This window comes from Protopterus annectens, chromosome 17.part0 (assembly GCF_019279795.1).
Source record: "Protopterus annectens isolate FY-2018-M chromosome 17.part0, PAN1.0, whole genome shotgun sequence".
Lineage (NCBI taxonomy): Eukaryota > Metazoa > Chordata > Ceratodontiformes > Protopteridae > Protopterus > Protopterus annectens.
This window is the reverse complement of record NC_056751.1, coordinates 289908703-289980791: the sequence shown is the minus strand read 5'-3', so window position 1 is coordinate 289980791 and position 72089 is coordinate 289908703.

Genomic DNA, 72089 nt, shown 5'->3' with positions numbered 1-72089 from the left:
AAAGAGCTGAAGGACTTTATCTGGGAGGGGAAGACAGCAAGAGTCAAGTGGGATAAACTGATTCTTCCAGCAGAACAGGGTGGATTGGGATTACCCAATTTGAAGGGGCATTTTAGAGCTGCACAGTTAAGGCTACTATACATAGCGCAAGCAAAAAACTAGAATTCAGAGTGCAAAGGGATGATGTTGAAACAGGAGGGAAGCTCAAAAAACAAGGAGAGACTGGAATTTTGGATGCATGCATTTAAAAAGAATAAAAATAATCATACATAATATTATATTCATAAAATAGCAGAAAATATTCTAAGAACTAAGCCAACACAGAAATGTAGAAAGGAGATTCTGCCAATAGGAATGACTGCAATTAGGGCTATAGACAATATGCAAGAAGGGGCTGGAATTTATTGGAGAAAACTGACACAGGAACTAAGGTATTGGCAGCAAATAACTAGACAGGGAAGGTGATGTAATGGGAAGGTGCCAAGAATTTATTTGGACATCAGGGTACAGATTACCTTCCCTATCAAGAACTGATATCAGAGTACAAGCAAAGAGAAAGAAATTGGGGGGGGGTCGCATCCTAAACAGAAGATCAGCACTGGTAGAGTTTTTAATAGAATCTAGAAGAAAAGCTGCCATTGAAAAAGGAATAATTAGTAGAACACATAAAATATTGCGTAATAACAGTAAGAATCAATCAGAGGAGGTTAGAAAGGATTGGGAAGAGAGATTGGATAAGCAATTCAGAAAGAAACAATGTGAGGATATATGTATGTCTCCCAAATATGCAACAAAATCTAGAAGATTTAAGATTTTTGCTTGGAAGTGTTTACATAGATATTTTATACCCCAAGCAGACTCCAGAGAATTTTTCCTCAGGTAGATAGCAAATGTTGGAGGTGTGAGGGGGAAGAAAGTGGTAATTGGGAATATATTTTCTGGGACTGCAGTGAGTTGGTGGGCTTTAAGGATTCACTGCGGGATACACTGTTGGAGATGCTGGGTGGACAGATTGGGTGGACAAGGGAGATGATTTTTTTTCTGAGCTATGATACATAATTGGAATTGCCTAGACATGGTAAAGACCTTGCTGGCTTTAATTATGATGGCTGCCAAAAAGCAATTGCTAGAAAATGGAAATCAAAATCTAAACCAACTATATTAGAAGTCGTGAATATAATAACAGAGATAAAACAACTGGAATTAAGATCTTTAGAAGAAGGTAGGAGCAAACTACATAGGAAAAAATGGGAATTGTGGGAACAATAGATACAGGGGAGGAATGAGGTTTAAAAGAAGGCAGGACTTAAATGAGTTATGTAATATTTGACTAAAAATGATTGGGTAGATTATAATTGCTGTATAATGCTTGCAACTGGGAGTGTGTCAGTATGGTTTGTATTGTAAAATGCTTGCAACTAGGACAGTGTCTATGTGGTTTGTTTTCATTTATATAAGTGCATGATTGCTTATGTCATAAGTGATGGTTTAATAATGATGTTTCTTGTTTAAAAAAAGGGGAAGGAATTCAATCATTTATGTTATGTTGCTTAGGTTATATGACATATAGCAATATATATGAAGCATAATGTTTCTTAATTTTAACTTGTTAATACAGTTTGATTACTTTTATATAAATGTAAATGTACCTATGTCACAAATGATAATTCAATAAAGGTTTAAAAAACAATGAGGTTGCTACATGAAAAGGAAATAACACACCACCTGCAAGCATTAATAACCTGTAGATTTGTAAGCCTAACCCCCAAAAGTAAATGATGCTCATGGAATTCTTTTATGCATCAGTAATAAATCTTTATGCTAGAAACTCTTTAAACTGCACTTGAGCATAGTACAGGCTAACCATTCTTATGTGGAAGACATTATGTAGTATACTATTTTTGTGTATTGTACAGTATCATTGTAATTTATCATTCAGGCCATGCTGATATGAGTCACTGTGTTATTAGCCTTCACCCAGGTTAATAACCAATCAATATATAAATAAACAAATAATGACTTTAGGTCCCAAAGTACTCCACTTCTTGATTGGCCTTATAGGTTCATAGGTTTATTGCAGGCTAATGACCACAAAGGTCTTTTGAAGCCTTGCCATGCTTCCCAAATGTATCAAACAAGTTTTGGTGCCCTAGAGGTTATTCCAAGGGATATATGCAGGCCAAGTCATGTGTGATCAAGCAGTTATAGATTGCCTTTCTCCATTAGAGACATAGATGCCAAACTAGGGGTGAATTTCCAATTTCACATCCATGGGTCCAGGTTACACTGGAATAGGATTACAGATTAATTCTGCTTCACATAGATGGGATGCCTATTCCAGAGAAGGAGTAATCTCGGAGACATATAACTATCCCTTCAACGTGTCCTATTTATGTTGTAAGCAAGGGTTAAGTTCCGGGATTGGGTAGTTCTGGTGTTATTGGTTTTGCTGATAAAAAAAAGACCATTAGAGCATGATAGATGGATGCTTTGTATGATCACAGGACTCAAAGTGATATTCAGTATTCCAACACTCAAGGTCTGAGGAAACTTCTTTCTAGATTTCTGAAGAGCTGAGGGGTGGTATTAGGAAAAAAAGTGTAAATGACATAACATGCTGTTTTAATTTGCACACTTCATATTTCAGTGGAAGCACTCTGTGTTCTTCTTTTCTTTCTTCTGACATATGTTTTTTTCCTTATAAGCAAATAATTATTATGCATGCTGGAATACAATGAGACATCACATTCACCCTCTCTTGCTGCTAAACTGTGCCAAATTCACTTTTCTTTAATGAAAATGCATGTATGATCTCTTTCTGCACTTCAGTATTAGTTGTTTCTCATTCTGTATAGCAAAAAATTAAATCATCATAATAGTTTTTAGTTATCAAATAAATTATAATTATATGGGGCCAAATGAGATTGGATAGGGTGAGAAGTACAGTGTTTATATACAAGTATGCCTATATTTTTAAGACACCACATATTTCCTCTAATTATTTGCTGTAATGTTTATTTACATGAGATAGGTTAACAATAACCAGACATATTCTGTTCTTTACTTGTGATAACATAATAATTTCTATATGGATATATGTGCCAACCCAAACAACTTTTGACTTAACAACAAATTAATGATTACCAGTAAAGCAGCAAACAGAAAGCAAACTGTAAGAAACAGAGTCCTGATTTTGTTAAGTTAAATAATCATCCTTATCACTAGGGACAGGTCCTTAATGCTGTCTCTAAAGTCAAGAACACTGCATTAATGGGCCCAAGTAATATCTCAGGATGCCTTCTTAATAGCATGAAACATGACCTATCAGACCTTCTGGAATTGCTATTTAACTGTAGCCTCCAAACAGGTTTCATGCCTCATGAAAGGAGGACAGCAACAGTCATCCCTCTGCACAAAGGTGGGCCATCTACAGACCCATAAGTCTCACAAATCTTATATGTAAAGCCATGGAAAGAATTGTCATGGAAATGATCAGTAGTGCTATAGTAAACCTCCAGACACTGGATCTAACCCAGTTTGGTTTGGTCAAGGGCAGGTCATGCCTACTCAACCTGGTGGACTTCTTTGAGAAGGTCACCAAAACAATGGATGAGAGCAAAATGATCCACACTGCCTACCTTGACCTGGCCAAGACATTTAACACAATAATAAACCAAACCACGAACTAAGTCCCAACAACCAAAAGGAAGAAAGCAGTAAGCACCGTGGTAGTCCAATGAACCTCTCCAAGCTATAACTGTAGATAAATCCTTTATTGAACACGAACAACACAATAAGGTAAACGAAACACTGATAAATCAATTTTCAAGATGAAACAGCAGGGTAACCAAGTTCATTTAAATAGAGGCTTTCAGTGCTGATTGTTTCAATTAAACAATTACATTAATTCAATTAAATTAATTGAATTAAGTTGATTGAAATGCTTTAACCAACACCAAGATGTAAAATATACTTTGTTGAGATGGAAGCATGGTTGTGTACAATACTTTTTTTTTCAAGCAAACAAATAAAAACATGTTAAAATACAAATGCGTAGGTGTTGTCTGACAAGAGCTGTGAATACTATCTTATAATGTTAAATACTATCAGTACATTCTAAAGTCATTGAAAAAAAACTTTCTTAGTTTAAATATTTTAAATATTATAAATAACATGGACAAGTAAACAATGAAATCAGAGTGGTGTGACAACTGTGTTTTTTTGTTTTAGTTCTTTTAAAATGAAACCTTCTAAGAACTGTGCATATAAAAATATACGGTTAAAATGAACCTTAAAAAAGTCCTTTATGCACTCAGTACCAGTAAAATATCAATAAATATAAACATAAATATAAATAAAAATACATCGTTTAATATATATATTATTTCCAGTTAATATATAATAAATATCAATAAATATAATAAATATAATAAATGTAATAAATATAATATATATTAAACTTGTGTGCTAAGTCTACTGTTGTGTAACCAGTACCTAAGAAATGTCTAAAAAATGGGGTTTTAATTAATAAATTTTTAATTTATACCCATGTGCGTGTGTTATGATGTAATAGTGCGTCTTTTATACAAAAGCTTGTTGAAAACATACAAATATTTGCAACTTCTTACATTCAACCTGTGACATCTTTTGTAAATGAATTTCCAAATGGTCAACCTATGAGCAACTATATTGTTCATTGTTCCATAAGATGTTAATTATGGTTATAGTTTCGCTCGTCTAAGTTTTAATAAACTACTTATGCTGATAGCATCATTTAAGGCAGGTGGTTTTGTTGCATTTAGTCTGAGTTGCCATATTAGTTCTTTGTACTCAATGGTGGCTTCCCAGTCACCACCTCTTGGGTTATGGGGAACCTGTTCTAAGACTAAAAATTTCACAGACATATTAGGGCAAACCATCTGGTGTCTATAAAAAGCATTTGATTCTTTCTTCTTTTGGATGTCATAAAGGTGTTCGTAGATTCTCCTCATAGCGTCCTTTCGGTCTTTCCAATGTAAAAACTTTCACAAATCTGACACACACCTAAGTATATTATCCCTTTAGATGCACAGTTGTAATGTAACTCTGATCTGACTCTAAAATTTCTGGATTTAATGTGTAATGAACCTGTGTTCATAATGTATGCACATTTTTGCAAGCATTACATTTGTAAGTACCTGCCTGAATCTTTACGGTTTGTTTCATGCATTGCCTTTGTCTCTCAAATAAATTTTTGAGATTAATATTTCTTGCGTTGACAAATGTTGGTTGACTGGGCAACCATTTATTAATTTCTTCATTTGATCTTATAATAGGCCAATATTTCGTTATAGTGTTTCTTAAATCCACAGCATTGTTGTTATATGTGCATACAAAAGCAGCTTTAGAGCCAAATTCTTTACTTTGTGTTTGTGTTTCAGCAATTCCAGTTGTTAATTCCCCTTTTGATGTACCTAGTAAAGGTGAATATGTGTTGTCTCTTTTGGTTAAAACTTCCTGATGCATTTTGTTTATTAACTTTTCAGGGTATCCTCTTTCTAAAAATAAGTTCTTTAGTGTGTTCACTTCCCTACAAAATAACACATCCGTACTACACATTCTTGAGGCTCTGATGAATTGTCCTTTCAGAATGCCTTTCTTTTGTGAATAGGGGTGACCACTAGCAAAATGTAGAAATGCATTGGAGAATGTACTTTTTCTGTACACAGATGACTCAAACCTCTTTAACTCTTTGTTTTTAATCAGACTAATGTCCAAATAGTTTAATGTGTCATCACTAATGTTATGTGTAAACCTTAAAAAAATCAGTGGTGCTATTTATGTACTTCAAAAATTCATCCAGACTTTCCCTGTTGCCACTCCATAGCAAACAAATATCATCCAAATATCTTTGATAGTGTGTGATATTTTCTTTCCAGGCTGAATTAAAAATAAATTGTCTCTCCCAGTAGAATAAGACGATATTTGCATATGCGGAGGCACAGGGTGTGCCCATTGCTACACCTTTTCTTTGTTTAAAAAATTCTCCATTAAAAAAGATAAAATTATTGTTTAAAAAATTTCCATAAAATCCACCATTAAGTTGATCAAATTTGTACTTAAACCTGAATAATTGATTAAAATTTCATTAAACCATTGTAGTCCTGTAGCATGGGGAATGCTGGGGAACAGTTCTACTATGTCCACTGTAACCATTACGTTGGTACAACTATAGTATTCATTTTTAATATTTTTCAGGAATTCCCAAGAGTCCTTGCAAATGTGGTCAAAGGATGAAACCATTTTCTTAAGAGACACATCTACAAATTTTCCTAGAGGTTCTGTGATACCTCCAGATCCTGCCACAATGGGTCTAAATTTTAAAGGGTTTAAACCTTTGTGAACTTTTGGAATCCCAAACATGACTGGGGTGAGAGGTTTGTTCACCATTAAAAATTCAGTAGTTTCTCGTTAATTACCCTTGCAATAAATGATCTTGTAATAAGAATTTTATTTTTGCATATGCTGTATTAATTTCATTTAAGGAAATGATGCTGTATTGTTCGATGTCTTGTAGTATGTTGTGTATATTGGCGTCGTAGTCATGTTTGTACATCAAAACCACCCCACCCCCCTTATCCGGTTTCATAACCCTGATTTGTTCCTCTCCAAGTTGATTTATGAGAGAACAACAGTTGTTAGATAAATTTTCTTTTGTGTTACTGATGTTTTTCAACTTTCTAATATCTGTCTCCACCAGTTCCTCGAAAATTTTGATAACTGGGTGAAGAGGGGGGTTAAATGTGCTGGTTCTGCTAACAGGCTCCCTAACATAAGTTGTACCCTTGAAAAATACATTTAAGTTAAGCTGTCTTGTGTAGAGTTTCAGTTCCATAATTGTCTTAGTTACATCTAGGGGTTTAGTTGGAACAAATTGAAAACCCTTTGTAAACAGGTCAAAATGTGTATCATCAATGGTCATGTCAGTAAAATTATAGATTGTGAAATTAAATTTGGAAATTATTGTACAGGTTTCGGTAGTAGTTGTTGAAATGACTGTTACTACATCATTGGTAGCTTTTGATCTGTTTATCTCCGTTGTCTCACCCAGTTGTGATTGCTTTGAAACTGAACCCTGTTTCCCTGTCTTCCCTGAGGAAAATGAAAAACCTGGTTTGGGTTATTGTTAGGTGTACTTGTGTTACTGTTGTTACCCTGTTTCTACTACGCCTGGGTGGTTCATTAACTGTAGGGAATCATCCTGTTCATATACATTGCTGTTAACAACTTTGTTGTAATTCTGTTTGTTAGACCAAACACTTCTAGTAAAGGTCTGATAAGCTGTACCATTTTTGTAGTCTCTTAAGTCCCTTTCCAACTTTCTAATTTTCCTGTCCATTATTTTCATGCAATGTTGGTCTACATCTGTGAAAACATTGTCATAGTCTTTTTTTACCCTAGAAAAATGCATATCAGAAATAATAGTTTCATTCAAATCATTTAACTCTTGTAATAAAACATCAATTTTCTTTTCATAGTCCTTGATCATGAGTTGCAACATTTCTAAACCTGTATTATCTAATAACATTGAAATATCTTTAAAGAGTTGTGTCCCTTGAGTAGCATTGTTAGGGAATTTAATTAAACGGAGCCCTTTTGGGACTCTTGTAACTCTAACACACTCATACAGGTAATCAATTTCTAACTGCATTGCCTTGTATGCATACAGTTTTTCTTTAAATAATAAAAAATCATTGTCCGTTTTACTTGTTTTTGAAGAATTGACAACAGTACCTTTTTCAAAAATGAATGCTTTGTTTGTCCATGCCCCAAAGTTAAAAGCTCTTGCATTGTTATCGGCTAGTTTATTCGCACCCTGCTGCTGTAAAGATGATCCGTTTTTTGAAAAAATGTCCAATGAATGTCCCGTAGCGTTTAGTTGCCCATTCGCATTTGAAACAGATGCTTCCTTGTCGTGTTCCGGACCCGTGTTGTTCTCTCCAAATTCCTGAAGCTGATTGCCCGCAACCCCAGATGTAACCGTTGGGTTGCTTTCTTTATTTTTCAATGAGTTACTGATCTGGGTAAGCAGGCTGACAACCTGCCGAAATTCCGCCCTTGTGACTGGCACGTCATCTGCCTCATCACGCAAAAGAAATGGTGTGCTTGGGAAGTCAGACGTCTCCGCGCTCTCTGCCATAGCAAAAACCAGTAATAAACCAAACCACAAACTAAGTCCCAACAACCAAAAGGAAGAAAGTAGTAAGCACCGTGGTAGTCCAATGAACCTCTCCAAGCTATAACTGTAGATAAATCCTTTATTGAACACGAACAACACAATAAGGTAAACGAAACACTGATAAATCAAGCGCAGATGTCAGGCTTTTTCAAGATGAAACAGCAGGGTAACCAAGTTCATTTAAATAGAGGCTTTCAGTGCTGATTGTTTCAATTAAACAATTACATTAATTCAATTAAATTAATTGAATTAAGTTGACTTGAAATGCTTTAACCAACACCAAGATGTAAAATATACTTTGTTGAGATGGAAGCATGGTTGTGCACAATACTTTTGATTTCAAGCAAACAAATAAAAACATGTTAAAATACAAATGCGTAGGTGTTGTCTGACAAGAGCTGTGAATACTATCTTATAATGTTAAATACTATCAGTACATTCTAAAGTCATTGAAAAAAACTTTCTTAGTTTAAATATTTTAAATATTATAAATAACATGGACAAGTAAACAATGAAATCAGAGTGGTGTGACAACTGTGTTTTTTTGTTTTAGTTCTTTTAAAATGAAACCTTCTAAGAACTGTGCATATAAAAATATACGATTAAAATGAAACTTAAAAAATTCCTTTATGCACTCAGTACCAGTAAAATATCAATAAATATAAAAATAAATATAAATAAAAATACATTGTTTAATATATATATTATTTCCAGTCAATATATAATAAATATCAATAAATATAATAAATATAATAAATGTAATAAATATAATATATATTAAACTTGTGTGCTAAGTCTACTGTTGTGTAACCAGTACCTAAGAAATGTCTAAAAAATGGGGTTTTAATTAATAAATTATTAATTTATACCCATGTGCGTGTGTTATGATGTAATAGTGCATCTTTTATACAAAAGCTTGTTGAAAACATACAAATATTTGCAACTTCTTACATTCAACCTGTGACATCTTTTGTAAATGAATTTCCAAATGGTCAACCTATGAGCAACTATATTGTTCATTGTTCCATAAGATGTTAATTATGGTTATAGTTTCGCTTGTCTAAGTTTTAATAAACTACTTATGCTGATAGCATCATTTAAGGCAGGTGGTTTCGTTACATTTAGTCTGAGTTGCCATATTAGTTCTTTGTACTCAATGGTGGCTTCCCAGTCACCACCTCTTGGGTTATGGGGAACCTGTTCTAAGACTAAAAATTTCACAGACATATTAGGGCAAACCATCTGGTGTCTATAAAAAGTGTTTGATTCTTTCTTCTTTTGGATGTCATAAAGGTGTTCATAGATTCTCCTATGCAACGTCCTTTCGGTCTTTCCAATGTAAAAACTTTCACAAATCTGACACACACCTAAGTATATTATCCCTTTAGATGCACAGTTGTAGTGTAACTCTGATTTGACTCTAAAATTTCTGGATTTAATGTGTAATGAACCTGTGTTCATAATGTATGCACATTGTTTGCAAGCATTACATTTGTAAGTACCTGCCTGAATCTTTACGGTTTGTTTCATGCATTGCCTTTGTCTCTCAAATAAATTTTTGAGATTAATATTTCTTGCGTTGACAAATGTTGGTTGACTGGGCAACCATTTATTAATTTCTTCATTTGATCTTATAATAGGCCAATATTTCGTTATAGTGTTTCTTAAATCCACAGCATTGTTGTTATATGTGCATACAAAAGCAGCTTTAGAGTCAAATTCTTTACTTTGTGTTTGTGTTTCAGCAATTCCAGTTGTTATCTCCCCTTTTGATGTACCTAGTAAAGGTGAATATGTGTTGTCTCTTTTGGTTAAAACTTCCTGATGCATTTTGTTTATTAACTTTTCAGGGTATCCTCTTTCTAAAAATAAGTTCTTTAGTGTGTTCACTTCCCTACAAAATAATACATCCGTACTACACATTCTTGAGGCTCTGATGAATTGTCCTTTCAGAATGCCTTTTTGTGAATAGGGTGTCCACTAGCAAAATGTAGAAATGCATTGGAGAATGTACTTTTCTGTACACAGATGACTCAAACCTCTTTAACTCTTTGTTTTTAATCAGACTAATGTCCAAATAGTTTAATGTGTCATCACTAATGTTATGTGTAAACCTTAAAAATCAGTGGTGCTATTTATGTACTTCAAAAATTCATCCAGACTTTCCCTGTTGCCACTCCATAGCAAACAAATATCATCCAAATATCTTTGATAGTGTGTGATATTTTCTTTCCAGGCTGAATTAAAAATAAATTGTCTCTCCCAGTAGAATAAGACGATATTTGCATATGAGGCACAGGGTGTGCCCATTGCTACACCTTTTCTTTGTTTAAAAAATTCTCCATTAAAAAAGATAAAATTATTGTTTAAAATAATTTCCATAAAATCCACCATTAAGTTGATCAAATTTGTACTTAAACCTGAATAATTGATTAAAATTTCATTAAACCATTGTAGTCCTGTAGCATGGGGAATGTTGGGGAACAGTTCTACTATGTCCACTGTAACCATTACGTTGGTACAACTATAGTATTAATTTTTAATATTTTTCAGGAATTCCCAAGAGTCCTTGCAAATGTGGTCAAAGGATGAAACCATTTTCTTAAGAGACACATCTACAAATTTTCCTAGAGGTTCTGTGATACCTCCAGATCCTGCCACAATGGGTCTAAATTTTAAAGGGTTTAAACCTTTGTGAACTTTTGGAATCCCAAACATGACTGGGGTGAGAGGTTTGTTCACCATTAAAAAATTCAGTAGTTTCTCGTTAATTACCCCTTGCAATAAATGATCTTGTAATAAGAATTTTATTTTTGCATATGCTGTATTAATTTCATTTAAGGAAATGATGCTGTATTGTTCGGTGTCTTGTAGTATGTTGTGTATATTGGCGTCGTAGTCATGTTTGTACATCAAAACCACCCCACCCCCCTTATCCGGTTTCATAACCCTGATTTGTTCCTCTCCAAGTTGATTTATGAGAGAACAACAGTTGTTAGATAAATTTTCTTTTGTGTTACTGATGTTTTTCAACTTTCTAATATCTGTCTCCACCAGTTCCTCGAAAATTTTGATAACTGGGTGAAGAGGGGGTTAAATGTGCTGGTTCTGCTAACAGGCTCCCTAACATAAGTTGTACCCTTGAAAAATACATTTAAGTTAAGCTGTCTTGTGTAGAGTTTCAGTTCCATAATTGTCTTAGTTACATCTAGGGGTTTAGTTGGAACAAATTGAAAACCCTTTGTAAACAGGTCAAAATGTGTATCATCAATGGTCATGTCAGTAAAATTATAGATTGTGAAATTAAATTTGGAAATTATTGTACAGGTTTCAGTAGTAGCTGTTGAAATGACTGTTACTACATCATTGGTAGCTTTTGATCTGTTTATCTCTGTTGTCTCACCCAGTTGTGATTGCTTTGAAACTGAACCCTGTTTCCCTGTCTTCCCTAAGGAAAATGAAAAACCTGGTTTGGGTTATTGTTAGGTGTACTTGTGTTACTGTTGTTACCCTGTTTCGCTCACTACGCCTGGGTGGTTCATTAACTGTAGGGGAATCATACTGTTCATATACATTGCTGTTAACAACTTTGTTGTAATTCTGTTTGTTAGACCAAACACTTCTAGTAAAGGTCTGATAAGCTGTACCATTTTTGTAGTGTCTTAAGTCCCTTTCCAACTTTCTAATTTTCCTTTCCATTATTTTCATGCAATGTTGGTCCACATCTGTGAAAACATTGTCATAGTCTTTTTTCATCTTGAAAAAGCCTGACATCTACGCAGGCGAAAGCGCTTGATTTATCAGTGTTTCGTTTACCTTATTGTGTTCGTGTTCAATAAAGGATTTATCTACAATTATAGCTTGGAGAGGTTCATTGGACTACCACGGTGCTTACTACATTTAACACAATACCTCACTCGGGCATTGTTGACAAGCTGAAGAGGTTAAGTACAAACTGTATGTCACCTGATGGATAGCCAACTGGCTCACAGACAGGAACCAGGAAGTTAAAATTGGGGAGTCAACCTTTACAAAAATGCCAGACACAAGTGGAGTCCCTCAGGGATCGGTCCTTGGACCGCTCCTTTTTGGCATTTACTTCTCTGATGTCAAAGCCAACAACAATGGTGTCTGGCTGAATAAATTTGCAGATGGTCACAAATTAGGAGCAGTCATTGAATCCCATATTGACATAAATGTTCTCCAGGAAGGGCTGACACAAACAAAAAACTGTTGTCAGAGCCATGAGCTAAAACTAAATGTCAAGAAATGCATAATAGTATCCTTCTGGAAGTCATCCACCCCTGGTAACTGTCCTATTAGCAGACACCCCTTAGAGCTGACCTAGTAGTCAGGACCTAGGGACACACATAGACAGTAATCTAACCTTTGATTTCCTTACTACTGTCGACACATGATAGTCATTCTATGTTGTACAACGTATAAACAAAGGTATGGTATCTAGGTCCAGGAAAGTCATTTTTCCACTGTATTCGGCATTCATCAAACCTATCATTGAGTACAGTGCCCCCTTTGGTATTTACCTAACCAGGTATATCCAACAGTTGGAACACCCACAGAGGTTCCTCAATAAAAGAATACAGGCCATAAGTAAAATGTCCCATGCAGACCACCTCAAGGCTCTATCCCTGTATTCTGTCACCTACTGACATTTGTGGGTAGATCTATGCGTGGCATACAGGGCATTGTCAGACCCCACTCTGGTGGACTTCCTGCATATCCACAAAACAAACAGCAACAGAATTACCCCATTCTAAAGGCTTAAACCTTACCCGTGATATAAATAGGGCCTGCTGGAGAGACAGGTATGTATCCCAGAGACTACCCCATCTCTGGAGCAGGCTCCCCATCCATATGAAGCAGAGTTCCTTCCTAACACAATTCAAGTGTAACTTGGACAGTTGGTTGGGGAACAAGACATTCATCCCTGGTTTGGCACCTATGTCTCTAATGGACACAGGCAACCTGTAAATGGTTCCTCTCCCAGGCCCCTACTTGTAAGTGTTTCATCTCCCAAGCCCCCTGCTTACACTTATCAAGGGTACCAGAATTTGTCAGAGATTTGTGATGCATGGCTAGGCTTAAAAAGGCCCTTGTGGTCATTAGCCTAATAAACACCTATGAACCTATAATGGAAAAAATAGAAATGAGGCCCACCTTTAAAATATAAGGTATTTTATTGCAAGTTGTTTTGCTTTTTACTGTTTCTGCCTAATATAGCTACCAGCATTCCTTCTCCAACATGTGAAAAGATCATAATGTGGAAAATGTACTAACATCTTCAATCAGGAAGGTTATAACATTGTTAATAACCATTTTTTCATACCCGCAAAAAGATATTTTGATAAATTAATATGATTAAATATTACTTACCATAAATATATGTTTTTTTTAATGTTAATGAATGTGGGACCAAGGGTGTAGCTAGGTATACTCAGTGTACTCAAATGAGAAAATGTTTTTCTTAGCAGCCCTTGGAAACATCAACACTCAAAAAGCACAGAATGTTTAGAATTGTAGAAATTAATACCTGTGGTATACAGGTATAGAGATAATTGTTCTGCAAAAGGAATACACCTAAAAAAGTAACTTTTTATAGATAGAAATGGTAACAGTTGAAATTAATGTGCCTCTTGTTATATATAACTGGGGTAGCATTTTGAAGGTTAAGTACATTTTTAAAGTGATAAGTGGGTAGTGCGGCCAACAACATTAGGTATGAGTACAAAATATAAATTTTTGGCTACACCCCTGTGTGGGACAGACTCTATCAGTGTGGAAAAGTGTGAAACATGGAATTTTTAAGAATCAAAATAAGGAATGCTCCTCATAATAAGGTACATTTGAGAGGTATAGCAGAAGGAAATACTACAAGGTCCTTTTATCAAGCAGAAAAGACATTTATTCTTTTTCATTAATAGAATATAGTGGCCAGCTAGAACTACAGCACCACATCCATACTGATGTGTTTTATTAGCTGTCTCATAGCCTTTGATGCTAATTTTTTCATGAAAAAGTACTGAAGCAGCAGTGATACACATTTTGGTTGAGGGACAGTGAAGGAAGTATTGAAGTTTCAAATGACACTTCCTTGCTGTTGGAAAGGAGACTGACCAGTTCCTGATACAAGATGAAATCTGAAGGTGCAAAGGGCACCAGAGGAAGGGCTTATAATCCAAGAGCTCACAGAGTGGATATTACTGAAATGTGATGACATCTTGCAAAAATATAGCATACAGCAGAAAAAAACTGTTTGCCATGAGAAAGGAACCACTTGACAGGCTTGTATTATAGCTGATCTTCAGTATAATTGCAAAACTTGGACAAATGGTTGGTCATGAATCTACAAAATATATTGAAAGAAAAGATAAAAAATTATATGATTTATATTGTCATTAGTACTTCCTTGGTAATAACTGTAGAGTCATTCTGTCTCACTTGTCTCTGAGCGGCAGTCTAGTGAACTAAATAGATTACGTTTTCTATTACTAATGAATAAAATATCATTTTTCATTCTTAGGATTTGTATTGTACCAGCAGGCATACTTATCCTTCAACCTTTGTCGTCAATTTCCAATATAATTTTTAAATCAAGTTATAATGGTTTGTTTTGCCCCTTCAGTTTGATTAGATAAATTTCATACATCACTGAGCAGTGAGTAGCAGACAGATACGTAGTTCAGTGATCCGACTGCAAAAATGCTAATGTCAAAAATGAATCTACAAAGTAAAGTCATGCCTGAAATTGAAATCTTTGATGCATACATTTTATTTCTAATTCATAATTGGCTCATTCTGAGATATCAAATGTTAGCTCTGCTGTAGTTGCAAAACAGCTTGGGAATTTAATATATATTTGACAAATTAAAACAGTTTCTACCATTGTTTCCACAGAAATTATGTGCCATTGTGAAGCATTAACACTGTCTATATTAACAAATGTAAATCTTATTTGGATATAGTTATGTAAATATATAAGCAACTAAATTTAGATCAGATTTGTAAATATTTACATTAATTGAATGTTTTATGCCTTAATATAGAATATATCATGCAAGTATTGTATTGCAGAGCATATAGTGAATTATGTGTTAAAAATTATATAAAGACATCCCTTAAGCTGCTTACTATAGATGATTGCATACAGTCTGATTTTTTTTATTACTCCAAAATAACATAAACAAGCTGCATCTGTATTAGATAATTGGGAGTTAGGAAGACTATGGGTTCTCTCCTCGCAGTCTTACAGGTGGTGCATGAGTTTATATGAACTTCTCATGCTGTATAGGGTTACCATTGCACACCTAAGGTAGCAATTTTTCAACAAAAACTTGCAAATGCTGTCCCAAATACCTGAAGTGGTATATTATTATTAAAGATCCCATGGCTGTTACCAGGGCCGGTGTTAGCATTTTAGGGGCCCCCAGCAAATGTCAATTTGGGGCCCCATAGGCACTTCTAGTCTAAGTATCACTGTGGCACTGCCATCCATCCATCCTAAGCAGCCTTTTAGTTCATGCTATAAACTTTTAGGAGTAGAATGCACAAACTTACCTGGAGCTACAATGCTCTTATATTACAACAGGCCTATGTATCATACTATTTGGGTCCATTTCACAAAGGGACATTTACAGTTACTGGCAACAATGATACATTACAACAACGCTATATACAGGTCTAGACTTGGGTGATGAAATGGTGGCTTAGACCAGCTTTTCAACCTCCCCCCATATGCATACACCCTCCAGTCCTCCCCTCTGTCCCCCCCAGTCTGAACTCCTCACACCACAGACATTACTTTTTTCCTTCCTTTTCTCACATTTTGCCTTACCCTTCATCTTTTACAAGAAACCATAACTTTCTGTGTGCTCTGAAGTGCATTTAAAACTGTTTTTTATTTCTTTTTACACAACCCTGTCATCCAATGATGGCATGAACAGACATTATAATTAAGGAAAGAAATTCATTGTTGTTCAGCTTTAGTTTTCCTTGCATCCTTTCAATATACCTTTCCTGACCAAGCCAGCACAGTAATAACCATTTAGGAAACAACTCAGTTAAGCCAGGATCCAAGAAGCCATAGGTTTATAGACACTCTGGGGTGCATTTTAGAGCATTTTCCCTGCCTTTTAATCCAGTGGTGCCATAACAAAAATCATGAGTAAGAAAAGGATTTCAGTCATTTTTATCTTTCAAGGAAGATATAAATCATACCCAAAGCTTAATATTCAAAGTAGACAAAATAGTAACTCACAATAAACTAACAAACCAAATGTGAGGATACACAGGTCTTATCTGGGAATACTGTCTGCTTCTCTAACCCCCCCCTAAAAAGATAATCCCTGCCTATGCACCCCTCTGCTGTTAGAGTGGGATGAAAGCAAAGGTTCAAATGGCTGCAGTTCTGTATTTCAAGTGACAGCTGATGTACATAAACATTATATGCCTCTCACTCTTCTCCCCTAACCCCCAAAGGTAGCCACTTTTATACATGCCTAATGTGTGATTGTCAGGAAAGTGAAAAAATATAATGATTCCAGCAATGTACTCAACTTTGTTGCCCCTAGAGAGTACACTGCCCCTGCACAAGCTATAATAACCTTCTTAGTACAATTCTGAGGTATGTGAGAAAAGTAAAAGAAACAATGTCCATACTGTCCTCAGCCCAAACACCTCTAAGGTTTGACTGTGATGAAAATTAAAGAAGTAATAACCACACATACCCAGCCCCCCCCCCCGCCCCCACATACATAACCTACTGCAGCTTTTTGTACACACATCCACATCTGAGCAAGGCTGGTTTTAAAATATGTCTGGTTGAGAGCATTATCAGCTTTATCCTAACAGGGTCATATCACAGCCTTGTTCAGGTTAAAGAGGGTATTAAAGAAAATTAATACGTTTTTTTTTCTTCTCATTTTTCCTGAAACAGCATCAGCTTTAGTAGGGCCTCCACAAGGTCAAGGATGATTAAGGAATACCCCTGTATCTTTTTATATGGTCTGAGGAGTGGGGGCCATCAGACTCTTGAAAAATCTAAGTGTCAGAATTTTCTGTGATATATTTTATGCCTTATTTTTTAGCTACATTTTTACTGATACTCAGAGGAATAGTGTATGTGTCCTGGGATTACTGGGTGTATGCACAGATACAAATCACACACACACACACACACACACACACACACACACACACACACACACACACACACACACACACACACACACACACACACACACACACACACACACACACACACACACACACACACACACACACACACTAGCCACAGAAATACTATTTTTGTTCTTATTTCAGCAACTAGTAATCTATTGTATAACACTGGTACTGACACACCAGATCAATGACTAATGTTTAGCAATCATCAAACAGCAACAGAGGTAAGTCACGTTTATTTACCCCTTTGAAAAGTATTATATAGCTGTCAGTGTACCTGATTTCATCATCATTCCCTGACGGTGCACTGAATTCTTCAACAAAGAAGTTGAGAGTTATAGTATCTGGTGTTCTGTCAGTATTTATAAAATTCCCTGAAAAAGAAAGCCATCCTTATTTATCAGAAGTATAGGCTTGCCTAAGATCAGATAGTCAATACACCAACCAGGGGTGCAACAATGCTGGTCTGGTCCTCACTAATATGGGAACGTGCTGCACACCCCCTACTGTAATGTCTTCAGTAGTAAGGTCAGACCACAAAATGGTCTCCTTTGAAGTAAAATTAAAACCTGGACTCCCAGCTAAACCTGAAATATTCATGACCTACTCTAAGGCTAATCTCCTGCTATTAAGTGATAACCTGGCAAAATTTAAAGCCCCCATAAACCCTGAGAACACTGCTGCCTATGCAGAACTGTTCACAGAAACCCTGTACAAGCATGTTAATAGCTGCACAGAGGCAGCTGTACCCACCAGGAAGAAGTATAGAACTAACCCAAAAACAAGCCACCCTGGTGGAATCACAAAATCAGTAGGCTGTCTAACAGAAAGAATACAACTGTGGCAAAAATTAGGAGGTGCAGCACCCAGCAGGATAAAAGCACTCTCATCAAACTAAGCAAACAACTCAGAGGACAAATGAAGTCTACTAAAACCACATTTGAGTTTGGCCTCCCACACCAAGGACAGCTACAAAGCATTATTTAGCTATGTCTGCAATCTTAAAGGCAATACACAATTGTGTGCAGAGCTTATTATAAATGGAGTGTCCTATAATGAGCCAAAATATATAGCAAACTCCCTTGCTGATAAATTCAGTTCCAACTTTACCCCTCTCTCCCCCTCAACCTTCCCTCAGGAATTACCATCAGATACAACTCCCCCTACTATCACCAGGGAACAGGTCCTTAATGCTCTCTCAAAGACCAAGAACACTGCATCAATGGGCCCAGACAATATCCCAGGATGCCTTCTAAATAGCATGAAACATGACCTATCAGGGCCTCTGGAATTTCTATTTAACTGTAGCTTCCAAACAGGCTTCATGCCTCATGAATGAAGAACAGCAAGAGTCATCCCTCTGCACAAAGGTGGGCCATCTACAGACCCTGGAAACTACAGACCCATTAGTCTCACTAGTCTTCTATGTAAATCCATGGAAAGAATTATCATGGAAATGATCAATAGTGATATTGTAAACCTCCAGTCAATAGACTCTCTTGTTGCCTCTAATACAAGAGGTTTAAAGACTCAAACAGTGGAAAGTCTAGCCTTGTTAGATTTTTCTTTTGTTTTTACTGATTTATATGTTTCATCAAGGGCAGGTCAAGCCTACTCAACCTGGTGGACTTCTGTGAGAAGGTAACCAAAGCAATGGATTAGGGAAAAATGGTTCACACTGCCTACCTTGACCTGGCCAAGGCATTTTACATAATACTCCACTTGGGCATTGTTGACAAACTCAAGAGGTTAGGTACAAACTCTTATGTCACCTGGTGGATGGCCAACTGGCTCACAGACAGGACCCAAGAAGTTAGGATTGGGGAGTCCACCTCTACAAAGAGGTCAGTCGCAAGTGGAGTCCCTCAGGGATCAGTCCTTGGACTGCTCCTTTTTGGTATTTACTTCTCAGAAGTCAAGGCCAATGGCAGTGGTCTCTGGCTGACTAAATTAGCAAATGATTGCAAATTAGGAGCTGTCATTGAATCTCGCACTGACCCAAATGTGCTCCAGGAGGGGCTGACACAGACATACAACTGGTGTCAGAACCATGGACTAAAACTAAATGCCAAGAAATGTGTAATAGTATCCTTTGGGAAGTCATCCACCCCTGGTAACTATTATATTGACAACGCCCCCCCCTTGATGTTGACCCAGTAATCAGAGACTTAGGGACATACATAGATTGTAATCTAGCCTTTGACCATCATGTGTCTGCAGGAGTGATAAAATCATTCTATGTTGCGCAACTTACAAACAAAGGTATGGCATCTAAGTCCAAGGAAGTCATTGTTCCACTGTATTAGCATTCATCAAACCTGTCATTGAGTACAATGCCCCTTTTGGTATGTACCTAAATAGGCATATCCAACAATTGGAATGTCCACAGAGGTTTCTCACTAAATGGCTACAGGGTGTTCGTAAAATGTCCTATGCAGACCACCTCAAGGCCCTATGACTGTATTCAGTCACCTACAGGCTTTTGAGGGGAAATCTATGCCTGGCATACAGGGCATTATTAGACCCCATTCTGATGGACCTCCTGCATATCCACAAAACAAACAGCACCAGAATTACCCATTTGAAAGACTTAAATCTTGCCTGTGATATAAATAGGATCTGCTGGAGACACAGGTATATATCCCACAGACTACCCCGTCTATGGAACAGGCTCCCCATCCATGAGAAGCAGAGTTCCTCCCTAACCCAATTCAAGTGCATCTTGGACAATTGGATGGGGAACAGGAAAATCATCCCTGATTTGGCACTTATGTCTCTAATGGATGCAGGCAAACTGCAAATGATTTAACGTCCAGGCACTTGTTTGCAAATGTTTCATCTGGCATACCACTGCTTACATTTACCAAGGGTATCAGAATTTGTCAGAGATTTGGGATGCATGGCTAGGTTTAAAAAGGCCCTTGTGGTCGTTAGCCTAGTAAACATCTGTGAACCTATCAGTCACTCTGAGCTGATGATCTCTCTAGTCATATCACCACCCTGTTCAGGTTAAAGTGCTTAATCAGGAAATAAATACATTTTTCTCCTAATTTTTCCCCAAACAGCAACAGCTTCCATGGGGCCCTCACACAGCCAAAGATAATTACCCTCCCCCCAGAGCAACGAGCATTGCAGGTACCTAAAGCTGGCTATGTTGTTAGTGTTATTAGAGAGAATGTCCACCAACAAAGTTTAACTATGTCAGGGGCAAATATTTAATAAAATTATGAAGCCAGTTACTTGATAAAATACTGTTACTATAACCAGAGTTATAATTCTTTGAATTTTAAAGGAGATAGAAATCAAAATTATTACCCACCTGGTTTATTATGTATACAAGACTGCTGTAGTATCTTTTGTTGGTTTAACAGATATGTTACAAAATATCAAAATAAGATACCTTGCTGTGGTTGGGGGCTCTCAGGAATAGTATATACAAACAAGCATTTATACTACTGTGCAATATTTTTCCAGGTACAACTTGTTAAATTGTTTTGATGTAGCACCGTAGCCTGTAAGAAATGAATTAAAAAAATATATACTTCACTATACACACATGCCGTTTTGAGATGATGCAACTCATTTTTTGCCCATGTATTTCCTCTTCTTCCTGTAGTGCTCTGACTATTTCTTTGAACCACTGTGCATTTTCTCACATCAAGTTCCAGGTCTTTAGCCAAGTCTCTGTTGACTTTTAGAGCCTCTCCTGACCACAGCTTGTGGATGATTTTGTCCATAACTTATTTATAGTATTGAACACCCATTTCTCTGGGGATGACTTTGCAGTCTCTGATGTTGCCTTTTTCTTACTAGTGGAAAGTCTACCTGAATTGCATGCAGGGCAGTCTTGTATGTGATCTTGTGATTATCTTAGAGAACATTAAGACATTAGCCAGACTTAAGTCTGGAATGGCCTCTCCTTCATTATTCCTGTTGGTCCACACATGTGGCCCCAATCGGTGCTTGTATCTTGTTCTGTCAGTTATTCAGGTTCCTCATTATCAACACCAACTAATTCATCGTATCCCACTTTATCTAGGAGGCCCTGTAACTAGTAACACGTAAGCCATTTAGTGCTGTTTTCTGAATTGCTAGATACTTTTTTTATATTTTATTTTCTGCTTTGAGTAACTCTTTATTTTTTACTTTGAATAAATCTGTTTGGCTTGCTGTAGATTCCATCACAGAATAAATAGTAATTGATCTAAGTGAAAACTAGATATATTATTGCACATTCTCTGTATCTTAAAGCACTTAGGCTTCAGATTTCATTTGTTTTTTATAGTTTCTTTTACATTCTTATTTAATACTTACACAGAGTGCTGCTCTGACTTGTCTATGTGAGATCACTGCATAGACTTGCAGCACGTGCACCCACTTTTTGAATTTCGTGCTGTTGAAGTTGTATTACATAGGGAGTAGTGTGCACATGTAATTTCTCTCCTCTTGTACTGTTGAAAGAGAACCTTCTTCTCACTCCTATAAATGAGTTAACTGTGTCTTCTCTGTTCTAAACACCTTTTGCTGTGTTGATGTGAGCTAACTTGAGAAGATTTGGGTGACTTCATCAGATGCTCCACTCACTAGGCTGAGTAATGATAGAGTGATGGTTAGCTGCCCCTCAAGTGCTAGGACCTACAATGTCACTATGCCTCTCAAGTATCTTTTCCCTAAGTGCACACATGATCTGATAATTGGGCACATTGGAGTGAATGACTTGCTGCACCTCCTTGTATCACATGAAGAGGGACTTGATAAAGATGTCAGAATATGCATCTGAAATGGGTGTAAAACTAGTATTGAGCAGTACTGCCATTACCAAGAATAATACCTCACAATATTTATTTGTCTGTGTTTACTGGGAAAGTCTAACTGGGTAATACCCATTTTCAACGGAGGCCCGGGGAGAAAAGCTCCATTTGCTTACATTGCATTATACTAAGTTCCAGTTAAACACAGAGTAGTCGCATTTCTATTTACATTTATACACAGAAAGTAGTTACATTTATACATTTTAAGATTTTACAGAGGTGGAAGTTAAGAGAAAGCCCACATGCAGCTTAGTGGATTGTACAGGAAGTAGTTACATATAAAAATTGTTTTGTCATTTCAGTATAAGGTTGAGAGTAGTCTGTTTAAGGAGAGTATTTGGAGAGTATTGTATAGTGAACACAAAGTCTTAACCTTGTGATGAGCACGTGTAAGACCAGGACTGGTTAAGATGTTGCTTAAGCAGTGGTGTAAAACTACTGAGTTTGTCTGAGAGTTTTATTTGTGTGTGGATACTATTTAGCAACATATTGGGAGTAGAGTAAATCTCCTGCAACATTATTTGACTTATTTGTAAGTAATAAGAATTTGCTAATAGAGGTCCCTTGCTGGACAGTAGGGAAGTAACAAGTTTTGTAGTGCAGGGCATTTTTCTGGATGATGAATGAGTTTGTGTGCTGTAGTTAGTTGTGAATATTCTAGATAGTTGTACAACTCAAGCCAGTTTAATTGCTTTAAGCTACAACAATGGTGGGTCTTATGAGGGAGATTGGTGGCAAATGTAGCTATTTTGTTGTAGCAGGAGTCACGTTTCTTTCACTGAGTATTAAGTTTGTTAGGATAGGCATGGGGTATAAGAGAGTTGGCAATACGAAGGTGGTGGCAAGAGTTTTTCTTGCAGTATCTGTAAGGAATCCATTGATCTATAAAGAGAGCCTAGTTTTTGGTGTGTAGATTTAATCGTGTGCAACATATGCTGGTCATATTTGAGATTGTCATCTGTTATAATGCCTAGAAGGTTACTGTGAGTTACACTTTCAGTGGCAGTATTATTTGTTGAGTTTATGGTAAAAAGATTGCTTTTGATTTTGGCAACTTTTTGAGGTAAAAAGCATTAACATAGTTTTCTTGGGGTTTAGTAGGAGGTTTGAATATTTGAGCCAGGTTTCTACAGAGGAAAATTATTTTTGGGTAATATTTCGGAGTTTTTCTATTGTTGAGACCACACATATTAATGTTGATTTGTCTGCATACTGAAATAAACTAGCATGGTGAATGGAGGTGTGGAAGTCTTTAATAAATATATTAAGTAGGAGAGGATCCAGGATAGAGCCCTGAGGGATACCTGTAGCAACTGGTTGAAAAGATGATTAGGTTTGTTGCCACTTAATGACTTGCTGCCTTCCAGAAAGGTAACTAAGAAACCATTGTAGATCAGAGTGTGTGATGTACATTTAAGAAGATTTCCAGTTAGCAGACATGTGCATATAAGTACTGAGCACGTGCAAGCAAGAGTGCCATTTTGTAGTAAGCAGTCAAGATGTCAGCATGCATGTGTGTTAGTCAGTCAGTTAGTTCATTTAATTTTCCTGATATCCATCCTAATGTGTTTGTATATAATAAAGTACTTGAACACCCAAGCCTCATTGTCTTATTCAGATATACAAGACAAGTGACATGGTGCCAGAATGGGATCCAGAATCAAAACCATAAGGCACACAGTTAAAGTTGGAGGAATATATAGGAATGGATCATCCCTACTTCTCAAAAGACATGCAAACAGGTCAGAAACGAATTCCAGGTACTAAAATTCACTTAAATGATTCCTTACTCAATGAATATAAAATGAAGCGCTCAAAACACTCAAAATGAATTTCTAATTAAACGCATATTTATAAAAATAAAAATATTTGAAATAATTATGAAAACATTTGAAACAATATCTGAATCATACAAAATGTGTAAATAAGGGAAAAACAACCATAGTTTTCACTATGTGCTACTTTTTTACACTAATTAAAGCTATTTGAAGTATCTGAAGTGTACAAAGTGTCGGCGAGTGTGTGCAGTATTAAAGTACAGTTATTTCGCAAAGTACAGCCATTTGAAAGAATATTTCACAAAGTCCTGTCTTTCAAAGAGTTTATTGTGCAATTGAATGTTATTACAAGTACCTGGTGTGTGTGCTTGTACGTATGTATTTACAAGGGCCATATTTAAATTGTGTTTAAGCATAATTTCTTGGCATGGCAGAAGGATTTCACAGACCAAGTCCACTTGTGTTTGATAATAATATTGCAGAAAATTGGAGAGTGTTTGAGCAAGAGTATAATATTTTCATACAGAAGCCTTTGAAAGAGAGTGTTCATTTGTGTACGTACTTGCTGTGTTTGCAGGGGAGGGGGAAACCATCATATAGTGGTACCAGCTGAAATGAGGGAAGACCCTGAGTGTTTAAAACATAAATTTAGAGAACCGTGGAACCCCCAATTAATGTTACAATGAAAAGACACTATTTTACACAAGGGATCAAAAGCCCGGTGAAACTTTTGCAGCATATATAACTGACTTGAGAAACAAGACTAAAATGTGCAGATTTGGTGATTTGAGAGATGAGTTGATAAAAGACAGGCTTGTGTGTGATGCAGTGAGAAAGATTTTGCTTTGAGACAGTGATTTAACTTTGAATAAGGCCATAGAGATTTGCCAGATATATGAGCTCAGAGAAAAGCACACAAATATGTTTACAAATGAGAATAGCACTGATAAGACACTACAGGAGTGCTAATGCTGATAGTATGCAGCATGAAGTTAAAAGATACAAGCCTCAGGATGCAGCAACACCCTGGACCTCCCTTAGCAAAACTTGTAGCAGTTTCAGTGAAACCCAGAGCCTTTCTAGCAAGTTCTAGAGAATTTTCTGTGAGGAGGTGGACATGCTCAGTGAAGTACAAGGGTGAGTCAGCTAAATCAGAGAATGTGCCCCCACCAAGCCTCATAGTCAGCTGTTGCAATTGTGGTGGTAATCATGAGCCTAAAAGAGAAAAGTGTTTAGCTTTTGGTCAGCAGTGCCACACATGTAAAAAATGGAATCATTTCAAAAGGTTTTGTAAATCAAAAGAGGTTTATTCGTTTGTTAAAAAAGAACATTCAAAGAGACAAGCCGATCAATTAGAAAGCTGTGATCCTACTTTTTATGTTGATGGTGTGTCTGTGCTTGGTGAAACAGTCAATGCAGTAGCTTTGTGGGCAAAGAATTAAGTATTTTGTACTGTTTGGATTAATGAAAGACCCATAGAGCTCAAAGTAGATACAGGATGTAGACAACAAAAGGTTTTGATTGGACTGGATTTGTGAAATGTTTTTGTCAAGAGCCGAGACTGTACATTGTGGAATTGCAAAGAAAAGAATTTAGGTGGAATCAGAAACATTTATTACTGGTGTCCAAGCCAGTGTTACAACATCCTGCCTGTGATAAGGACTGTAGTTCTCACAGTGACTTATACAGTGTTCCATTTCCAGAGAACATTCAGCAGATATCCCTGTTTCTGTGAATATCCATGAGAATCCTAAAGCAGAACATTCATCTTTGACTGTCTCTGTTGCCAAGCCTAGTCTTAACTAGTACATTACAAGATCAGGTCACATTTCCCAACCTCGTTCTAGATACACAGCAACCTAGACATGAATGTTGCTTTGCTCATTATTGTCTGTATAATTTGCATGCCTATTCAAATGTCATTATTGATATTTGAATAGGCATGCAAATGTCATTATTGGGCGGCCACAGTGGTGCAGTGGTTAGCATTGTCGCCTCACAGCAAGAGGTTCTCCAGTTCGATCCTCGGCTGAGGTGCCTTCTGCATGGAGTCTGCATGTCCTCCCTGTGGTCGCGTGGGTTTCCTCCGGGTTCTCCGGTTTCCTCCCACATCCCAAAGACATGCTGTAGGTGGATTGGACACTCCAAATTGGCCCTAGGTGTGAGTGTGTGCATGTATGTGCCTTCAGTTGAAGGTTGGGCTGGCAACTCGACACCGTAAAACTCCACTGCCAATCCTGAGCGGACAGGTGATCCGCTGTGGCAACCCCTAACCAGGAAAAGCCAAAAGATGAAGAAGAAGAAGATTCAAATGTCATTATTACTGCAAGACAGCTCAGTAAGAAGGAGGAAGTAGAGCAGAGTGTGTATGTACCTTTAAATAGCTTTCCAGTCAGCAGGCACGTGCATGTAAGTACTGAGAATATGAAAGCCAGAGTGCCATTTTGTAGTGAGCAGTCAAGATGTTAGCATGCATGCGTGTTAGTCAGATAGTTAGTTTGTTTAAGTTTAATGTTCCTGATATCCATAATGATGTGTTTGTATATATTGAAGTATTTGACCAAAGTAAAAAGTTCGAAGGGATCCAGAAACTGCCACAGACCACAAGTTGATAAATTCAAAGAATAACCAAGGATTAACGCTTTATTTATACTGCGTTTTCGTCCACAAGTGACTTCATCAGATAACAAAGTGTACTCAATACAAGCTGAGCTTATATACATGTGCATTAAAATCTTGTCCAATCATGACAACCATTCAATTTAAAAACTAAATATTTTGCACTTCTTTTCCTGTGTCATACTTTTCATTATAAATAATTAACTTTAAAACATTTCTAAAACACAATAAGATTGAGGTATGTTTAAATAAACTACATTATATTATGTTGAAATCTTTTGATCCACTTATTTCTTGTTGATATTAATTTAATTTTGAAGTGAGAAAATCAGTGGTTTGTTTTAAATGCCTTTGACTCACATCTTGTTAGCTATAGTGCCATCTAGTGACCTCTTTTAATATGGCAATTGATTTTATATCATATCTTCATTGCTTTTAATTTTAGAAGGGGTAAAATGGAAATGTGTTCATTTAAGCCAGGGTTTTTATTTGCTTCTAGATGTAATTGCCACCATAGTTCTTTGTAGGCTATGTTCTCTTCCCAGGGACCCCCTCTTATGTCCATTTTCACCTGGTCCAGAACAAAAAATCTGTATTCGTATTCCATACATAGTTGGGAGTGTCTAAAAAGTGCGTTAGTTTCTTTCCCTTTCCTGATATCATATGTGTGTTCGTAAATCCTTTTCTTCAGGGTTCTCTCAGTCTTCCCAACATAAAATGATGCACATTTTCTACAGATTACCAAGTAAACCAAGCCCTTGGACTCGCAATTGAAATAGCCCCTACCTTGTAACCATAGCTCCCTACTGCTTAGATATATTTTTTCCTGGTTTATTATGAATTCACACTGTCCACATTTTCCACATTTGTAGGTGCCTACCTTATCAGAGTTGGTTCTCTCACCTTGTTTTCTTCTATTCTTGTTCCCTAATTCTAGGATGTTCTTTATATTGTTGGAATTTTTGTACACAATTCTTGGTTGTACTTCTGATATTCCTTCTATATCTGATAGAGTGGTGAACCTGTTCCACTCCTTTTGAAAGACGTCTTTCACCCTTTTGTTTAGAACATTATATTCTAATACAAGTGCTTGTGTATAATTTTCTTTTTTGGATGTGTCGTTGTCAGTTACGTCCACTAGTTGCTCCTTTACCCCCTTTATGGGTTTGAATCTCCCTTTTCTTGCTTCAGTGACCTCATTTCTGAATTGCCAAATAAATTGTTTAGGATATCCTCTCTCACTGAACATCTCCTCTAGTTTATTACATTCTTTGTTAAAGTCGTCATCAGTGCTGGTCATCCTAGACCCCCTGACAAATTGGCCTTTCACTAGATTTTTCTTACAGTGGATAGGGTGTCCACTGTTAAAATGAAGGAATGAGTTAACATATGTGTTCTTTCTGTGTACTTTCGTTTCCAAGGTGTCATTTCCCTTTATTATTTCCACATCTAGGTAGGTGATTCTTGTGTAGGATGTGGTGTGTGTAAATTTTAGGAAATTGGTGGTTCCTTCTATATATTTCATGAATTGATCCAGTTTGTCCTGACCTCCTATCCAAAAAATTATTATATCGTCGAGGAATCTTTTATATAATAAAAAATATTCTGCAAATTCGACCGGATAATGTGTTTTCCTCCCAATTGGCCAGAACTAAATTTGCAAAACTGGGTGCCAAGCCACCCATTGCCACCCTTGAATTTGTTGAAAAGTTCCTTGATATAGGAAAAAATTGTTCCTTAATACTGAGTCCATGAAACCTATACATGCTACTTTGTCTTCAAATGTTAAACTATTGTCTCCAAACACCTCTTCCTCAAACATTCTGATACCTTCGTGGTATGGTATGGAACCAAATAAATCTACTATGTCGATTGTTACAAATATCATCTCCTTATCAAACATCTCTGGTCCCAATTCTCTTAGTAAGTCCCAAGAGTCTCTCAAGATGGCTTTCTTATTTTTCCATATGTGTTTTGTCTTTGTATCTACAAATATGGCTAAAGGTGTCGTTTTGGACCCTTCTGCTGATACTATGGGTCTAAGGGGGGGGTTTTCCATGTCTTTATGTATTTTCGGAATACCGAAAATGATTGGAATTTTTGGTTTATTAGTTTTCAAAAAAGTGAGCATTTTTTCTTCGATGACACTTTCCATGACCATGTCCTCCAACATTGTGTCTATCTTCTGATATGCTATGTTTATTTGTGAAACTGTCCTATATTTAGTTTCTTCCATTAATATTTTGTTCATCCTTCCTTCGTATTCTATGGATTCCATAAAGACAATACCCCCACCCTTGTCAGGTTTCATGACCCTAATCATCTCGTTGTTTCTGAGCTCTTCTAAAACTTTTGACTCTTTTGTATTCAAGTTGTGTGTAAATCTCACATCTTTGTCTAACTTCTTTACTTCATTTTCCATTACTTTTTCAAAGTTTTTTAATTGTGATTGAATGGGTGGGTTAAAAATGGATTTCCTTTTTAGTATTCTTTGTTCCTCGGAGGCTTTTATTATGTTTCTCTGAAGGTAAAACTCCTCTTTCCTAAATAATAATTCCAAATTGACCTTTCTAATGAAGAGTTTTATGTCTATTAGTGTTTGCACTCTTTTTCCTCTAGATAGGGGTATGAACTTGAAGCCCCTTTCCATTAATGTAAAGTGCTCTTCGTTCAGTTCCAGGTTACAAAAATTGTATATTGTGAAACCTTTATATGTATGTTTATTACCCTCTTTTAGTATGTAGTTGGTTTTGTCTGTTGTGGGAGTGGGTACATATATATTGAAGTATTTGAATGAACACCCAAGCCTCATCATCTTATTCAGATATACAAGATAAGGGACAACCACAACAAGGATTACTGTGAAAGTCCTATTGAGGCGAGTCAAACAAGCAGTTGTTGGTCCAAGACAATATCAAATGCCTTTGGCAAGTCTGGGAACATGGTGGACATAATCTGACCATTGTTTCTTTGTTAGTTTATTATACTGGAAAAACGTAGTAGTGCAGTAGTGGTGCTGTGTTGAGGCCTAAAGCCATGTTGTGTTTCTGAGTGCAGGTTGTTTGAGATTAGGTATTGCACCAGCTGCATATAGATGCATTTCTCTAATATTTTGTAGAGGGGGGAGAGAATTGCTATTGGTCTGTAGTTATTAAACTCTGTAGACGTGCAACCTTTGTGCAGTGGCATGATGTAGGATTGTTCCACAGTGATAGGCTGCATTTTTCCACTGTGGACCTATTAATTAGTATGGACACAGGGAAGGCTATGACTTCTGACTTCTGTGGCCATTTTTAGGTAATTTGGTGGTAGTTAGTCTACAGGTATGGAAGTAATTTTTAGTTTAAGGAGCAACTTCATTATGAGTGAGGTAGATACTGGACAAAAATTAAAGAGCAGTGAGTGGTTTTGACTGTTCAATGATAGAGAGAGGGTGGCAGATGTATTAGTGTCTAAGAGAGATATTGTTGTATTGTCTGTTTTTGGAGAGGGGGCGGTGATCTTGCCAGGTTAGAGTAGTTTATTTAATGATGACCAAAAAAGTTTTGGGTTAATTTTATGTTTGTCTTGTAGGATGGTATACTATGTTTGCTTATCCTGTTTGACATGGAGTTTTGCAAGGTTTCTAAGATCTCTAAATTGCTGGAAGACATTTTGATTTCTATTTTATACAACATTTTCCAGGTTTTATCCCCTTTTATCATGATTCTTTTGTTTCTTTTGTCAGCAATGGTGAAAGGTTGGACTTTACTCTTTTATTACGTACTGGTGCTAGATTACTTAAGGTCTGCAAGAATATGTTATTAAAGTGTTCTACAGCAGTATGTAGTGGCATTGTTCTAAGTACACTGAAGTTATATTGTTTTAGTATTTCATTAAAAATATTTTTACTGAAATTGGTTGTATTTCATATTTGATTATAGATAATATGTTTTGGTTATGGTGTGTTCTAATGGCATATGTTGGTATGTGGTCACTTATGCTGTCTGTGAGGCAGACTACGTTTGTCAGTTTGTCTGGTTTGTTCCTAAGAATCCAGTGTAATGTTGAGTGTCTCCCTGAAGATTTGTTGATTCTAGCAGGTGTGATTATCAGTTGTCTAAAGTTGTACAAGTTTATGGATTCTATGGGGGTAGCGGAATTTCTGATTTGCTAGTCTATATTTAAGTCTCCAAATATTATAGATTCATGGTTAATTAGTTGGGATATCCAATACAGGAAGCTTTCAGCATTATCAGTGTTATTCTCTGGTATATAAATTGATGTTACACATATGCCCTGGGATTCAGTAAACTCTGTATGGGTTTTGCGCAAAGCCTATATGGAGTTTGTATGTGCATGGTGACACATGATGAGCAGCAACACTAATTACCTATTCATGCCATGCACTGCATTTTTGTGGTTAGGAAGCCATGTAAAGCAACATGGGTAGCAAACATGTTTACATCAGAGCACAGTCAACGTGTTTGTGTGGAATGCCACAATGATCACCAAGACTTAAAATATAGTTCTTATAGCTCTCAACCTGTTAGTGCAAGAAATCCGGACAAAGCTCAACATAATTGGGGGATATTACCCAAAAAATAGGGACAGATTGTACATATTTGCTCTTTTAAGCTTAGAAATGTACTAGAATAAAAAGTTAGTGTTAAGATACATTTTCTGATGAATTTGAAGTCTGAAACTCCAATGTGTGCAATTATTTAGTGACATCAGTCCTGAGATCATCCCAGTGATATAGCAGAAAACCGCAAATTTTATAAGGACAGACCAAACATGTAAGTCAAAAATCTGGACATTCTGCAAAAATCTGGACAGTTGAGAAGTATGATATATGGTCCAAACACAGTACAGGACAGTGTATACAGTACAGAGTATTGTGAGATCCCATTCCTGGCATTCTGTACCAAAGTTGTGTAAATGATCTTTAAGGGTAAATAGACTGCCATGTAAAATAAACACTCAAGGGAAATCTGTGTATTGAATAAGGATACACAGATAAATTGTAGGAATGAAAACAGGGAAAGAGGACAGATGAAACAACCTAATGTACAGCAGATGAGAGAATGTCAATGGAAGACAGTTGTAGCAGCAACACCAATCATATATCAATATGGTACACTATAGATGACATAATGAAAATGTGTATTATGTGACTGTCACACAAGGTGACATAACAATGGGGAAAATGTCTGTGTGATATAACCATCCTTACATGAACAATGCAGAGGACATTTACCAGGGATGTTATATTCAGTTGGGTTAGGGTGCATATTGTGAAGCTGTACAAACTGATTTGCCTGAATATGAGTGCAATCTCAACAGAGGTCTCCAGCAAGTGTGACACAGGTAAGGCTCATGGACAACATTAAAAGAAGCATGCATAATCATGGACAATATCAGAATAATACCATCGGTAATCCCATGTCTCTGACATAATATATATGATTTAGAGTGATCAGAGATGGTTCTGCACAAAATGACTTGTGCAACTATTATGATAAGTCTGCACTCTATGAGGGTAATCACGCACACGGTTATATCTGCTGGAGGTGTTAGGAAGGGCACTGCTATACCTGTATGTGACATCATGGTCAATACAGGTTAGCTGACTGGTGCACATTACATATAGATGTATGAGTTCCAAACTGAGAAGTCACCACAATGCCCAGACATCCAAGCGAAGTACACTTTATTAAATTAAAAAACAAAAGAATTAACGCTTTCGCCTACTTACATTTAGGCATCATCACAGTAAAATTCACATTTCATTAGTTCCCTTATATAACATTGCTTAATTAAATGACATAGTTAATTAAACAAGTGTCCATCCCCTTCTTAAAACTATAGCATCAGATTGTTGTTGTTGTGTCTTTTGGCTTTTCCTGGTAAGGGGTCGCCACAGTGGAACTCTGGTCTGCTAATGATTAGCAGTAGATTTTTACATGCCAAGTTGCCGACCCTGACACACAACCTTCAACAAAGGTATGCCCATTCACGCATGTCTCCACACAGAGGACGCTCCAGCTGAGAATCGAACGGGACAACATCTTACTGTGAGGTGACAACACTACTGCAGCACCACCAATATATTAAATATAGTTAAAAGTACTTAAATAATATAAAACCAATAAAAAACTTGTTAAAATACATCACCTATGTAGTATATCAAACTTGCATCGACCTTGACATTGCATTGGCATGACAATTGCTCTATTACTAGCTTACTGAAGTTAATATTAAATATGGTTAAAAGTACTTAAATAATATAAAACCAATAAAAAACTTGTTAAAATACATCACCTATGTAGTATATCAAACTTGCATCGACCTTGACATTGCATCGGCATGACAGTTGCTCTATTACTAGCTTACTGAAATTAAGGTTGCTGCAAGTTTGATAAGTTTATATAAGGTAACTAATGGAAATGCGAATTTGACTCTGATGATGCCTAAATGTAAGTAGGCGAAAGTGCTAAGTCTTTTGTTTTTTTTATTTAATAAAGTGTACTTCGCTGGATGCCTGGGCATTGTGGTGACTTTTCTGTTTGGAACTTGTGCTTTACTAATCACCTAGTGTGATTTTTGTTGGACATATATATATGTATATCTGTCACAATGCACACTACCACAAATGTTACCCATGTCATTAATGTTGTCAAACAGCTATGTATGTACTGTGTGCATCACCAGAACAGGTATCACACATGCATCTGGTGTAACAACTTAATGGGGGTTCTACACCATCAGACAGTAATGTTTATGCAACAAAAATAATACTTTGGTATGGCCAATAAGATGTGTGATGGGTCACTATGGCAAAGGTGGTACACTTCAGTTATGCATCATTGGAAGATGTGTAGTGATGCACATGAAGAAGGGTGCATTGTACTCAGTTATTGGTGTGATGAAGGCTAGGAACTATGGAGGTATTATGGTCAGTGGTGTGGATGCCCTTCACATACTCAGTAGTAGTGTTACATACAAGGGAGTAGTCAGCACTGTGGCCACAAGCTGGTGGATGTTGCACATACCATTTAACCCAGGAAGCAGATCACATACCTAGTAGTCTGATTATAGGGTGTGATGTTTAAATTATACTTGGGTTGTGTGTTAGTTTACATGATGTAACAAATCCCCCCATGATTTTGTGTCATTGCAGGTGTCATCATGGCCATGGCAGCAATCTTTGGTGTGTGTTGATACTGTCTGTATTATAATAATATCACCGCTGGAGTCAATGAGTGCCCACAATCTGTAGTCCTTAAGACAGCTGTTTGAACACAGGATGTGTATGTCATTTGTGATGTATGTGACTTATATAATGGACAGAAAAGGGCCTAGCAGACAGCCCTGATGTACGGACCTAATCACCAGACCTGGGATATAGGTCATTTCACACATTTCAACATATTTAGATGCCATGTATGTGATACAGTGGTCTCCCCACTTGGTGATGTAAGTGTTTATGGCCACATCTGACAGCGTTGAGAGAGTACTTCAGTGCTGATTTGTGTCAAATGCCTTGGGCTTGTCAAGTTCAAAAGGATCATAGTGTTGTTGTTGTTGTGCAAGCCCTCAATGACCTTTTTGAGGACATCTACCAAATGTAACAGACATGATGTAGCATTAACAACTCACACAGGTCTGTTAAACACAGCCAGGATATTACAGGTGTCCATTTAGAAAAGGTCCAAGATGACATGTTGGTCTACCACACAGATGAAGAGAGACAGGATGCATGCATGCATAAACATGCATGCATTGGGTGCTGTCCCTCCACAACTCACATGGATGTATGCTGATGTACACCCTTCCATAGGAACATAGTCTGTGTGGAAGCTGTGTTGAAGTGTGTTTTCAACCATATCAGGAAGGTGCATGTGCTGAGTCATGCAATAGGTGATCTGTGATGTTGTCACAGCCCATTGATTCTGTGTGATAGGCCTGGCTGAAGGTAAAACAGTGCATACTGCCTATCCTGATCTGGCCTAGGGATTAGACACAATCCCCAACACAAATATTATTGAGAAACTCTCCCAGATGGAGATTAACCCTTACATCACTAGATGGGTAACCAATTGACTCACTGACAGAACACATACTATGAACGTTGGTGAATCAACCTGTACCAGTAGAGCTGTCACCACTGGCATACCAGAGGGATCTATGCTTGGTCCTTTACTGTTGGAAATCTATTTCTCAGCAGTTCAGGTTAAAGTATATGGCCTTTGGTTTACTGCATTTCCTGATTCTTGCATACCGGGTGCATTCACTCAGTCAACTTATGATGATAACATACTACAGGAGGGCTTAATACAGAGAAATTACTGGTGACAAAGCCACTCAGTCTGCAAATCAATGCAAAATTTTGTCTATTTTGTCTTTCTGCAAAATCAAAATCCTTGTTATTTACAGCATTGACAACAGTCCCTCTGTGCTTAAACCCGGTGATGCAAGTACTAGAAACACACACAGATAACAATCTGAAATTCGACCACAAAATGTTCACACTGGTAGTGAAAGCTTATGTTGCGCACATCATAAGTCACGCCATCGTATTCAGGTCTGAGGATTATATTACAGCACTATTTGCAAACCTTATTAGAACACTAATAGAGTATAATGCTTAACACTTTATAGCTGATGACATCAGCAGTGTCTGTTGAGAACAATATGGTAATAACAGCATCCCACATGCTGGTGTAAATGCTGATATAATGTCAAGCAAGTGGGCCAACACACACACACACACACACACACACACACACACACACACACACACACACACACACACACACACACACACACACATACCCCAGTTGACTGCAGTGAGAATAGAACCCCTACCTGTCTAGAACCCCTACCTATCTAAGTAGACACTCTACAGAACTTTGTAGTTAAGGCAAGTACCACAACTTGTCTGAGTTTTATAAGGCTGCAGGACAACTTATAGTGGAGGACATCGGCAGTACATGTTGGAGAAAAGATGTTGGGAAGTCTGCATGAAATGGATGAGTAGGCATGTGCAACTGTCAAAATACTGTCAATTCATGGGAGTGGAGTCATAACTGCAGGATAAGCATTTATGCTGTACTGGCTAGACAGACACACACACACACACACACACTTGACTGCAATGAGAACAGAACCCCTAACCTAGGTACACATACTACAGAGCTCAGTAGTTTATACAAGTGCCACTGCACAAGTCTGATTTTTACAAGGCTGCATGAGAACTTGTAGAGGATGACATCAGCAGTGGGGAGGCCTGCATGAAATGGATGTGTAGGTAGGTGTGAAAATACTGTCAATTCATGGGATTGGAGTGGTAACTGTAGGATATACACTTGTGTTCTTCTAGCTACATACACACACACAGACACATACATACACACACACACACACACACACACACACACACACACACACATACACACACACACACACACACAGTTGACTGCAGTGAGAACAGAACCCATGCCTAAGTAAACAGACTACAGAGCTGAGTACTTTATGTAAGTGCCACAGCACAAGTCTGACTTTTACAAGACTGCAGGACAAATTATAGTGGATGATGTCAGCACTGGATGTAGGAGAGAAGATGTTGGGAGGCCTGCATAGTTTCATAGCTTCATAGGTTCATAGGAGATTACTAGGTTAAAAGTGCTATGGCCTTTACAAGCCTAGCCATGTAAAAACTCAAGTACCCTTATTGAACAGTTACATGACCATTGTTACCAGAGTGATTTTGTGATGAGCACTGACTGCCCCTGTCCATGAGGGACACAGGTGCCACCATGGGGTGAAGTTATGATCAGCCATCCAGTTGTAAAGGTTGCACTTGAATAGGGTCATTGAGGAGCACTGGTTTACATGCAGTTGGACTCTATTCCAGAGGAGCGGCAATCACTTGGAGATATAACTGCCTCTTCAGCATGTTCTGTTTATGTCACAGGCTATGTTGAGATCCCTGGATAGAGTTATTTTAGTCCCATTTGATTTGCAAATGTCCAGCATTTCCAGTAAAGCAGGGTCTGAAACTGCTCTGTAGGCCAGGCACAGGTTGCCTCTCAGCAGCCTGTATGATACTAAGTACAGTGGCAGGGCTTTCAGTCTTTCCATGTATGTCATGTTTTGGAGGCCCCAGATTCACCTGGTTTCTTCAGTTGCTCTAAGTGTCTGGTGAGGTGCATACAGAAGGGAGCATTGCACTCAATTAGTGGTCTGATAAGGGTCGAGTACTGTAGAGCTATGACCTCCCTGGTCTTGGATGTGATGCACTTATTTATGAGGTGCGCAATGTAAAATGTGTGTCTTACCACTATGGATGCATATTGATCAATGTTTAGATTGCTATCAACCTGTGTTTCCAAGTCTTGCACCACTGAGTTTGAGCTTGGGGGGTGCTATGCATATCATAATTAGCAGGGGTACTTCTTTGCCAAAGGGGACAATGAGGCATTTTTTTGCATTAAGTTTCAGTCCATGAGTTTGACACCAATAATTTGTCTGTGTCAGCCCTTTCTGTAATATGTTTACATTCTTGGAGGGCTCTATATGATTGCACCTAGTTGACAGATATCTGCAAACTTGGTAAGCCACAGGCCATCTAAATTCACCTGGACTTCAGAGAAATATTTCCAAACAGTAGAGATCCAAGCACAAATCCTTGTGGTACTCCACTGGTAACTGGTCTGCTGGTGGAAATGGGCTCCCCAACTTGATAGTGTGCATTCTGTTGGTGAACAAGTAGGCTACCCATCTAGTAATGTATGGGTTTATCCCCGATGTTAGATTTTATCTATAATACCTGAATGGGGGATTATGTCAAAAGCCTTGGCTAAATCAACATAGGCGGTATGTCCTGTTTTCCCCTCATCCAGGGCTTTGGAAACATTATCAAAGAAGTCCACTAGGATTAATAAGGAAGATCTACCCTTGACAAAACCAAACTGGGTTGAGTAAAAAGTGGTGAGGGTCTCCTATGTCCCTGTGGATAAGATCCATTATATTTATTTCCATAGCCTTGCAGATAAGGCCGGTTAGGCTTATGGGTCAATAGTTCCCAGGGTCAGTTGATGGATGCATAGGCATGTTCAGCTGTGAAAATAGTTCTAGTTCTGCACATTAACAAATTGATGTGCATTGCATATCACACACTTCGCATTAGTTTATGTAGTGTAGTTGATATATTTGTGAGCAAATAGTGAGACAACTGGGTTGCAGTGCATGAGGGGAGGAAACGCATGGCTGCAGTGTAACTATGTGACATATTGTTAGATAGAGCCTTCATTTTATGTTTTCACATGTAGTTTCATGGCATAAAGAGTAAATGGACAGTAAACAGCACTAATACATGCTAATATTTACTTTGCATAGCACAGAGTCAAGCAGCAGGTTTGCACATGTGAGATACACATTTCCATTACTTTCCCTGTTTGCTCATGGTTAAGCAGTGCACAAACACGAGCTGCATTGCTAAAAGTCTGAGAGTTAGTAATGTGTTTATGAAGCATAACTGCTGCTTAGCAGAATCTGTGGCAGCAGGTTTAAATGCATTAACACATTTCTTTTTGAGCCCAGATGATACTGGGTACGAATCCAGGTGTATCTAATACTTTTAAATAAACAGTGGTAATGCAAAATATGAATTCTTTATATTACATGTGTTGCTGTGTGTTGGCATAGCACAGTGGGTTTAAGTGGCATTGCAAGGGGATAACTGCAGCATTGTAGGGCTGCTCACCATCACTTGGCATGGGTGTACAATGCCAAACTCTGCACAAGCATGGAGGCCAAAAAGTAAAGGGATCCATTGCTTTTAATGGTACCTATGTGTGTTATGTGTGATTATATTTTTTGACCAGTTTATAGGTGTTAAAGTGGGGTATTAAAGAAAGTGATGAAATGGGGAGCAAGCAGGGGGAAGAACATAGGGAAATCAATACAGGAATGTGCAAGAGGTAAGTAGATAATAACCATATATATCCATTTCTTCAACAATGGAAACTGATAATACGTACAGAGTATTAGCTGAATTTGGACTGTCACCTCCAGATAGAGGTGACTACAACATAATCATTAAAGCTCCGTATGTGTTGCCACTACTGCCTCATACGAAGTTTTGGTGTTTTATTTGGTTTGCTGTTGTCTCTGGTACTAGTTTGTGGTTTGTGAACAACATAATAATGCTGTATAGCCAATTTGACTAAATCAAGTATGTCAAGATGACACGTGTGTGAAATGAAGAGCTATGCATGGGATGCTTTTATTTTATTTATTTATTTATTTTTTGTGGGACAGCTATCCATTTAATTCAGTAAGAGAGGAATGCTGGATAAGGGACATAGGTATATTTTAGTCAGGTAGGTTGGGTAGCTGAGGAAACAAATTCAAACAAACAAGACAGAGGGATGGTGAGGGATACAAAAGGTTGGGGGACACCATGATTGGGGTGAGGGATGTGACAACACAGGCTTATGTCCATCAAACATGTATACAATGAGAACTGAGTCCTCACTCACTGGACTGTTATCACTGTCCCCTTACTCCACTGGCTGCTGGAGTGCTTGATGTCTTCTCCTCCTATCTACCATGAGGGAGAGCAGTCTCTCCATCAGGCATATGCAATGGTGCAGTGTACAACCCTATGCACCAACCCTGTCATCTCTTGTCAGGAGATGAAATCCCCACCTCTGCCACTGCTCCCAGAGGGCACCACAGCACCAGTACTACCTGATGGTGCAGAGGCAGTGCTGCCAGGTTGGGTCCCAAACATGCTGGGAATCAGTTCCTGAGCTGGTGGAGTAGAGGCAAGCTGATCCACTGGAGCTGGCCTACCTCGCTGTGCTGTGTATCATTTAGTGATTTGGTATATATGGATGACATGGATACATTTTGATGATACATAACAGAAAATAAAAAAGAGAGATAAGGGTTGGGGTGAGAAAAATGAGATAAAATTAGTACCATCACAGATGGCATACAATGCATTAACACAGACAACTATTTTATCTGAAGTATTACATTTAAGTATATGTCCTAACAAATACACACTATAACTACAGATTGCTGAATGTAATCATTGAAATGTGCATATGTTGCACATATGAGTGTTGCAATTATACAGATTACAGTTAACAGCAGGGCATTTATGCTACTTGTATAGAGTTTAATTTAATGTAAATATTATTAAAGAAAAGCAGTATTGTAAAGTTGTGACTCATGGTATTTGAACCTACAACTTACATTTGACTCCTAAAGTTGGTTTGTGCTACAGACTAATGCATGCATACTTGCTTTTATGGTTAGGGTAGGATATGCATGCTCAATTTGTTACAACTGTATAAAAAAACAAAAATCTATTTTTAACATTTAAAAATACAATAATACTTCTCTTCTTATACTGGGTATATGCCACTTGCTTCCTTCAGTCTCTCCATTCAAGTGGCATGAGCCCATCTATTGAACTCAAGTTCAGCATTAGCTTGGGAAAGAACAGAAAAGAACAGAAGAGCATTATGCATATCAATCTTGCCTATATTTAACTTTCTAAGTATTACAAATACTCTTTTATTATCATACTTACACAGCTGTGGAATGTATGCAGTTTCAACTTTAGTCAACCAGTGGTTGACAGTATCCCTTTTGCACCTCCCCAGGTCATTAAAATGATGCCTACATTGTTTTCCAATACATGGAATGCCAGTAGAACTATATACAGCCTGAGCCAGACTACTCTATACCTTAGACTTGTACTAGGATCCAGAATAGTCTCTCTGCAAAAGCCTTTGGCTGTGATGCTTTACCAGCAGTCCAAGAAATATCCTAGACTCCTGGACACCCCAGGTCTGTGCCCCAAACTGGACAGCTTCCCCACTAACTTAAGACATGTCTAACACCCAAACTAGAGCAATGGCAACTAATGCTTTCCCACAGTTCCATTTATTGTATTTACTGGTAGTGTGCAAACCTGAGCAATGATGTCAACTGCATTTGCATGATGTTAAGTGGACAGCAGCAGTGCCAAGCAGGGATGAAATAAATATTTGAAATAGGAAGGTTAATCTGACACTTGACCTTAGTTTGAGGGGTTGTCTGCTAATGTAGCTTGAAATATATATATGAAATTTGGAAGGTAACTGTTAGGTAAGTTAAGTTTGCAGGCATGCAGTGGGGGCATAAATGTCATGACCTGAAATAGTATTTTTTGGCTTTATACACTGATAAAACTGATTTTTAAAATGAGGGATCCAAACCTAGGCATAGTGTTGATTTTCCATTATTGCCAAAGAAGAAGTGCTGCTCAGACATAGTTAGGGTAATTCATAAATACAGCTGACAGTCTGAGGTGTTATACATGTCTGTGTGTGACCTGACAAGGTTATTTTATATAGATACAGTTTTGTATGTGTCTTATGTAATTGTGAAGGTCATGCAAGTCCAGATAGCATAATTACACTTATATAGCTATAGTAGACAATATACCCTCATACATCTGTGTTAAATAAAATCAAGAGATCAATACACAGGAGGTTCAGGTTCAAAAGTTTACTAGTGTACACCAGAAGGCAAAAAACGTACAAGTACAGAATTTTGTCTAACATGAAACAGGAAGTACACAATTTTTATAGTTTTACATTCAAGTTGTGCCCTCCTTACTGACGTGGTCAGTCACAGGGCATCTACATCACTTTAGCTTACAGTCTTCTATTCATAAAATAATGCTGATGCTGTATATTTAAAAAAGTTTTCCTCTGGTAACAATACGGCCTTGCTTACCACCTGGTCAGACATAATGTCTTTCTGTAAAGTTACTTCTTCTCAAGGCTTCAGACTAGTTCGAATACAATAGCAGATTCAGTCTTCTAATACACTTCTTTGTTCCCCTGTAACACTTTCCCAACAGCTGCATGTTATCTAGTAACACATACACAAGGCCAAATCACTCCAGCAGGAAAGAGCAGAAGATTTCATTATTTCACATATCTAATTTCCTGACCCAGCAGATAATCACTTGTGAAAAGCATAAACATTAAAACTTGCTGAGCTAGCAGCTGCCAGGGTCAGAGGTCAACTTGCTACAAGCCACTGCAGTTTCAAAACTTCTTGCAATTACACATGAATTCATCCTTTTTGTTATATCATTAATAGAATAGAATGCATTACATACTACTTTGCTTTTAAACTTGCACTTCACATATATTCAAATACATATTTCTCTAACATTTTCCCTCCTATTAATACTTTTTATTCTATTTTGAAGTATGCATAATGTCATTTCGTCTCCCAACCTCTTCCACTAAGGATTTTCAGCTAGGTGAGTCATTTGATCTATACTTCAGAAAAAGTTTTGTCTGAGATGAATTTTTCAATCTCAATATCTTGGTACAAAGTTTCAGTAACAGATACATCAATAAAATCTTTGATTAATCTTTTCATGCAGGGAATTCCACAACAAACACATGCTCCTAATAGGAGTAAACCCACACAAATAGCAATCAGAATATTCATTAGGATGGAACCCCACCTCCCAAATAGATTCTGGAAGAAGTCCGTCAGTGGGTTTGGGCCTGGTTCAGTCATGGCTGATACCTGCTGAATTACCTCTAGGTGGTTGTTTATTTCATGCCTGTTGTCTGGAATGTACGCACAGCATTCTTCTTTGATAAGCGCGCACGTACCACCTCTCGCCGCTAGGGTGAAGTCAAGAGCCATTTGATTTTGTAGCACAACAGTTCTCATTGCATTCAGTTCATCAGTCACCAGTTCTAGGGCAGAGAAAGTTGCATTACTCATTACTTTGAGAAGTTTTGACAGCTTCCTCAACTCCCAAATTGATTTGACTGCTCCATATGCTGGGAATATTCCTGCCCAAGATATAACACTGTCACTCAAGTCCATATGAGTCAATTTGCTTTTGTCCTTTATGTTATTATGGTCTTTCCAGCCAGCTTCGATCCGTCCTACTGGATTTACAGGTTTCTCGACTGGACCTTCAGGTTTTCGGGCTGCTTCTCTCACGTTTCGTATCTTACCCAAAGGTAATTCTGCAGTATGTCTTATAGCTGGAACCAGATAACCCAAAAAACAACTGCCGGACCAATTCTCAGGTAGCCATTTATATGCTTTTTTCCCACAAATAAAATAACAATTTTCTACTTTAGTACTAATACGCATTAACCCTGCATGAAACATTTTCTGGTCTATAACTGACAATTGTTTAAATAAAACAGAATTTTTGCGAATTTCATTCATGGTTGTTTTCATTGAGTTCAAATATGAGTCATAATTAGTATTGCAAAAAGTATTGCCATTACTAGTCTTAATATAACACCAATAAGATATCATTATATTACAATTGCTCCAGCCCACCTGGAGAGTATCATTTTTATAGAAACATACAATTTCCTTTTGTGTGACAGGTAAAAATAAAGCTATTTTGTCCTGTGATCTCACAGTCCCTGTGTCAAAAAGTAAATTCTTCCAAGTCTCATTTATCCCCAGAGGGACAGCGGACATTATCAGTCCTCCATATGCTGTTGGTATAGCTGTACAAACCCAGCAATTTGAAATGTTCATAATCTCTGCATATACACGCTTCATGGCTAGGTATGTGTTAAAATGTGGATGCCAGTCTATAGATGTTTCATCACATCTTCCCACTTTCACTTGTGTGGTTGAGTGTAGGAAAAACCACAACAAGAGGAAAATTGTCACAATTATAGTTATTAAATGTATACTCAACAAAATGATTATGCAACATCTCTGGGGTTGATCTGTATTTCTATTCGCTTTGTTCTTGGCCATTTTGCCCTTGTTGTATATCAGTCACAAAGTTTTTATCAAGTTGAAAGTTCTTTACCAGTTTGCAGTGTGTCAAATGGACCCAGGACGTCCTCTCAGCCACTCTGACTGCAGTAGGCGTTGCCAACAGTACCTGGTATGGTCCTTCCCTCTTTGGACTCGCCCAATTCTTTCTCTTCGTCACTTTTATCCACACCCAAGTTCCCGGAGCCAGAACTGCTTCCACTGGTCTGGTCTGTTCCTTATCTGAAAAAGAGTTAAACTGCAAAACAGATTTATTTGTTAACAGTTTCCTCATATAACTAGCTAATGAACTGTCAGCCTCTTGCTCTGCAGGCATGAAAGCTTTCCACTGAGGCACATAATATGCTCTCCCAAAAAACATTTCGAAGGGAGTCAAACCCTTCACATTTGGAACCGTTCTCATACTCAGCAACGCCAAAGGGAAACAGTATATCCAATTCTTCTGGGTCTCATTAACTAACTTCCTAAGTTTGTTCTTAAGGGTTCCATTGTACCTTTCCACCAGTCCTGCTGACTGTGGGTGGTAGGCACAATGGTTTTCAAGGAGATTCCGAAAAATCTTCCAAGTTGCTGGATGGTCTGATTAACGAAATGTGTGCCACTGTCACTATAAATCCTTTCCGGTATGCCAAATCTAGGGATTACTTCTTTTATCAGGGCTTTCGCCACTGTTGCTGTATCCAGATTCTTGGTTGGAAAAGCTTCTACCCATTTAGAAAACATATCTACAATGGCTAGGCAATATTTTTTCCCTTCACACTTATTCAATTCTATGAAATCCATACAGATAGTATGGAACGGATATGGTGGTACAGGAAAACTTCCTTACTTAGGTTTAAATGCCCCTTGTGCATGGTGCTTGTTACAAGTATGACAAGCTGCACAAATTTTTTTTGTGTAGTTTGTGAATCCATATGTTTGGAATATTTGGTTTACTAACTGTACCATCCCCCCTGTTGAGACATGGCACTGCCCATGGCTCAACAAAGCTGCATATCTAAATAAATTAGACGGCAATATTGTTTTTTTCTCTTTGGAAATGTACAGTCCATTTTCAAGAATTGTGCCTTGTTTTTCCCATTTTTTTGTTTTTCTGCTTTTGTAGTAAGCATCTGCATTGTTTTCAACATGTCTAAATCTAAAATATCAGAGGGTTGTAATTCCTCATTTAAAAGTAAAGTTTCTGAGTCTGAGGCCACTTGCTTTGCAGCTGCATCAGCTCTCGCATTGCCTTTTGAAATCCTATCCTGTTGTTTTGTATGAGTTACACGTTTGCAAATAGCTACTTTAGTAGGTAACTGGATTGATTCTAATAATTCCAAAATAAATTGCGCATTATTAATTGGTTTTCCACTAGATGTTATCATTCCCCTATTTTTCCATTGTTGCGCAAATACATGTACTGTAGAGAAAGCATACTGACTATCAGTATATATGTTTACACATTTGTCTTTTGCTAAAGTACATGCCCATGTGAAAGCTATCAATTCTGCTGCTTGTGCAAACAAGTTATGTGGTAAGGGTTGGGCTTCTAAAATTTCAGTGTCTGTAACCACTGCATACCCCACTAGATTCTTCCCTGTAGGGCCCCTTCTGCATGAGCCATCCACGTAATATGTTACCTCAGCATTGTCCAAGGGCATATCTGTGAGATATTGTCTAGGCAAGGTTAACTGTTCAATTCCCTGCAGGCAGCTGTGTGGTGTGCCATCCACAGGAGTTGGGAGTAATGTTGATGGATTTAATGTCGTACATCGTTCAATTGTCATATGAGGTTGGCTCAGCAGTATAGTCATACATGAAAGATGTCTAGCAGGGGAGAGATATGCTACTTTTTCTTGCAGTAAAATTATTGTGACTGCATGAGACACTCTCATTGTGAGAGGGTGGAATAATACCACTGAGGTCGAAGCCTGTACTGCCATTGCAGCTGCAACCACTGTTTGTACACAGTGAGGCAAAGATCGTGCCACTGGGTCTAACTGTGATGAATAATAGGCTATGGGGCGTTGCTTATCCCATGTTGTTGCATCAGCACTGACGTCATATATCCTTGCTTGCAATCTATGGTCTGAAAGAACCATTTGTGATAATTTGGGAGTCCTAAAACTAATGAAGAAGCTATCAACTGCTTCAATCTGCAGAAAGCCGTTTCTGCTTCGGGTGTCCATTGTAACAAATCTTGTGCTGCCATTGGTATTTTATATATCAAGTCAGTCAGTGGAGCAGATACCAAAGCATAGTTTGGTATCCAACTCCGACAAAAATTAGTTGTCCTCAAGAAGGACATAATTTCCTTCTTGGTTGCTGGTTTGGGTGCTTGTAAAATTGCTGTCTTTCTATCCTCATCTAATATCCTACCTTCATTGGATATCACATATCCTAGGTATCTAACTTGCTTTTTCCAGAGTTGTAACTTACTTTTGTTCACTTTGTGTCCTTGCGTTGCTAAAAATTTCAATAGCGCTACAGTATCTTCCCTGCATTGCTGCTGGGTGGGGGCTGCTAGCAAGATGTCATCTACGTAGAGTAGAATTTGACTACCTCCTGGAGGGGTAAACCCTGCCAGGTTGCCAGCCATTTCTTGTGCAAATATTGTTGGGCTCTCACAATATCCCTGTGGTAGTTGAGTATAGGTATAACTTTTACCCTGAAATGTAAATGCAAACCAGTATTGACTATCAGGATGTATAGGTATTGAAAAGAAAGCATTACTGATATCTACCACAGAGAAATATTTCTGTTGCGGTTTTAAGTCATTTAACAAAGTATGTGGGTCTGGCACCGTGGGTGCTCTGGGTATCACTGCATTGTTTACAGCTTGTAAATACTTGAACCATCCGCCATTCCCTGTTTGCTTTTTTAACAGGAAATAGGGGTGTATTACATGGTGAATCAGGAGATTCTACCAGTACTCCTTCGCTGAGTAATGCTGCTATTATAGGCTTGATTCCTATTTCTGCATCTTTCCTCAAGGGGTATTGTCTTTTCTGTGACCTAAATGCCGACTTTGGTGTAATTGTAACTGGTCCTGCTGTTCGAATAAGTCCTACGTCTGACTTGCCTGTTGACCAAAGAGTCGTTGGTATCTCACATAAGGCTTTCTCTGCTTCTTCTAATAAAAATGCTAATCAGCTGTCCTCGCTAGATTGCAAGTGCACAGCTGGGTGCGTTTGCGTCAACCAATTCAACTTTTGTTTCTGTATTCCTTGTTCTGACAATTCTAAGTCAGTCTGTTTTTCCCATCTTGTTACCTTCTCTCCTAAGTCTGCCCATTTTACATTTTTGTTTTTTGTCAAGCTGACATGTGGCAATCAATTTGATCTATATAATGCAAGGAATTCTTGAGGTAATGAACAGCTAACTACACTGTTCCCCTCAGTATCCCAATACAAAGCACATAATATTAATCTAGGTGCACGATTTTTGAACAATTCTTGCTCATATTCTCTGTCAGGTCCTGGTGTATTACAGTAGTATAGAGTACAGTGTAACAAATGCTGTCGATCAGTGTCAAGGGAGGGGGCTTTACTGATGGCTACATTCATCAGTTCCTCGGTTACTGCCCCTGGACCAGTCATAACTAGGTCCTGGCTGTACCAATAAAAGTTTCACCCTCCGATCGCACTACAAAAGTATCCATTTGTCTCTGTGCCTCCATACCCTGCATAGTTGGAACTACTGCTATGCCAAATATCTGCATAAGGTCCCTACCCAATAGGTTCACTAGACACTTTGCAGAAACAACAATCTTACTTCTTTGGGTCATACCTGAAACAGGGTCAGTTATTGCTATATCATGGGAAAGTGGTTCCCTGTATAGCTGTCCATTCGCAGCTTTCACTAGTATTTAATCAGGTGATCCAGAATGTTCTGGTAACTTGGAGGGGTGTATCAGGGTCCGTGACGCTCCTGAGTCACACAGGAATTTAACTTTCCTTCCCTCCACCAGAAGTGTAACTTCCGGTTTCGTATCTGCTAAGTAGAGCTCTAGGCTCAATAATGCTAAATCCAAAATTTCACTTTCTTCATCCTCCATATCTACTTGCATTTCCTCTATCCCTTCTATCACATTTACATTTGTTCTCTGTTTATTAACTTCTCCTGATGATTGCTGACTTTTGCATGATGTATCTTCACTATCATATAGTCAGTCCTCATCTCCGTTGTCTTCTGTGATTACCTTTTTGTTCTGTTTACAATCCCTCGCTAGATGTCCCTTCTTCCCGCACTTAAAGCATTCACCTCTCTTTTTCCTTTCTTCAAAATTTTCTGACCGTTTGTCAGACTGTTTATTTCCCTGGGCATTTTTCTTTCCCTTTTTGCCTGACTGTAACACAAATACTTCAGCTCCGTCTTCAGCAGTGAAGACTTGCGCCTTCTTCTTCTTTTTGCTATTAAAATGTCTTTCAGCATGTCTAGCATATTCAAGTAAGGCTTGTAGCCTACCTGTTAGATGGTCTATCATGTGCTTCATAATGAAGCTGCTGATAGGTGCAATGCAACCTTTTAAAAATGCATTTTTCAATTGTTGTTCATACGGGGAATCATTCACTTGATTTTCAGGAACTGTCATACCGCTATGATTATTAAAACATTCCAATAATCTAGCATAGTACCCATCTATCGTCTCATTTTCCTGTTGTATGCATTGGTTAATGCAAGTCCAGTCTACTCTAGGTTTCCATTTCTCAGAGATTTGGTCTATAAAACCTTTCACTCTATTGTCTAATTCTGCGTCACTATGTGGGAGTGGTTTAAGCTCTGCATTACGAGGATTCCAGGTGCCACAAATCATGTGCCAGTCTGGACCTATAATTTGTCTTACTACTTTTTCTACTTCTTCCCCATTCAAGTGGTAACTCAACCTCATGCCTTGCAAATCTTCTAAAAATTTTGTAAAATTAACTTTTGGATGGGGGATTCCCTCCGTAGCTTTCCGGATATCCTCCGGTGTCCATGGTCTGTATACTAAGAGAGTTGGGTCCTGCCCTGCCTGTCCTGCCTGAGGATTTGGGACCTCTATAAGCGGACATATTTCTTCCTCATTCTCATCCTGTAGGTTTCTCTCTATTTGATATGATTCTGCGTCCCCATGTATTTTACGTGCTCGGGACCTAGTTTCAATAGCATCTCTAACAAATGGTTGTGGTCTCGCTGAGACCTCAGGATAACGCGGAGGCGGACCAGCCTGTCCACTTGCTTCATATCCTGAAAAAGGCAATGGAGGGGCAGGGGAAGAGGAGCTGTTGCTATTACTATGTTATTATCTTCTTTGTCTAAATATAATGCTTTTGAATTTTTAATCTTCTGTTCCCTACGGTTTGCTTCCTAAATCCACCTGTGTGCCTGAGGAATGCCTAATTGGCGTTCCTTTTTTGCCTGAACTCCCGCATCGGATTTAAGTTGCTTAAGGAGTTTAACCAGTGAAGTTTTATCTAATTTACCATCAAATTCATATTTGTTAACCCACTTCGTATAATACCTAACATTATCAGAACGTTGTGATTGCATATATTTTGCGTCTTCGGTTAGGGGCGGTTCTTGCGATGTTTTAGTGCACTGATTTCCCATGGTAAAAGAAAATGTTACTTAAAACTTCTTATCACGTGATATCAAAATTTCAGTTCCTTTTCACAGTTTATCTAGAATAACTGCCTACCTTATTCTGTTACCCTGATCTATGACCAAATATACAGTAATTCTTTTTGTCCCTGATCTGCATAACAAATCTTGACAACAATATTTACTGTAACCTAGTCCCTGATCTAAAACAGAAAAAAGGCAAAAGTCTTCCTACCTGAGCCTCCGGTATTGAGCCATCCAGGATCTGCTCTTCGGCCACAGATCAGAAAGTGGCCAGCCTCTTTAAATGACAATTCAGTCGGAGGTCTTTTCACCCAAGAAGAACCGTTTTGGTAACTTCTCCTGTGCAGTATTCGACCACCGGTAGACTCTGATCTGCAGCTGTCTGAGGGATTTCCGGCTAAGAAGGACCAAACATTTAAATAAAATCAAGAGATCAATACACAGGAGGTTCAGGTTAAAAAGTATACTAGTGTACACCAGGAGGCAAAAAACATACAAGTACAGAATTTTGTCTAACATGAAACAGGAAGTACACAATTTTTATAGTTTTATATTCAAGTTGTGCCCACCTTACTGACGTGGTCAGTCACAGGGCATCTACATCACTTTAGCTTACAGTCTTCTATTCATAAAATAATGCTGATGCTGTATATTTAAAAAAGTTTTCCTCTGGTAACAATACGGCCTTGCTTACCACCTGGTCAGACATAATGTCTTTCTGTAAAGTTACTTCTTCAAGGCTTCAGACTAGTTCAAATACAATAGCAGATTCAGTCTTCTAATACACTTCTTTGTTCCCCTGTAACACTTTCCCAACAGCTGCGTGTTATCTAGTAACACATACACAAGGCCAAATCATCCCAGCAGGAAAGAGCAGAAGATTTCATTATTTCACATATTTAATTTCCTGACCCAGCAGATAATCACTTGTGAAAAGCATAAACATTAAAACTTGCTGAGCTAGCAGCTGCCAGGGTCAGAGGTTAACTTGCTACAAGCCACACTGCAGTTTCAAAACTTCTTGCAATTACACATGAATTCATCCTTTTTGTTATATAATTAATAGAATAAAATGCATTACATACTACATTGCTTTTAAACTAGCACTTCACATATATTCAAATACATATTTCTCTAACAATCTGAAAACACAATAAAGATGTATTATCTATCATACATATAAATCATATCAGCTCCACTGTCTAAAGTATTATAAGTGAGACTGGATATAATGAAAAGTTGAACAACAGTAAAAATAGCTGGAATATCCTGTATTAGAACCCAGGACCATATGTATGGCACTCCTGCACTTACACCTGTTGCCACAAGAATGTTGAAATAACATGTCTATGTTTCAGTTCATTGCTATAAACTGCACTGCCACAGCAATAAAAATATGTTGCATAGCCTGTACTAGAACCCATGACCATTTGTACTCCAGTTCTACACTTACACCTGCTGCCACATGACTATTCACATGACATTTCCATAATTTCCTATTCATTCTTCAGTTCTCTGTGTTAACTGCCATGCAGCACTGCACCGCATATTTGTATGGTGTCAAACACAATTAATTTGAATGCATCCATATTCAGTTATTGGCTGTCTGTGTCCTGTATGCAGGTGTTCAATGACTGCATGTGTTGAGGAACCTTGCTAAGCAGCATTGCATGATGGAAAGCAAAAATTGCAACAATGCATTGTTTTTGACCTTTGCACTTTTACAAATGCCCTGTCTGCAGGTGTACTGTCTGTTTCCTGTGTGGGCCACTAGTCCAGGTTTGCACACTGCTAAGTGTCGCACAAACGAGATAAACACAGCCAAACCTGGCATTCATTATCTCTGTTTCCCTTGTTTGTGCTAAGCTGCACACCACACAAACATTGGTAAAAATAAATAAATAAAATAAAAGGGAAAAGTAGGTGAAATGAAGAAAAGCAGTCTATGAAATAAACATTACAAAATATTTGTTAGTATACATGAAATATTTCTATATAGGTCTGGATTAGAACTCTCACTCCAATGAACCTTCAAAACACAGTAAGGATGCCTTATCCCTCTTTGCCACATAGATTTGCAGCAGGGATCTGAAATAATTCTGCATACAAACAACTACAACAACATCCACAGTACTAAGAAACCACATAAGAGTTATTTGTACTTGTATTAATTTTGGATCTAGTGCACTGAGTGATCACATAGCCATTTACGACTATTGCTTGCAAAAATGCAGCTCTTGTCTTACCTCTCTGTTTTTATTGCTCATTCTTGCCTTATTTGACCAGTTATCTGAGACATGTAGTCTGTAAGGCATTCTATATCATTGTCCTTAAAATGTGTGAGGATATCAAATGGCAATAATATACAGTTGTCAACAAATAAAGGGAAGGTTGTTTTTTAATGAACAGAACCTGTGAATTGTTTGCTGCTTACTTACATTTTCAATCTTTATAAAAAGACTTCTATACACTTTGTAAGTCTAACGTGACACATCCATTAGAGGTAAGGCAATCTGCATTTCTGTTGTGTTTTCCTTCTACCTACCAGTAATTATTCACAGTTGCAATCCATTAGCAACAAAACCTGAATCTACACCATAAAAAGGCAACTGTGTAGCTAGGGAAGAGAAGACTTGTTTATGTGGAGAACACAGAAGAGACTATTACTTTGGGATATAGCTGAGATATAGCTGCACAGAAGACTACTGAACTGGAGAAGGTATGCTTGCATTTTTCAGCTATAAACTGCAGATACTGAAATGTCAAGAAAAATCAGTTTCATATATATATATATATATATATATATATATATATATACACACACACACACACACAGACACATATATATATATATATATATATATATATATATATATATATATATATATATATATATATATATATATATACACACACACACACACATGTGTATGTATATATATATATATATATATATATATATATATATACATGTGTATGTGTGTGTGTGTGTGTGTGTGTGTGTGTGTGTGTGTATAGCTGTATATATATATATATATAGATATAGATATATATATATATATATACATATATACACACATATATATATATATATATATATATATTAATTAACAAATGCTATTGTTATCTGTATACATGGGCATATTTGTCAGGGCATTTCACATGTATGCATGATTGTCAGTAGCTTAAAATTGAATATTCTGTGTTAAATCTGTACACGTTTCAAGGACAGTTCATTTGATAGCACTTTTAGCATTTTAGTGAGGGTTTGTTAGCAAAATGCGTTATTTGCTTGTTCTTTTTGGGGTAGGGGAGAAAAGTTGCATTTCTGTTTTGGCACAAACAAGGATATATTGCTATTGTTACTCTCCCTTGTTTTGCATCCATCATTGCTTTGTTTGTGAATGTAATATATTACAACAACACAATTCCAGTTGTTCATATTTCAAATATCTAGACTGTTTTTATGTTTCTCCAGTGGGTAATACTGAAATCCTATGTTTTCTGTTTTATATGGAAATGGATATTTTTAGTAGTGTGATACTTATGTGTAGTATCCTTCTGTTGTGTTTTATGACACCTAGGACTATGGCACCCAGGCATCTCAAACCCCCAATAAACACCCTTCAGTGACCCTGAGAATCAGGTCATTGTGGAAGCTTTTAGGTGACATGTTGCCTTTCTGAGAGGGGATATGTAGATATGTCGGGCAGAATGCAAGTTTGGCAGCAAATATTTGCAGATGTGAATGCAGTAGGTTGCCGCAGCAGGACATATGATCAGGAGCACCATAGGGCCACTGACATGATCTCATCTGCATGGAGGAGAACAGCTGGAGTAGCCAGTGATCAGATTGGTACTGCTATAGAGCCACCCCTAACAACAAATGAAGAGTTCCTGTCCACTGTCAGAGATCCCGACAGCTCCCAAGAAAGTGTAGAACAGCATGTCCCTGACATTGGTGCTACTGTTTCAGGAACAGCAAGTATGTCCCAGGAAGAGCTTCCAGGTAGGCTTATGTATTTCAGTTGTTAAATACTCTTGTAAAGTAAAATATTTACATCAGTATGTTAGTTCTGTTTAACAAGAAATTGGTTGGGAGGATTGTTAATTGCTACAGTAAACACATTCTGCTTGATTACACATGAGCTTAGGTTGGACTAGTCATCCAAGTTCTTGTTGAAAGTATAGTTAATGGGCTTATAAAGGGGAAAAAGTTTTACCCCCTGTGTTACTGTTAATTGTGATGATGATATCCTTTCCTTTTGATTAACTTCTTCCAGAACCATCCAGCATGGGCAGCCTACAATCATCTGCACATGGTAAGCCAAACATTTTTATGTCAGTACTGATGAGCAGTTTAAAGAAATATTTAGTTTGTGATATTGGTGTCAGGACTGTTGCATGTATTGCTGTACAGTCTATAATAGTGGCACCACTATCAGTTTATTAGCATATTTTGGACTATAGTAGTGTAGGTATTCATGTTTTCCAGTGTTTGTTGCTTATTATCACTGGTGATCATTACAGTGGAAGTGTGGGACGTCTACCACTTGATGTCAGAGTATCAGAAGACAGTTATGATGATAGTAGCCAAACTGGAGCACAGTCAGGGGGTGCAGAGATTGAATCTGACATTGAAGTTGACATACAGCTATCCCCTGTAATTCCAGTGGACACAGCCAGTAGGCCCACACCTACCCATTTCAATGCACCCTCAGATACTGGACAGGTGGAGGTGAGACAATTGATCATGGAAGTGTGGTTACTGCAGCTTCAGTACCTGTTGATTCTGGCCATAGTCAAAGTGTGGGAGAGCTGCCACACCAGAGGGTTGTTAGGGGTGTTTGGAGAAAGCCTGTTGTCCATCCTGAACATGATGTCTCTTCTCATGTCAGTCAGTGTATGTTTAGGGGCATCATGGATGCACAGGCATGTTCCCATAGGTCCTCCAGAGAAATGCTTAGGGTTGTAGATGTGGTACAGTCTGACATGTGTGACTGCCTCCACTGTGGTGCCATTTCAGTGGATCAGATGAATGACGTTGGAACGGATTGTGTCTGTGATTCAACATCTGCTGGAAGGGGAGCAACATCCTCATAAGGCATAGGTCAGCCACATTATCTGCTGTTAGCTGACATGGCCATGCCTGATCATGTTCCCATAGTGGCAGTACTTCCACTGCTCTGTCAGTAGTTGAGCTGTCCACACTCAGATGTGGCAGGCCTTGGGGCATGGTCCTGGGCATCCTTGTGAGGAGAACTCATCCAGCAGGCATCAGTCACATTCAGGTAGCAATAGGTGTATCTGACCATGGGTGTGGATGTGCCAGTGCAACTCCTGGCAGAGCCAGTTCTCATGGTCTGGTATGACAGGAATGAACTACCAACTCTACCATGAGTGGCTCACACCTGTCCAAAATACCAAGATGTAGAGCTAAGTACAGAAGTTGGCTGCATTTATGCAGACACTCACACAGTAGTTTTATCTGAAGGACACATAAAGACACACGCAACAGTGATATGGTTCAGCTGTGAATCTTAAAACTCATGTTGTTTTACCAGCCATTTGTTACTTTATCCAAATTACTACTAGCTTCTTTTTCTTGCTCACACATACTCACTGACCTTTTGTGTCAGCCTAGGCTTCCTGCCTGGCCCAACATAACACCTTGTACAAGTGATGATAACTGTGCCATATCCCTGTTTTCTGTCTTTTGGACTCAGGAGTACATAAGCTTTGTATCTGATGCTCAGAGTGCATAGCTGACTTAGTGCTTAGTATATCTGCATTTGTGATGTTGAACTGGTAATTGTACCTTTGACTTATATTGGTCTTAAAAAGTTAGACAGTTGATAGCATCAAACTTTTTTGCATCAGTATTCATAATGATCTTCTGACGGTTGTGAAGGCTGAAACAGAAATGTATCTCATTGTTTTCTAACTTCTCTCTTTAATGATTATCCAGTACAAATGTATGGTACTAAACTGAGCACATTCAGTGACCATCAGTACTTTTGAGAGGTGTGACTGAGTGAATCTTTGATGCCTGAGGCCTACTACTTGATAATGGACACATGCGAGTCACATAAGTCTCTGCTGTCACATGTTAAAGTCATTTCTGCATCACCCAACTTTTACTTGCTTACACTACCAAGTAACAACATGCAAGGATATGCCATTCATTCATATTATTACACAATATACTCCAGATTCAACATTTACCTTGTAAATCCAGAATTTGTAACAATTTTAGTTCAGGGATGGCTCTGTCTGATGCTAGCAGATCACAGTCATTATATGAGTAGGTAAAGGCTGTAAGCATTGCCTGGCATCAATGTTACTATATGTATGTGAACAGAAGGAAGGTTTTAGCTCCTTATGTGGTGAGTGAGTATGCTATGAATTTCCTCTTAGCCAATGAAAGGGCATACTGAGCACACCTACATCTGCCAACACCCACAGAAGCTGCTGATTCTCCCTCTGACTCCTGACTTGTGAATGGCTGTGGTGACCTTGCCATTGGTGGAGGGATGTGTGCCCTTTCCCCTTGTTGATCCTGTTGTAGTTGTTTTCTCATCATAATGTTTTGTAGCATAGCACATATGGATATATATATTTCAGTACATGTATATAGATTGTACTGCAGGGCTCACCCAGATGTATCTAGGCACTGGAACCAGAACTCCATCAGCCCAAAGGCACACTCTATGATATTTCTGGTTAGAGTGTGTGCCTTATTATGGCATTCTTCAATGGGTGTGTGTGTGCATTTCTGATGGGTGTCATCATCCATGGTTCCAATGCATAACCTGCATTCCCCGGTAAATGACTGTGTGGGATATCCCCCTAGTAAACATCTGATATAGTTGTGAGGTGTGTCAGATATGTGAGTAATGGTAAATACCTGGGTTGCCAGCATACAAGTTCAAGATAATTGCCTTGGCATTACACACAACTTGGCAGTTAACAGAGTGGAAGTCCTTTCTATTTATGTAGAACCTTCCCTGTTCCCTGGGTGGTGCCTTAATTTCTATATGTGTGCAGTCTATGGCAGCCAGTTCTTCAGGGTAATGTGTTACAGGGTAGAACTCCTGCATATTTCTGGCCCTGTCCTTAGAAGTCCAGGGAAAATATATGTGATCACTGGCATGTTGGAGCATAGCATTCAGGAATTGATGGAGGATTCTGGATGCTGATGCCTGTGACACCCCCAGCTTGTCGTCTGTTGGTCTCTGAAAGGTACCTGTAGCTAAAATTCTAAGTACTACACATACCTTTGTCTACACTGGCATGGGCTCCCCTTGGTTTGCCCTGGCTTGGAGTTGAGGACAACAGAGTTTGCAGAGTTCCTGTAGTATGTCTCTCTATCTATCCTGTAGTGCTCTACAATGTCCACCTCATACAGATTGTGAATGATTAACTGGGGTCTGAAAACTCTTCTCCTTCTTGGCCGTGGTCTATTAGCAGCAGCAGTAGCACAGACTTCAGCCTGTTGCACATACACTTGAATTAAAGCAAAAGTACCCCCTAACATTGTTTCTTTGTAGACTCCTTTCTATGACTATATTCTACTTGGTTTTGGAATTCACAGGGAAAACCAACAATGAGTCTACACAGTTGTTGAATAGCTCCGCCATCTTGGATTGGATGATTCGCATATGATTCATCTGCTTATGCCATAGTGTTGCCCTGGTTTGTTTGGCTCTACACACCATGTAGAGCAACGTACTCAGTCCAAAACTGTGTGCTACCATGTAGGGCTTATTGAATTTGGCTGATAGCTTTCCTATTGTTGATTTTTAGGAGTGTTATTAAAAGTTCAGCATTGTTAAATTTGGGAATTTCCTGTGAAAGTAAGGTGATGGTTAGGGATTTTTTTAGATGACTGCTACACCACCTGCATGCTTGTTTTGTCTGTCAGGCCTGCGTTTATTGTATCCTGGGGGGACAGTGATCTCGTTATCCTCTATTTCTGTTTCTAACCAGGTTTCAGTAGCTATGACTACATCAGGAGTGTATGTTGTAAGGTAGTCATGGACTGGTTTGGATTATGTTTTTTGATGAGATGTATTAGAATAACTTTTTTTTTGGGGGGGGTATTGATGGTTTTATGAACAGTGGGACCTGGGTTGGGGTGAATATCTCTGCTAATTTTTTGAAATTATATTTTACAGAGGGAAGGGTTGAGCCAGTTATATTTTGGTCTTGGTTTATTATTTGTTTGCAAATTTGGATTCTTAGTTTTGAGATATTTATAGATAAATAAATCATATATGGTTTGTTTGTAGAGACTGGGTGTTATGGAGAAAGACAGGCTGGATAGATGCTGATATTCTTTGTGAGGACTGGTTGAAGCCCTAAGTGTTTGAAAGAGGTGGATTTGATAATTGGTGAACCCCAGTATTAAGAAAATATACATTAAGAAAAAGAAACTCATAGCCCGTAAATCCAAAATTAACATGCTGCCAGCTAGAGAACTCAAAAAGATCAACAAAGAACTTTGAAACAAAATCATATCCTCCAAAATCAAGTACAAATCATGCTAAGGATAACAACAAAGACTTCTTCATTTATATTAGGATCCTCAGAAGTAATATGGAACAATGTGTTGAGTTACTACACAAAGACACCTATATACCTATACCCCGAAGACATAGTCAGCATCTTAACAGATAAATTCAGAGTAAATTTTACTGCCTTGTTTGCACTAAATTATCCACAGCATGTTAGTATACCTATCACCCCGCCCCCCATCATCACTTAGTGAATCCTAAGTACTCTCTCCAAAGCTAAGAGTACTAGCTGCATGGGCCTGGCTTATGTGCCAGAGTGCCTTCTTGACAGCACCAAGCATTGCCAGGCTGATTCATTATTAAGTCTATTCATTCAGTTTAATTCTGTTCAGTCTCCACTGGATTAATAACAGAGGTATTAACTACTACACTCATCCGATGCTTCACTACTGACCTGAGAAACTATAGACCCATAAGCCTCAAAAAGTCTTATCCATGAAACAGTGAAGTGAATCACTATGGATTTCATTTACAGATATAGGCAGTCTTCATACTGTGGATAGAAACCAGTGTATTTTTTCTTAAAAGCAGATCCCACCTCCTAAATTTGTGGATGTTTTTGAAAAAGTCACCAAGAAAGTAGACAAAACCTTTGATACCATTCTACATCCTGACATCAATAAGTAAATCAAACACTAAGAAATCTTTCTCCTTTACTGCTGTTTCTTCCTCTAGAATCAGAAAACTTCTTCTCCAGCTGAAATCTACCATTCTAATTCCTGGCAATTTACCTACAGAATTTATCAGAATAGCAGTAGATGCCCTAGCATGTCCAGAATCTATTTTAATCGACCACTCCATAAAAGTAAATTGTATGCCAGTATTATGGAAGAAATCCCACATTCTTCCACTGTACAATGGTGGTTCCTCTACTGATCTCTCTAACTTCTGACCCATTTCCATTATATCGTCTATGTAATGTGCTACAGAAATGCTTTTGATTCTAACTTCTCAAATATTTAATTGACACTAACTTCCTATCCCTCACACAGCATGACTTCCACCCCCATCACAGTAGTACCACTACCCTTTCCAGTTTCATCACTATCATAATCCAAAACAGAAACATATGCAGTTTGGCATCCACTGTATTTCTAGACCTGTCAAAATGTATTTGACACAGTCAAAGGGGCAGATTCAATGACACCTATATGAAGTGTACATGATCTGTATTCAAGAACATCCCTACCACATTTTTTGTGCTTTCTAGTCACTCAGTGTACATATAGTCTACACTTTGTGATAACCTTTATGAATCCTGGTCAGTATTGAAAGCTGCAAGGAAATCAGTAGGAAAACTAAAATTAGGAGGAAGAAAGTGTGAGTTATTTCTGTGTTGTCTGTTCACTCAGAGCGGTGTACACTTAGTGTAGGTTTTATTGAATTCCAGGGGAAGGCAATACAAACACTGTCCTCCTTGGGACTAGACACAAAATCAATTTCATGTTTTAAAAGCTACCCCTCTAATAGATCACAGGCTGTAAAATGGTAGAGCACTTTCTTTTTCTCTTCCTCTCATCTCAGTTGATCTCATCCGGGAATCCATTCCAGATCTCTTCTGTTCAACATATTTATGAATAATGTTCATAACTCAGCAAGCATGACACCACTGTGGGATATGATGATGGCTCTACACTCATCTGCACTGCAAAAAATGTAGAGGAACTGCAAAATCTAAGTCAAGAAACCATTATATCTGTTGAACCTTGGCTTTCCAACTCCCAACTGTATCCGAACCCCAAATAGCAAAGTTAATACACCTTATCTCCAAAAACAGCTATCTTACAAAATCTTTCTTCACTATAACCTCATTAAACAGTACCAGTACTGACCTGGTATTATATGCAAAACTCCTAGAAGTTTCTTAAATATAAAATTTGATTGCCATATCAAAAAAAAAAAACACTGTGGAAAAAAATATCAGAAACTTGGCTGTATGTATAGAATCTCTCTTTATTTAACCACCTCATCAAAAAAACCTTACCTCAACCTTCTTGCTTCAAACTGTCCTCTATGCTGCTCCAGTATTTGTTAATCTACGGGTCTTCCAATCAAAGTCTCTGGAAGAATGTTATAACAAAGTTACAAGATGTGTCCCTATCATGCCATACAAATCTTACCACTAACTCACCCTTAAACACCTGTCCTGGATGGAACTGCCCAAGTCCCTATCTTTTTTACAACTAACAATCACACACAAACTAATCTACAATCTTAAAAAATGACCAGCCCTAAAAAACATATTACAAATATACTGCCCAACCAGACCTCCCTCTTCAGCAAACAATCTACTTCTTCATATAACTTCATCTAATAACCCTGCTCGTAACTCTTTCTACTCCTCCTATGTCTATAGATTATGGAACAACTTACCTACAGAGTTAAACAAAAACACAGTATCAATCTCTTCAAACAACAGCCTAAACAGCACCTCCTATCTTGCCTCTGTTCCTGTTCTGCCCCAGATTCATTTATTCTTTCCAACTTGACCACAAATCCTTATATCCTCTTCCTTCTCTCTCCTATAGCCCTGCTGAAAATATATTATGCTATTACCTACAGCACTAGAAAACCTGCTCTCTTACATATACTTTGCCTGAAAATAGCCTACATTCTCCATTTAACATACTATAGGAGCTGCATTGTATTTCTCCATTTCTTTTTCCCTTTTCCAGTCCGTATAACTACTCACACTGTGTTCTGACTGCAGGCTACTTTATGCAGTACTTTGCTATATGTGCACATCCCTATCTGATTTCTTAAAACACTATTGATAACTCATTTATAATGCATAACAGTCTTGCACTTTTGTAACCGTCATTTTGAGATTTCTGTCTCTGATTATACAGTGTAAATGTATGCATCTAATTTTTTTTTTCTAAACACTATAGCTGCTGTGAAATTGCCCTGTAATATAAATAAGTATCTGACATTCTTGAAAGTATCCTTTTGGGTGTTTTATGTATAAACTTGCTTTTTTATTTAACATCGCAAAATTTTATGTCACAATACTACATTTCTGTATTTATTCCTACCCTGTTTGCTTGTGCTTGCATTCAATACCTTTTGCATGAAGCTTTATTCCACAGGCCTCTGCTAAAAAGGGGTTACTTTGTATACTTTGTCAAATTACCTTGGTAAACAAATGCAAAGAAATAAAATAAGGGCAGAATTCAGGAATGTCTACATTGTGTCAGTAACATTCCTACCACATTTTTTGTGCTGTCTATTCAATCAGAAAGAATAGACTAAGTGTAAATGTATTCTTACACATTGTGGTAACATTTATGAATCTCCTTCGATATTCAAGGTTGTGATAAAATCAGTAGGAAAACTAAAATTAGGAGGACGAAGATGGGAGTTATGCTTGTGATATCTATTCACTCAAAATAGAGTACACTTAGGGTAGACATTAATGAATCAGGCCCTAAATGTAAACCACTGTGTTACCCACTGGAAAGCAAACTGCCACATTAACAGAACCCAGTCTATTTGTTCTGGAGAAATTCTTTCAACCAGCAGAATAGATACAAGTGGTGTACTCCCCAGGGATCTGTACTGTGACCAGTCTTCTTTGGCATATACTTCTCTGACATCAAGGCCTACAACAAGGGCCTGTGACTGATGAAGTTTGCTGATGAATGAAACCTGGGAGCTGTCATAAACACCACAACTGACTACCAGATTCTCCAAGAGATCCTTCCACATGCTAACAAGTAGATTTTTAGATCATTGCCTCTAATTAAATGACAAAGAATGCACCATTATGTCATTTGGCAAACCTAGCTATCCATGATCCTATCACATAGGTAACACCTCTCTAAAAACTGTCCATTAGGGACTTAGGCACTTTCATTGGCAATGATCTATCCTTTTATGACCATATTACGACTTTTTAAGAATTCCTAATCCTTTTATAGAGTCAAAATAATCACTAGAGGTATATCTTCTAGATTCAAGGAAGTTATCATCCCTCACTGCTCCTGTCTCTCTTAGCAGACTAATTATAGTGTATAATACCTCATTTGGTATGTATTTATTTGAATACATGACCTAGCTTGAGAGGCCACAGCATTTCTTTACTGAAACAATGAAATACATGTGGACTTTGAGCTATCCCAACCACCTTATAGTACCCTCACTCTTTTCCATGTCCTGTTGACTTTGAGAGGGGATCTCAGCTTAGCCTGCTGAGCCTCAAAGGATTTTATGCAACCTCATTCATAGTCGCAAAATTAATAACATCCTAAACACCCACTCACGAGATCTGAACTTATACCACAATGCAAAAAGGGCCTGCTGGCATAATAGATGTCTATCACAGAGAATACTTATTTTATAGAATAGACTGCCAGTGGATATAAAGCATTGTAGTGGCCTGACCCTTTTTAAGCACAGCGTGAATAAGAAGATGGGCAATTGTAAGTAATCTTCCGGTCTGGTCTCACAAGCCCTTACAGAAAAAGGATGTAACTAGGTCCAAGTAATTCATCCTGAGGAAGAAGAATGGTTTTAATTCACATCTTGGTAAATTTAATGTGAATTCATGAGGTTAGGCTACAAATTGTCTACCAGATGAACAGGAAATATTAACCTATGAGTATGGTTATAGGAACGCAGGTACTGAGCAGTTTACATAATGATGGAGTGAATGACAATTGTTAAAACCTGTATACTGCATGAACTTAACACAGAGAAATGTTGCTATGATTTGTTTTCTTTTCTATTAATGTATGCACATCTGTGTCACTGCTTCAAATGTGATTTAATAAGGATGTTTCAGAAAACATAGTCTATCTTAAAAAATATCAAAGCAACAGCTCACTCCTGAAATGGCAATACTGCATAATCATAAGTTTCTCACAACACTTGTGAGGGGGAGACCTAGCTCCATAACATGCCTAAAAAGTGATTCAGACCATCCTCATCTACTGATTGCTTAAATTAGATACTTATGGCTAGAGGTAGGATCAAATTAAATGACCCCAGTGCAGCTCTCTGTATTTTAGTCTCAACTCTTTCAAATATGCAGAGTGGATAGTGCAGTTTTGCAGCGGTAGAATTGTTGCCTCACAGCAAGAGGTTCTCTGGTTCGATTCTGGGCTGGGGCACCTTCTATGCAGCATCTGCATGTCCTGGCTGCCATTTGTGTGGGTTTTCACCAGGTGCTCCGGTTTTCTCCCACGTTACAAATACATGTGTCTGGCATGTTTCTTCCTGGGCCTCCACTGAAAATTGGCTTTGTTCCAAGTCAGATTTTCCCGGTTAACAAATGTTAAATAAATAAATAAAAATAAAAACAGTGGCAGATACCCATTCCTCCTGCATCCACACAAATAAATAAAGAAAAAAGTGCTTTCATTCCATATTAAAGTGGTTTTTGGATCATGATCAAGTCTGTAATCATAACCAACTTATTATGTGTTTGAGAAACAAATTCCAAGACATTCACCTCAAGAGGTGAATATCGGCATCCATGGCAAGAATACATAATTAGGTTTATGTTCAGGGAGATAGTCATAATTATTTGTAGTGCACAGAGCTTCATCTCCTCTACATAATACCAGCTACAGGAACAAAATGTGTTGGAGCAGCCTTTCAAAGTCAATAACTCACACTTAGTTGTGCCACCCAGGTAGTAGAAAGAAACAAAGTAACCCAGTGGCATTAAAAGGTGCCAGACATTTCATTCTTCTGCACTGTCTGTTTATAAGTGTGGCAAAGTAAAGGATCCAGTTGCTGTTAAAGATGTTTTAGTTTCTGATGGCGAACTTTGCTGGCCAGAACTGTTCACTGTTAAATCCAACTCCAAAACTTGATCTCACCGATGCTTAGGCATGCTTAACAAGCTTGACTTTTTCACATTTTTGGAGTGTAATTTTGATGTTCAATGCACTACAAATAAAAAAACCCTACTTAGTGTTTGCTTAAGAATGTAGGCATTTTGGGTATGTGGAATACAGTTAACTATAGAGACTTGGTGTGAATAATGTATACAGATTTTCTATGTCTCTGTCTTCCTTTCACACATGTGCATGCACATGGACACACACACACACACACACACATACACACACACACACACATAAACACACGCACACATACATGCATACACTGTGGCCAGCTAATGGTTTGCATTGTTATAGATTGGAATATTTTGTATATTTTTATGTAATAAGTAACAGCTTACAGCCTTTGTGCTGAGTAGCATGAGTAGTGCTAGAATTCATTCTTTCCAAGAACTACATTTTATGTAGCTGTATGCAGAATACACTGAGATCAGCTCCAAATTAATGCACATTTTAGATGTTTGGTGTGATTCTGAATTTGTCAAACCTTTTCTAAGTATTACAGTCAGGACAGTCTGCTTCTAAAGAAACATGTTCTTTTAATACTTATCTTATTTCAGTGTATAATATTTTTAAATATAAAGTTATGAGGAGAACAAAATTTTTGAATTCACTTGAAGCACACTAATTATTAGCTTTCAACAGGCACTGACAAAAAAGCATATTGCATGAAATGAGTAAAATACATATAATGTGGAAACTGGAATAAATCCCTTACTTTGATTTATGGTATAACATACTTTTAAAGGCATGACAGGACAACAGTCAGAAATATGTCATATGGGACTAGTACACTGGGGTATGAGGAATGCATGGCTTCCCAGGATCCCCAGATATGGTTGTACAATATCACTTATTTAATACAGAGGACACAGTCACCTACCTGTACCACCTGACCATGTTTTATCCATTCCTAGTCTTTGGCACATTGAATGTTCTTCATACTGATCACTGCTGCAGTAGTCTTAGCTATATTGGTTATATCCGGCCAAGGATATAAGGATATAACAGCTAGCCAGCTTCCAAAGCTCCTTCCGTGCACCCACACTGTCAAGCAGCCTGAGCTAAGCTGACTAAAAGATGTGTGGGTGTGAAGCCCTTCATAGCTTTCCTCCCAGCAGAGAGAGAGAGAAGGTGAGCCCCGAAAGGACAAGGCTATAAAGAATAAAAATAAAAGTCCATGCCCTGGCATAAAAAACATGCCAAAAAACAATGGGGTAGAGGGAGCAGCTACTGCAGCAGTGATCATTCAAGCATCTAGTGTTTTGGTAATTTGAACTTGCACAACTGTACTATGCCCTTTGTATTGATCATAGCTGCAGTAGCCTTAGCTGTATGGGTAGATTACCATAGCTAACTATATTTGGCAGGCGGAGGGAAAAGGTTCCATGAGCCCCTGGAAAATGGTCCTAGCAAAGCATGATGTAGGCCTAGAGAAGGAATCCAACTTAAAGTGCTTTGTAAAAGTATGTACAGAGGAACAAGGAGCAGCTTCTAGAATACTTCTAAAGTACAACCCTTTCCAAAAAGTCATAGAAGAAGCCAAGGTCCTTATAGAGTGGGCCTTGACCCTGCCTGGAATAGATTTGTCATAGTGACTATAACAAATGGTAATAACCTTCGACAACCATTTGGAAAAAAATGTGTTTTGACACAGGTTGTCCCTTCTTCTTACCTTCACAAGATATGAACAAATGATCTGAAGATCTGAAAGATTTAGTTCTGCCAAAATAGTACCTGGGTTGTTTGTAGACATCCAAGGTATGGAATATCCTTTCTCTCTCAGTTTTAGCTTCAGGAAAGAAAGTGGGGAGATGGATAGTTTGGCTTAAAGTAAACCCAGATACCCCTTTGGGCATACAAGAAGAATTAGTTCTCAAGGAAACCCTGTCCTTGTGGAAAATGAGGTATGGTTGTCTCATCATAAGAGTTTGAATCTTAGAAACCCTTTTTGCAGAGGTCAGATTTCTTTGGATAGGAGTAGTTTACAGGATATACCCCATATAGCTAAGGCTATTGCAGCAGTGATCATTTGAATAACTACTTGTCATGGTAAGTTTATTTATGCAACTGTACTTTATAGAGCTGACATTTGAGTGCAGCCTTTGTGGAAAAGGACAATGCTACACACTTTCCCAGTGCTTCACTGCACAGTGGAGCTATCTATCATGATGCTGTGTGTGTGCCAATCAGAAAACAAGAATCCTTCTTAATCCCACCCCCACTGCCCTGCATAAAAGCCACTTTGCCAGCAATATTGGTTTTCACAAATTAGTGTAAGTACTCTACAACTTTACTGCATGAACCAGTTTGTATTATACAAGAGTGCACACTGTACTGTGTTATATTGTTCCCTCACCTGGATTCATAACACATTCCAGGTACTTGTGTTGTGGTTTATAGGTTCATAGGTAAGTACTAGGCTATCGGCCCTAGGGCCTATATACGCCTAGCCAAAAAGGTTCCCTGGCTTTCACCACCCAAGTAAATTTTCCTGTGCCCCTGTCAAGCAGTGCTGCAGAAGTGCTCCCCAGGGTGAATTTTCTATTTCCCATCCAGTTGTCAAGGTTTTTCTTAAAGAGGGCCAATGAAGTATGATATGCCTCTAGTGCCTTCTGTCCCAGATAGCCAAGCAGCTGTCAAAACTATTAAGTGGAAAGTATTAAATCAAGTTAAATACAAATGAAAAGCAACTATTTGCTTTGCATCTGCATTTAAGTTGAATTTAAACTATCTTTTAGCTTCTAAAGCTTCATGGCACTGACCAGCTGCATGCTATGCCTTTATGGCAGGTTACTAAAATATGTTGCAGCAGCAGCTCCGGTCCTTCTTTCCTGCTATAAAGATGTTTATGATGTTTCCTGTGTTTCCACATATTGTTAGTGCTGGTCATCCTCAGGATGGGGCACCTCACCTGTTGGAGCATCCTCTGTGTTTGGACATTTTTTCTGCATTAAAGAATATCAACATGCATTAAACATCAATGGATTATATCATGTATCAAGAGCAGTGCATGGTGATTAGATGGCATGCAAAGGGTATTTTAAAATGCTGCAAAAAAGAACATTGACGAGCCATTCTGGTGCATCCTGTGTCAGTGTGGTGGATCACTGGGATTTAGTGTGGCATCAGTACGTTTCAAGAAGGGAGGGAGTTGGCAGTTTACTTAAAGAATGAGCATGTTATTACTATAAGTGCAGTTGGAGGTGGTTAGATGTGGCACACAGGGACAGTGAGCATGTTATTACTATAAGTGCAGTTAGAGGTAGTTAGATGTGGCACATATGGACACTGAGTATGTTATTACTATAAGTGCAGTTAGAGGTGGTTAGATGTGGCACATATGGACACTGAGTATGTTATTACTATAAGTGCAGTTGGAGGTGGTTAGATGTGGCACACATGGACAGTGAGCATGTTATTACTATAAGTGCAGTTGGAGGTGGTTAGATGTGGCACACATGGACAGTGAGCATGTTATTACTGTATGGGAGATGGAAGGGTAAACTGCTGAATAACAACTATGTTATTACTATCTAAGAGATGGGAAAGGCTGATGTGAGAATTGAGCATCTTATTACAATACCATAAGCTGGAAGAGATTGCCTCTGGACAATGAATGCACCATTACTAGACTAGTGCTCGGAGGGGATACCCAGTATAATGTGAATTTTACGATTATATCAGAGGTAGAAGTTATGCATGACAGTAAGAATGTTATTTATTATTTTTATTTTGGAGAAAGGAGGGATTTATAGCTATACAGTTATTATGTTAATATGACATGACATATGGTGGAAGGTTGCCATTATTAGATGTGGGAGCTGGCTGCACTTGGATGAAAAGCTTGTTGTTACTATACATAAGATGAGAGTGATGGTGAACCTGGGTAATTAGCATTACATTTTATTGCATTTAGACATGGAGGGAGAGACCGAGACGGTGTCCACTACACAAATATTCCTTAAGTAGGTGTGAGAAGCTCTAGACAATAAATGACGCATTATATAATCCTTGGGAGGGGCAGATCCAAGATGGGAGCAATAGGGGAATACATACTGTTTGTGAAACACTAGGACAGGCTAGCATTACAATATTTTCCTGTCAGCATGGTTAATTAACTTAAATTTTCACATCCATGGATCCCTTTAGTATATTTCCACTGTACTCTTTCTGGTTTACTCGTGCTTGTTTTCATATATGGTTTCCATATTGTTATTTATTCCATAATCAAGCTTGAACTTAATTTAATTAACAAACAAAGACTTCATTTCTGATTTCATAAATGTTATAAATCTTTTTATACAGCCTATAGTTCTATAACTATCATTAACCAATTGGTTGATATGATTAGAAAAACTCAAAGCTGGATCTACCCATATACCCTGGTCCTTAAAATGAATCTACAGTTTCAATCATTGTGTGTTGTAAAATATTCACCTTTCAGCTTATGTCTCCCATATATCATATGCTTAGGTCTAATGTATTTATCAACATATTATCCTCCTAAGCCCAAATGGTCAATTTACTCAAATTCATTTGCAGACATGCTGAATATGTAACACATGTAATCAATTTACCCAATCTCAGGTCATTTTCATACAGACTGTAGAATACCTCAGATGAAAAAGATAGGTCTGAAAGATACAATCTAAACAAGTAAGGGCTTAGGACAAAACTCTGTGGGACACCTTAACTGTAAGCAAGAATTTCTCCTATCCAATTGCTGTTTGATACTTGCCATGTCCTACTTGTAAGCCATGCAGCTATCCATCTAATTAAGAGTACATCCATACCTAATTGTTTTAATTTATTGATCAGTGTTTTGTGTATGAGCCTGTCAAATGCTGAAGTTAAATCTATATAAATTACATCACAGCATAATTTTTCAATCATAGAGGTTAGTTTATTTTTATAGAACATCATATTACTGGGTAACAGATCTATTTTCAAAATATGCATGCTGATGTATGGTTTCAAGTCTCAGCCTTTCCAGTTCTGACAATAACTTATCCAGTATTACCTTCTCCATTATGATCCCACAACATGAAATAGGCTAAAGTGTCTATATGACTCTGGGTTTGCCCTGCTCCCCCTTCCCTTAAAGGCAGATTTAATAAGTGTGCCTTCATTCTTGAGGAATATTCCCATATCCATATGATTGAGTAAATAATAGATATAATGGTACTATACGTTTTTGCTGAAGTTTTATCAGGTCATTATTACTTATTCTGTCTCCTCCCACTGCTTTGTTTGGCTCCAGTTTGCATAGTTGTTTGGCAATATAATCTATTTTAACTCCAGTAGTTGAGGTGACCTGGATATCAAAAGAACAACTTATCAATCCCTTTGTGGAGCCAAACTGTATTGCATAAGATTTTGTAACTTTATCTATAATCTGTTGTGTTTGAGAATAAATTTAGAATCTACACAGAGTTTATCAGTTTGTATGTCTTTACTCCTTCCACATCTTATGCATCTATAAATGATTTCCTATTATGCTCAATTTCTTTTTATAAATTTTCTTAAAATTTTTTCTTGATCTTGTCTGACACTATGCTTAATTTGTTTGTCTAGCTTGTTTATTTCAGTTTTCAAAGTTGTAGTTCAACCTCTTTTTCATTTCTTATATATTTTGTTTCTCACCTTAAGCAGGTATCTTGTTCTTATGGAAATATATTCCACTGATGTTGTATGCTTAAATCCAGATATTAAAAACATTTTTAAAATGTTTTGCACTCAATTTCTCTTTCAAACTTTTCATGTTCCTTCTGAAGTTTTTTCCACTGAATGCATCACTCCAATTAGTTTTACGTAGTGACTGCTTTGCTTCCATATAATCTGCAATTAATCTTCTGTACATTGGCTTAGATTTCAGTTTGGCAGAATTTTCTATCAAGAAATTAATGTTTATAACCCCATGATCACTACACATCAATGGTGGTAAAACTTAACATGAAATAACAGTCATTTCATTAGGAACACAAACAATGTCTAGCATGTTTCTTTCCCTGGTAGTGTTTTTTTTTTTACAATCTAAAGCAATTGCTGTTCATGAACATACATTGTGAATAATTTCCTTACTAATGTTGTTGAATCAATATTATTCCTGTCTGTTTCTGGTGAAAATAAGTCCCCAGCCACTATTGTTCTTTCCTCCTATGTTTCATGCAAGAAATGTATGAATTCCCTTAGGTCGTCAGCACCTGACTTAGGTGGTCTATACACTCCAACAATTGTTATACGTTCCAGGGTTGTCTTTATTATCACAGTTACACAATCCATAGTATTGGTGTTATCACTGAACATGTAATAATCACAGGTCTCATAGTATAGCAATAACCCACGCCTGGGTGAGGGTAATGCGGGATTTACCTACGGTTGGCGTGGTTTGGTCCCGAGGGACCAAACAAAGAAAACCATGGGTAAATCCCGCATTACCCACACCCAGAAGTGGGTTATTGCTATTATACTATGACATTATTTAAGAAAAGAAACAATTACTTTTCTTAAATAATGGCATTGTATAATGCCTCTTTGCTGCCCTTCCACAGCTGTCTGGTATCCACGGCAGTTCTGATGTACTGCGCATGCCTACGCAGTACATCAGAGCTGTGGCCAAAAGCAATGGAGAAAGCAAGATCTCCGTTGCTTTTTACTGTTTCACTATGTTAAATGGGTTTAACATAGCGAGACAGGTTTAAAATAAGCAGCGGAGATCTCCGTTGCTTATTTTAAAGCTGTCTCGCTATGTTAAACCCATTTAACATAGCGAAGTAAAAGCAACGGAGATCTTGCTTTCTCCGTTGCTTTTAAACCTGTCTCACTATGTTAATTGGCTTTAACATAGCGAGACAACTTTAAAATAAGCAACGGAGATCTCCGTTGCTTATTTTAAAGCTGTCTCACTATGTTAAACCCATCTAACATAGCGAGACAGGTTTAAAAAAAAAGCAACGGAGAAAGCAAGATCTCCGTTACTTTTTACACACTGTGTCGCTATGTTAAAGGAGTTTAACATAGCAAGACAGCTTTAAAAACAGCAACGGAGATCTCCGTTGCTTTTTTTAAACCTATGTCGCTATGTTAAACTCTTTTAACATAGCGAGACAGTGTTTTAGAAAAAGACTTATACTAATGGAAAAAGTCCGGGCGACCGGACCTTTTTCCATTAGTATAAGTCGATTTACAAAGTGCACGCTGGCCAATCAGTGTGCACGTTTTGGAATATTAATGGGGGATCATGGTATAATTATCTTTAATCTCTCTCATAATACCTCCACCTGATTTTTTTGTTAGTATGTCTGTTACAGTAAAAACATTTATACCCTGACAGAACTGGTTTCCAGTCATTATTCTTTAACCATGTTTCACAAACAATAACAAAATCAATCTTGTGGGAATGTAGCAATTTTTTCAATAATTAAACTTTATTATTAATGCTCTTACTATTCACAACCATCAGAGATGCATCAAATGTTGTTATCTGTGAACTGCTAAATATTCAATCTGGCAAAAATTATGCCTTGTGTTGCTCAAATATTGCAAAATATCTGCTGCACAAATTCTCTTCCCTGATCTGGACAACTGCACCCCAAAAAGGTTCAGATGCTTTACACATTTCCATTTTTTAAAACAGAACATTCTTTCATGTAGGTATTTACCCAAAAAATCTTTCTTTCATAGTAACCCGACTCTCATTTCTGTATGTCATTTGTGAAAAATATGTCTTAACACCAGTACAAGCTATACTATTTAAGAGGGCTGTAAGTTCCTTACTAACAATCAGGGAGTCCTTGCGGATGAAGTCATTTGTACCAACATGAATAAAAACAGATCTGTACCTACTTACATTAAGGCATTCTAAGACTTGTCTAACATCCTCTATTTTTGCTTCTGGAAGCATAACACAATTTGATGTTCATTATAATAACTGACTCTCCAATTATAAGAATATATTTTCTGACCAGATCCGAAGAATCATCAGCTTCTATTTCAGTAATATCTGCTCTATCAAGTGTTACAAAGGAATGATCTTCATCACCACTAGTCTTCCCACTGTTTTCACTGTGTATTTGTAAGCATACAATTCTCATCCAGCTGGCTTTGTACATCCACAGCTTGAGCCATGTTGTCAACATTTATCTTTCTCCTCTTTTTTTATTACTGAATGTCTATTTAAAAATGTTTGTAATATGTTGGATCTTTTCTCTCTGGGCATCTGCAGAAAAGCAATTTTTTGGCTGAATCTACTTGAACAAACCTGGCAAACAAAACAAATAAATAAAAAAAAAAGAAAAGAAAATGTTCAACCAGAATAAAAACTGACAGATTGGAAAAAAATGGTTGTCAGCTAAATACAGGATCTGCTGAAGTATTATTTAGATTGCATCACTATTGTGCCAATCAAGCAGTATGTTAGTGGATCTGCTAAACAGAGAGTGGCCATAGATATTTATCCATTCCTGCAGCATCCTTAAGTTACTCCGTAACCATAACTTATTGATGATATTGGATTTAAACTTCAGGGAGCCTGCATTTAACTGGTGGATTCTTGTGATATTTGTGTAAACCGCACTCAATACATGAAAATCTGTACAGGTGTCAGAATGTTCAGA